At 37.8% G+C, this 72089-nt stretch overlaps 1 protein-coding gene across 2 annotated transcripts; it reads right to left on the bottom strand.

The window, feature by feature from the left end:
• Positions 1-39438: 39438 nt before the first annotated feature.
• Positions 39439-47986, bottom strand: LOC103030798 (arrestin domain-containing protein 4). 2 transcript variants are annotated; one of them, XM_007254464.4, is made up of 9 exons: positions 47765-47986; positions 45946-46245; positions 45782-45851; positions 45502-45649; positions 44733-44835; positions 44026-44282; positions 41866-42022; positions 40913-41076; positions 39439-40774 (listed from the first exon to the last, which is right to left on the bottom strand). In XM_007254464.4, exons 2-9 carry the CDS (start codon positions 46232-46234, stop codon positions 40730-40732), a joined length of 1233 nt encoding a protein of 410 aa, XP_007254526.3. In that variant the 5' UTR covers positions 46235-46245; positions 47765-47986; the 3' UTR covers positions 39439-40729. The 2 variants fall into 2 exon arrangements, with proteins under 2 accessions (XP_007254526.3, XP_007254527.3); XM_007254465.4 differs by having other exon boundaries at positions 45782-45848.
• Positions 47987-72089: the final 24103 nt, after the last annotated feature.

Here is a 72089-nt window from a genome sequence, read left to right as displayed (position 1 = left end):
TTCAGTGCTGTGTTCAGTGTCGAGCATATTTCCATGAGAGTTTAGATCACAGCTCATTGCTGTATCCACCAGCGTCTGTGCTGCGACATATAAAAGGGGGCTAATGTGTGGTCAAGCCTGCAGAACATAGCTGGAGGATTGCTGTCCTGCCGGTGCGGGAGCAAAAATGGCGGCAGGCTTAGACATACAAGCCCGTGGGTCAGGACTCAAGCCCCTGGCCACGTTTTAGTTTGGCATCCTTCACAAAACCTGGGACCCTCCAAAGCGCAGAGCGGAGTGCTCAGTGATCCATGCTTCCAGAAGCTTCCTCCGAGTAAGCCACGGCCAAGGTGCTTGTTAACTCTCCGAATCACTGCACCATGTAGGCCCGTTCCCTCCGGCGAATGTGTGCCGCCGTCTGCGAGGCTCAGACGGAGGCCGACTCTCACACTGCGAGCTAGAGAGTCGAGAACCAATGATCCATGTTTTCAGGCAAGGCTGCAACAGCCTTCGGAAACCAGTCGCTTGACTGGACTCACCTCCCTCATTAGACTGATAACTCAGGGTCATTGCCTTAGTACTGTGGTCACCAACCCTCCTCTGGGAGATCTACTTTCTTGCAGAGTTTTGTTCCAACCCGCATCTAATGTTGCATTAGTGTGGTGAAAGAAACCAGTGAAAACCAGTGAATTACCAGTCTACCATTTGTAAATGGCATGTTAATCATATCAGCAATCGGAAAACTTAATTGGTTTTTAGATAATACACACGTCTACCATATGTGACCTTTTTTGTTTGTGAACTTAAAAAAATGACACTATCTAACGATCTATGGCTGTGTCCCAATTGCATACCACAGGGCTGTTCACTGTAAACCAACTTTACCTTTAAGTAGTTAATGTTAGACAAGTTCAGCACAGCTGTTAACTGAAAGTCATTTCAGGTAACAGGTGAGACAATGCCAAGATGTGCAAAGTTGTCATTCAAGCAAGAGGTGCCAAGTTTGAAGAAACTAAAATATAAAACATATTCTGTTTTCTCTTTTGTTTACTAAATAATACTTAAATATGTTTTTTTCATAGTTTTGATGACTTCAGTTATAATATTTAATGCAGCAAAGATTTAATTGAATGAAAACCACTGTATGTAACTTTCACTGGTACTACATACATCACAGCAAATTCTCCAGCTGTCGTCACTGCTACACTTGCATTGTTAACCACCTAATGTTGTCTGATATTGTTCCAGAAGTGAATAGGTCCTCCTCTTCCAGTTTGCACTTTAGTGTGGGATTATAGTGTCCAATGTAACCACACTTGAAAGGCGATCATCGGTTCAAATCCCAAATCATGCTGTTTGCCATCAGCAGCCAGAGTCTCAGAGAGCACAATTGGCCATTCTCTCTTTATGTGGGTGGATGACAGTATCTCTCCCCCTACATCCCTACCAAGGTCTGTTAGCTGATGTATTGGACCTGGGTCACTGCGCTTTCCTCCAAGAGTGATGGAGCTACAGAACCTGGTAATGCTACTGTATCTGCAGCAGTTGGAAAAGAGGTCAGAGGAGGCATGTGCTAGTCTTTACCTATCTAGTGTTGGGGGGGATTACTAATGATATCATTAGGGAACTAATGAAAGGGTTTTGTAATTGGCCTTTCAAATTGGGGAGAATGTATTCTGGACATTTTACTCAGAAACTAGTTAGTACATAGTTGGGATTCTTGGGATAAGAAAAGGTAAGAAAGGACACTTTTTCTGTATTTTATCTGGAGTTGTTCAACAGGCATCTAGACTTGTTACCCATCGGCACCATGTACAACTTTCTGATCAACACCTGAACGCCGCATAACTTTATTTTTCCCAGCTGAAATTCAGTCAAGTTCTTCTGGCACAGAAGAGGTATTAGCCACTGAGGTGTGCATGACTGGCTGTAGTAATTAGAGGGCAAGAGAAGACACAGCGTGGTTGCAGGAAGAGTGTGATATGAGTGAGCTCATACCAGCAGCTTTCCACTTTACTTAGGTTGAGTGGAGGGAAACAAACTAACAAACGTGCTTTTTCTTCGGCTATGTTACAGCTTCCTCCGGGGCCCCGCCACGGCGGCTGCGTCCTGAATAATTAACGGCGCGGCTCACGAGAGCATGGAGGACAGGGGACGCTGAGGCGAGGGTCTGTTTTTTCCACCAGTAGGTGGTAGTCACATTACATCAGTGTGCCGTTCTCGGGCACAAGGCACAGAGAAGAAAGGTGCTCATGGGGAGGAAATGACACCCCCCCACCATTTCCCTTCTCCTCCTCCAGCAGCACCACCACCCCAAATATGGGTTAACCCCGAAGCACTGCACCACTCTCTTCCTGAAAGTGATCAGCTCTTGGGTTAAACACAGGGCAAATGCAGACTTTTGAAATTATGCTTCCTGACAATGCCAAGAAGGAAAGCTAATGCAGAGAAGCCAGTGTGAATTTTTCTTTTTTTTTTCATTTATTTACCAGGAAGTGCATGGAGGGAAGGTTTTTAAACTGATTATGACTGATAAACATGAAATAAATTAATAAATAGAAAAACATACCATGGGGCTAATTAATAGATGCTAACTTCATGCGAATTCCCTGACCTTCTCATCTAAATGATCAAATCTAACAATTAAATTAAAACTTCCAGGAAAGCCTGAAACCAGTTTTAAGCAAGTATGTGCTGTATGTCCCATGCAGCTGTACCTTTTTAATATTAGCCACTTATAACATTTAAAAAGCTTAATTCCACCAATATGTAAGCATTCTACTCTGACATCGTCTTCCTTGCTTTTTCTTCTATGCTCTTCAAGGATAGCACTCGCTAAATGCTTTGTGTGTTTTTAATATAAGAAAGGTCTAAATTTCCAAATTATTAAATTATCCTACAGATAGGATGTTGTCTTTCTGGTGTATATTTGTTGATTAGACTGTGTTAAATTATGTTTAATAAGCTGTAAAACTAGTTTCTTTTCCATTTTCAGTCTCTACATGAGAAGAAGAGCAGCTTCTCCCCCAACTCCGCTGTGCATGCGGCTAGTGTTATCCTGATTCATCTATTTCTCGAGCATATATGTTAATGTGGTACTGCTTATGTCTAGTAACATTTTACGTTTTACATACTTTTATTTTAAGTATGTCATTATTATGATTACTATTATTATGATTATGACTTTTCATCAGCCTGATTTTTTTTTGCCTCCATAGCACTTGGGGCCCTATTCACAGTGCGTGATCCACATGGGAGGAGCACTGGCACTGTTGCTATTTGTTTATCTGTCCACAGCTTGCAGTCATCTGTAGCGTCACTTGACTTCACCCCACAGACGATGGAGTGAAGGAGGTCAGCACTGACCTGGGTGAAGCTCTCACGTCTGTATCTCAGTATATACATTGCACTCACTGTATGCTGTAATGTGACTCTGGAACATGCGTCCAGTGAAGGGTCAAGTCGGAAGTCAAGTTTTTTTTGGGGGGTCGCAGTCTTGCACAGCAAGGACTTGATGGGGAGTAATTATTTGTGGTGAGCTCAGGGCCCTGGGGGGGCTGCAGGGTGGGTGGGAGGTAGGGATGGGAGGGGTTGGGGGGCAGTTGGAGAGATGGAAAGCACGCCAGTCCTACTCACGCTTGATGTTCAGTGAATCTGAAAGGTCATGTCATGTTTTCTGGCAATTGACTCGATGGGTTTGGATTCTGCAGCATAAGGCTGGGACTGTGTGTGTGTGTGTGTTGTGTGTGCGTGTGTGTGTGTGTGTGTGTGTGTGTGTTTGCGCACTATGTGCGTTTACTGGGAAATGTGCCCCTGGGTTGTTTTTCGCATTGACCTTATTACCCTGCACTGTGACGAGCCTGCCACTGAACTTGCTATCTCTCTCTTCTCTCTCTATCCCCCTCTCCCTCTCCCTCTCTCTCTCTCTCTTTCTCTGTCATCACTCGCTCTTTCTGTCTCCCTCTCTCTAACATAATAAATCAAGAGCATGCGCTTAATTCTACACAGTAGAGCAAATCCACAGCAGTTAGTTTCTATGCGTGATCCAAGCTTTATTTGCTGTTATTTGTATTATTTGCACACAGCGGCAATGAAGGGGCGCAAGCACAGAAGAAACGAGGCATGCGTTTCATCCCTATGCTTGCCAACAAAAAAAAAAAAAAACGAGAGGAGACAAACAGACAGGCAGAGCGAGCGCAGTATTAGCACATTTCATTAAGGCTGATCACAATCATCAGGCTGCAGACAGCTCGCATCCAGCAGCCAAAGCTAAGCCACCCAGGACCGCTGCCTGCTTTGGCACCGTTCTCTGATATATCTCGTGCCTCGCAGCCATTTCTCTGAGTGTAATTTACCAGAACAATGTAATTTTAACCTTTACCCCTCGCTTCATCATCAGGGACTTCAAGTCATTACGCTGGAAATGAAGAAACCCATCTGTGTCTTTTTACGGCAGAAGACACACCATGAAAGCAAAGCGTTTTGGTAAAAAAAAAAAAAAAAAAAAACTGTCCCCTTTCTCTCTTTCTCTCTCTCTCTTTCTCTGTCGCACGCTCTCGCTCCGTCTCTCAGAATTAATCCCAACTGTACTGTAGTGACAGCTAAATGTGAAACCAACCCCTGTATTGTTCAGGAGAGCTTTATATGATGAAAGGAAGCACTTATGATGAAGAAAATGTATATGCTGCTAAGCGGATGGGTATCAAATTGCCCATTGAATCCTGATTAGAGGTTTGTATACGACTATGCAGTTGAGTACTGTTAATTGCTAATGCTAGTACTGTTAGAGTTCATTAGATGTTATGCTTCTATCAGGCTGTCTCTCTCTCTCTCTCTCTCTCTCTCTATTTCTGTCCCTCTCTCTCTCTCTCTCTCTCTCTCTCTCTCTCCCTCTCTCTCTCTCTCGCTGTCTCTCTCGCCCCAGCAGCTCCATGGCGGAGCTCCAGAATCACTTAGATCATTTTACCCAGGGCACAGAGGGGGCAGAGAGGAGCCACTGACCTCACATTCGCCTGGGCAGGGCTTTACGCCTCGCTGACTTTCCTGGTGTGACATTTTCTCCTGCATTTGCCCCCCTCCCCACCACCGCCACCACCACCACCACCACCCACCCTATCTCAAACACACACACACACACATAGATGCACTCTCTTCCTCTCTCCCATCTAACCAACCAGCCCTGAAAAGAGGGGAGAAGAAGGAGGAGTATAGAGGAGGAGGAGGAGGAGGAGGAGAGAAACAAACAGGAAACAGAAAAAAAAAAGAAAAAGAAAAAAAAAACATCCTCCGACCCACGGTTGTCGGTACAAATAGCGATCAAATGAACAGCAGCTGGGGTCAATCTGCTGTCACGGCGCTCTGCACATCCCTCATGCAAAATGACAATAATGACAGAATGTCACGAGCGATATCAGACGACGTAAGTGTTTCATTCCCCCCCCCCCCCCCCCCTACACTTCATATCGTCTGTGTTTGCGCCGAGCTTGTATCTGTCCCCTTCTGTCCGTCTCTCCGCTCCACGTCACCTGACCTCATATCGTCAGCTCTTCTCGCCATAGGACGTTCGGCCTCCCGCCACATTTTTCCAGGGCAAACCTGGCCCGTGCTCTGGGTCATGCAGTGGTCACCGTGTTATTAAAAGATCAATCGTGCCTTAAAACATTGCCTCCGCGCTGTAAAGGCTGTAGCTGGGAGCTTACACCCAAGCGGCTTTAATATCTATTTTAAAACAGCTTTGCTGACAACCATCTAATGAGACGTTTACATTTTGGGACCTGCACCATTGCTCTCCACAAAATCTCAAAACAGAGAGATTTTAGAGAGATTGCATGCACAATTTTGATATCCACTGCTGTTTTTAAAAAATATATGTATATATTTAATTCAATTTACATCAATGTTAATCTGGATATACAGAAAGCATTTATAGCATGCACATTTCCCCAGAGAAAACACTATAATAATAATACAATACATTTTGAAAATCATCTTAACTTTATACATTAAAATGTTGATAGTCATACAACAGCAGTATGTAGAGTGTTACTTCAGGGCACAGTTTGGGAATATGTTGTGAGGTGTTATCTTGTAAATAAGGTTGAACAGAATGATAAAATCATCCCGATTTATTTACTCTAATAAGAGACAGCACCACATCACAATTTACATATTAAAAGTGTCTTTCTCTATGCTTGGTGCAGTACCACATTCTCACCAAAGAGGTCTCCAAATCCCTAAATTATAAAAACATACAGACTATCGCTTTAACATACTTTAACCCTCCTGTTATGTTACAAGTCAAACTGACCCATTTTAAGGTTTTGAATATCTAGGAAAAATAGTTAAAAGTATTTTTTTTTCAGTATGAAACTTATTCTGCTAGCCTTAATTACTGTAATCAACATATAATATAAAAATGGTTCATCTCACATATTTGCAACCACCTCCTGCAAAAACAAAACTAAAATAAAATTGAAAAATATGTTTCAATATTATGTAAAACTATTGTGTTTTATATGTTGGTCTTTCAAAAATTATAAAGTAGTAAAACATTAAAAAAAGTTTGAACACATTTTTTATTAAAAAAACAAAGGAATTCTCCTAATTGAACCATTACTTGTTAAAGGTAAGAAACACTATTGCACTAAATATTGATAGAATAATTAGTAATGGAGTTAATAATGAAATATTCATACTGCTTGTTTTTTTTTTTTTTTTTGGTAAATTGTTTTTTTTTTGTTGGGATAATTAAATATGCACCGGGTCAAAAAACACTTTCCTGGGAACACCACTGCTAATCCTGACAAAGGAACACAACTGGGTGGTTAAAGAGATATTGTATAAAGTTTTATAGTCCCTTAATTCTTCAAAATGTTGGCTATTTTTATTTTTAACAAGCTTAACAAACAAAATTAGCAAGCAAACTATTTACACACTGCATCCATCCTGAACTATGCTGCATATAAACATGAAATATAAATGCATTCCTTTTTAGGAACACATTATGTATGTTTTTCCTGCTGTTTTTGTTAATTATATGCCACATGTGGATACAGTGTGCAGTCATGCTCTAGTTTACGTTTTTTGTGTGTTCTCTGTGTGCGAATTTTTGTGCAAAATGAAAAGAATGCGTCAATTTGGGAGCCCTTTGGAAGACTGGATGAGGCTAATGGAGTGAGTGGTACAGAGTGTTGGGGGTGGGCACTCAGGGCCCCTGGGAGGGCAGTGCTGAGTGCAGGCAGCCGCAGATATTCAAGGGGCACTGCCACGGTTGAGGGACTTATTCGCCTCATATTCTGTAAAGCCTGTGTCAAGGGAGTTGACTGAGTGGAAGTGGGATGGTCTGGAGAGTGAGAGGGAGTGTGTATTTGTAGCTGCGTAGAAAAAATCAGAAAAAAGGGGAACACTGGGTAAGAGGGTCAGTATCACTATAACGTGCCTTTTGTGTCTGCAGCATAGCTGTTCTAGTTTCTTATCAATTTTAAACATATGACAATATGTTTTTTTTTTTAGGATTGACTCTGAATAAACACATTATTACAAATTTAGAGGAATGTAGAAATGTTTTCTTAAAGTTTTAAAGTTTTAAAAATGTTTTTGAATCATTTTCAAGGGTCTAAAGACAAGCAATTAATATTATCAATTTTAACATGGTCACCATGAACAATTTAAAATGTTTTCAGCTCTGTGTCAAACATGTTTTCATTAAATGCCATTTCATGCTGAAATAGTCCACCCTGTCATTGTCCACCCTGTAGTGGTTGCATATGGTCATGACCGACCAAGTGTTGGAACCTGTAAAAAATCTTGCAGAAAATGTATTTCTACCATAAAAGCATGCAGTTACACATATTATGTTGTTATACAAATTTTATTTTCTTCACTTTATTTTATTACAACACAAAAACCTAGAAAAAAGACAAATTTATATAATTTCACACAAAATTCAGAAGGCTAGGTTTGCATCCTTGGTCATGGGTCTTCCAGCAGGACAATGACCCCAAACATGCTTTAAAAAGCACCCAAAGGTGGATGCAAACAAAAAGTGCTGGAGAGTTCTGAAGTGGCAGCAATGAGTCTGGATCTAAATCCTATTGAACACCTGTGGAGAGATAAAATTGCTGTTAAGAGGAGCTACCTTAAAATATGAGAGACCTGAAGAAGTTGCAAAAGAATAGTGGTCCAAAATTCCAGTTGAGAGGTGTAAGAAATTTTGCATTTTTGGAAATTGGTCTATTTTTTCTCAGTCTTTTTTTGCTGTCCCAGTAAACACAAAGAAAATAAACATGTATATAACAACACATGTAATTGCAATAATTGTCTTGGGGAAATATAAAATTTTCTGGAAACATTTTTACGAGTGCCAATACTTTAGGCCATGATTACACATGACAGAAAATAATAAGTGATTAAGTTGGAAAAAAAAAAGATTTCTTCATAGTGTAAACTCTTATATGTATATTATGAAAATTCAAAGTTCATTTAGTAAGTTATGAGGGTCAAAAAGCACAGTATATAGATAATGACATCTGAGGCACATGGTGGTCTTAGCCCACTACAAAATGTGAACCCCGTTGGGATACATTTCTTACAGATACAAATATGATCTTTCAAACCACTTTAGGAGGTGAGTGAGACAGATTTGTTAATTTGCATATTTAGTCTTACAAAGCAAATCCAAAATTGACAGCTTAAGCTTAAAAAGTGACTAAGCTGGAAAATATGGTTTATGTATAGTCTGAAAGTCTTGTAAACATGATGAACAGAAAAAGATTTTTTTTTTTTAAATACTGCCTTAGGAGACAGTATTTTGATAATTACACAAGAAACAAAATTAGCACCAACTTAAATATCTTACCAACAGGTAGAGACCTCAACAGAAGGCTGAAATCTGTTGTGTTTGGTGACTGAGGTCAGATTAGGGTTAGGTTTAAGGTTGGGCTTTGAAGATTTGACCTCACATTTGACACAGAATAAAAGCGAGTCTGTCTGTAAGCGTGTGTGTGTGTGTGCAGTGTAAAAAGCAGGGCACACTGTGCCGGGGATCAACTTGTGTCCACGAAAGCCTGGAGGTTCTGCAACAATCTGTTCCACTCGGTTCACTCCCGTGCCGTGACCTCGATTTTCCGACTGTTGTCGGGAGCTTCTTTACTTGACACAAGCGTGGCATCGCCTGTCTCGCCACCAAGCTACCCTGGGCAGGAGGGCAGTGTGTGTGAGTGTGTGTGAGTGCATAGTGGGTGAGAGAAGAAGGAAGGACAGCCTGTGGAGCTGGCTGGAGAGTGCAGCGTAGTTTTTGCTCTCTCGGCCTCCGTGTCCCGGACTGAGGGTGCGTCTCTGCTAACTTGGCGGTGCTGAAAAATGACACTTTCAATTGGGGTCAATTGGACTCCTGCCTCTGGATTCAAGGCGGCAGCCCTGCCTACGGGTAATCACGGGATGAGGAAATAATTGGCTTTCTGGAGGAATGGGCTGGCCAGGCAATGAGAGAGAGAGAGAGAGAGTACACAGAGAGAGAGAGAGTATACAGAGAGAGAGATGTGAAACACTAGGGGTCAGTGGAAGTCCACGGAAGGCGAACTAGCTACGGTCAGACTTTCAGACTTCATGAAAAATACATGCCATCATGTCACTGCATGGGTAAATGAAAAAGAGGGAGATGAAAGGGTGACTCCAGCAGCTTCATACTATTATAAAGTACCTGTGTGTTTTATACACCAGTTTAAAAGTACATTTAAAATGAAATGGAAATATTATCTTAAAATCTAAATCTAAAAGCTCATAAGCAGTTCCAGAGCTTCATCTATTAGTAGATACTAAATATTTAAGACTAGTTTCTAGGAGTGGGTGATATGGCCATTAAATAACATCACAATATTTCAGGGTATTTTTCTGTTGATATTATTCTTGGCATTTTGATAAAGCACTAAAAATGCTTTTTTTAAATTATTTAAATAATATTCTACTTTAACAAAACAAATGTTCAAGTTTTGTTTAGGATAAGTTTTAAACATTTAGTTAAAAAACAACAAAAAATAAAGAAAAGTCTATAAGAAGTCTATAAGAAAACATTTATCTATATTTTCTAAACAACTAATTAACAAAATAGTAAAAAAAATATATATATAATAATAATGTAACAAACATTCTACCACAAAACTAATGTGCAGAGTATTTAATGCATGCATATTAACTGCAAACTATAAACTGCAAAAAAATACAATACATACAATAAATGATCAAAAAATACCATTACAGTTTGGAATTAAAACACATATAAAATAGACTAGTTCCAATGCAGCTTTCAGATTACTGCTATTATCACAATATATTATGATGATATTATCGTATTTGGCATGCTATTGCACACCCCTACTGGCTACTGAAAAATACGAAGAATGAAGAACGAAGAAAGTTGTCTAGATCAAAGGAACGAGAAAGTGCACTCTAGATTCAGTAATTAAACTTATGGTTCATGTGGTAAATCAAGGGAAAACTGGGAAGTGATATTCAGAGCTTAGTGGTGTACAGCTATTTTCTCTAACTGGGTCCCTGTCATCTTCATAATGGTCTTTTACAAATATTATGTCATTATTGGTGTAATCACTATTACACTACAATTACTCTACTACCCTTTTATTATTCTTCTGCTTCTCATTCACATTGTTGTTATTAGTTGCGAAGACCCACATAAGATTCCAGCGCTACAGTGTACCTGTCAACCCACCAGGGCTTTCCTCCCAATTACTCCTGTCTTACTCTTACCACCCACTCGCCTCCCTACTCACCCCATTTGGCTCTCGACTAATTATGGTGGAGTTTACGGAGCGTTTTTTCTCCCCCCCCCCCCCTCCCTCCTCTCCTAGCCTTCCAAAGCGGTGCGGTAAAACAGCGGTGACATGGGGGCCTAGTAATTATCTAATTGTTTGAGCCATGCCTGTCTTTGATTTATGGTGTTGTATCAAAGGATGACCTGATTTATAATGAGGTCCCCCCACTTGCGAAAATCGGAACCTGAATTATGTGGCACCGGCCCAATTATTTCTCACTGAGGCCTTGGCTCCTGTCGACACTGTCGGCGCGCCTCCGCAAACAGCTGCCAAGCCGGCTTTTGCCTAATCACAATAATATGATCCATCATTTTGGATCGGACCCTCCCTCCCTGCCTCCTCGCCGCTTGCTGCCCTTCCAGCCCGCCGACTCCATCAGCATTCACACCCGGGCAGGACGGTGTCACTTCACGGGCCGTCTCTTAAAGGTGATTTGTGAATTCCCCCTCACTCCTAGCCTAGAAGTGCCTGCTCCATCCTGCCCTTCTCACCACTGCTTCTCCCTGCCAACGCGGAGGTGGCAGTGACTGCCTGTCTCCTTAATCTGACTGCTGGGAGAAGGAGGCAGGTGGGTAGAACTGTAGTGCGGGTGAAGGTGGCGCCACCTTACAATATTAGGTTTAGTCAACTTTGGACATCATCGTTTAAATGCTTTTCTGGTTTGGGTTGACTTCAAATTTCAGTTTTTCAGAAATTGAAGTTTCTCAATCGCATCTGCAACTTTTTTAAACAAATTTTGCTAATATATGAATTTATTTTAAAGCAGCAGTCTCTTAGATTCTTTCTTTTAATTTTAAAGCAGAAGTATTGCAAATTATCAGGGGACAAAACTAAATAATTAAAGGTGACCATCCCTGCAATGTCTAATATGTTTATCTTGAAAACAGAGTGGTCTGGTAGGTTTGCTGGATGTAATTGTTCTTTACATTTAACAATATTTCAAGTATACCACAAGCTAAATGAACAACACAATATGCTTAAAAAAACACAGAATTTCACCTGCATTCGAGGTACTCTTTAACATGTTCTGTGCAATTACACATTCTCACCAGAGAGGGCTCTAAATCCCCAAATCCACAAAACTTAGAGACTGACGCTTTAATTAAAAGTTATTGTGTTTTAAAAATACATTCAGCTGAAATCTGATCTATTCTTTTTCATTTACTATACAATAATGTAATAATATTATAAAATATTATATGCTTATAGGTTAAAATAATAAATTACTATAATATGGAAGGTGGAGATTTATTTGTCCTCAGGTTTGTGTGGGTCAGGGTCAGAGTGGGAGAGGGGCTGTCAGCATATTTTAAGCATATAAAATGTACAACGTACTGTATAACCTAATAATAAGCCTATAGTTTAAGGGGATAAAGCTCCACTCCCTGTCAACTTTAAACTAATCTTCCTCCTTTTTTAAGAGCTTATTAAGATTTTTTTTTTCTTTTAAATTGAAAGAAGAAATATTGCTAATTTGTGAGGGGGAAAATATTCTAGTTAATGTATTAATTCTTAAAACAGAGCGGTCTGTTAAGTTTGCTCGATGTTATTGCTCTCTACATTTGAACAAAATGAACAAAACAATAAACTCAAAAACACAAAAAGTTACTTTTCCACATACTCTGTGCAATTACACATTCTCACCAGAGAGGGCTCTAAACCCCCAAATCTCCAAAACTTACGGACTGTCACTTTAAATTATATGTTGTTTTAACCTTTCCGGATAGCTGTCATTCGAGCTAGTTTATTTCCATTTCACTACGCAATAATTTATTAATATTTTATATTATTATGTCCATAGATTGGTGGTGGTCAAAGTCTCAGAAGTGCATTTGGGCTATATTTGAGTTCTGGTAACTCCAAGTCCATGCTTACATAAGCTTTTTTTTATTTGTATTGACAGTGGAAGCTTTTCATCACTTTATAGAAAAAAAAAAACTTTCTACATAGAATTATCTACAACAATGGAGATAACAATGTAAAATTGCCAACAATGTGAAGAAACCGAAGTAATTAGGAAAATAAGGGGAAAAAAAACAATAAAGTAATCAAGCCTATTAAATAACTGTTGTCAGAGCTGTCCATTTCTACATAAAGAGCCTTTGAAAAACTCTAAGCCTGTAAAAATGTGTGTTATATGTACTGCATAACATAATAATAAGCCTATAGTTTAAGGGGTTAAAGCTCCGCTCCCTGTGACCCACCTCCCCACCCCCAATAAATCCCAGCGGCGTCCCATTACCTGGATCAGGCCACAAAGTCAAAGAAGCGGGCATGAATTGGAGCGAAGGTGCTTGGCACCAAGGACAAAGCTGACGGCAAACATAAGGGCCCCCCCAGCGCGCAGCCCTAGTGAAGAATGGGCCCTAGCGAGAGGACATCCACTACCCAGATGAGACGGCCCCCTCTCCTGAATTAGCGCCGGCGCGGGTGACTTGCCGCCGTGCCGGGGCCTGATGAAGAGACGCGCGGCTGCCACTATTTGCGCCGCCGAGGCATTCATCAAATTAATTACTGGTGCGCCCAAGCACCTCTCTGATACCTCTTTATTTTGAGGCCTGTAAATGGGGACTCGGACGAGGCCTGACAGAGAAGCCTAATACACCCACTGCCTCTTTTCCCCAGCAACATAATTAATTGAAAACTTCGTCGCCTTGACAAATTGGAATGATGAATCTATCTTCTATGAATAGCTTAAAGGAGAGAGAGTGAGAGAGCGAGCGAAAGAGAGAGAGAGAGAGAAACAGAGAGTAAGCGAGAGACAGAGTAAGCGTAAGAAAGAGAGAGAGAGAGAGAGAGAGAGAGAGAGAGAGAGAGAAACACAGAGAAATGCATAATCAGTCAAAAATGTAGACGCGACATCTCTCTCTGGTTTTGCTGTGTATTGAGATCCATTAGGGCCGAGCGAAGGCATGGCATTGTGGAAACAGTCCGTCTCGATGGATAACTTTGGCTCTTCGTTTTAATAGAGTGGTCAAGGTGGAGCTGCTCCGTCGCACGGTTCAAGAGAAATAAAGAGCAGAGCCGTCGTTAATCATGTGTTCTTTTTTTTTTTTTTTTTCTACGTGGAATATAAATGGACTGGTCTCTAATGTCTCCCTGCTTCTAACTATGTACAAGCAATGTGTCGCTCCTCTAATAAACACTGATCCTTTCTAATGTTTTAAATTCAGTTTAAATTCAGTGCATCTTCAATTTTTCTTCCCTTCATAATCCTGTTGTATACTGTTGTGCATCTGCGTACCCTGCGCATACAGCCGTATATATTACGTAGACTATCTATGATATATTTAACCATTCAAATGATAATGGGGGAGTCAAATGCTAAAGAGCCATTGTTGGAGGGGACATTATGCGCAATCGCTTGATTAATTACACGCTTGTGTTAACCTATAAAAATGGCGTTCCCCAGCGTCATGCCGACCTCTTATTAACTTCATTTACTGAAGTTCAATAGACTTATGCCGCAGGTAAGGCCAAGGATAATGACTCAGAGTAAAAAGACTCCGATATGTTACTGAAAGGGCATCCATCAGCACTTTCAATGGCAGCATGTCAGACAAGGCAAGGGTTAAGGCTCACGCTGTCAATCAGTGTTGGCCAGTTTGGAGTGCGGCGAGGCTACAAGGCGCGAGTCTATTTTGAGTATTTTGAGTAACACACAGAGGAAACCCTAGTTCTAATGACATGGCCTAGATTATCCCACCGAAAAGTAATATACAGTATGTGTACCTGTGATGATCATACAGCTGCTTTGTACTGCTGCTGTACAATGACACATTGTAAATAATAGTTATAGTAATAGTATTAGTAGTAAGTAAATAATCAAATTAGGATCAATATCAATTTAACATGTCTTTTGTGGTAACAGTGTAGTTGTTTTAATACAGTTGTCTTACAAACACTGTGTATGTAGCAATACATGTCTCAAGATCAATTCTTAATGAACACATTATTACTTATGATGAGGAATGTTAACCTTTATTTCGAAAGCAGTTTTTTTAAATATATTTTTACGCTGTTTTATTACTTTGCAATGTTTACATTGATGCCGTTTTAAGGCGATTTTTTTTTTTTTAAATAATAATTTCTTATAGTTTTGAAGATTAGATATTTTTCATAAAAATATCAAGCCATTTAAATGTGTCCAAGAATTCCCTGCCAATCCAGTCCTTTTGGCATGATGAAGAAAGTCCCTATAAGAAAGAATCTGTTGAAATCAGTGACATTTTATAAGGGACTGAAGATAAAGCTTTATCTGTCTACCTTTTTATGGTACAATGTCAATATAAATAAAATATTTTTCAGAAAATCTAAATATATCCTTAAAACAGAACAAGATGAACAATAAAAAAAAAATCTGCAACTCTGCAAGTCATTGTCAATCCTGTCGTGCAGCTTCTCATTGTGGAAACAAGTTTGATAAATTGTGTAAAATTAATTGTAATAAAAGTGATTAGGGTGTGTAGTCTGAAGACTTTTAAATAGTTTAAATTGTCAAAATAAAGGACACTGTTAAAATTTAAAAGTTGAGAAAATTTTATATTTTAAGGCAATTTATTAGATTATATTAGATTAGAGTTTTGAGACCCAAACTTTTAAGTGTGTTGATTTTTAAGTGTGTTGATGCTCTGTTTTGAGAACAGAACTCTCTGGCTACTGCAGGGTCTTGGCTTGGCTGTGTTTCTCCTGTGAAAACACAAACACTTTAGGTTGACATGTAGCTTAACGTTAGGCTTTAGCTGAGGTGTAGGTTAGATTTAGATTTTAGGTTTATGTTTAGGTTGAGGGATAGTAGGTTAACTTTAGATTGAAATGTAGGTTAAGTTTGGTTGAGGTTTAGCTTAAGTTTTCGTTTATATTGAGGTGTAGGTTAAGTTTGGTTGAGATGTAGCTTTACTTTATGTTTTAGCTGAGATTGGATTAGATTTAGGTGTAGGGTTTTAATTGGGGTATAATTTAAGTTTATGTGTATGTTGAAGGATAGTAGGTTAACTTTAGGTTGAAATGTAGGTTCAATTTGGTTGATATGTTGCTTAAGTTTAGGTTTAGGTTGAGGTGTAGCTTAAGTTTAGGTTGAGGTGTAGGTTAAATTTGGTTGAGGTGTAGCTTAAGTTTAGGTTGAGGTGTAGGTTAAATTAGGTTTAGGTTGAGGTGTAGGTTAAATTAGGTTTAGGTTGAGGTGTAGGTTAAATTTGGTTGAGGTGTAGCTTAAGTTTAGGTTGAGGTGTAGGTTAAATTTGGTTGAGGTGTAGCTTAAGTTTAGGTTGAGGTGTAGGTTAAATTTGGTTGAGGTGTAGCTTAAGTTTAGGTTGAGGTGTAGGTTAAATTTGGTTGAGGTGTATTTTAACTTTATGTTTTAGCTGAGATGTAGATTAGGTTTAGGTGTAGGTTTTTAATTGAGGTATAATTTAAGTTTATGTTGAAGGATAGTAGGTTAACTTTAGATTGAAATGTAGGTTAAGTTTGGTTGAGGTTTAGCTTAAGTTTTCGTTTATATTGAGGTGTAGGTTAAGTTTGGTTGAGGTTTAGCTTAAGTTTTGGTTTAAGTTGAGGTGTAGGTTAAGTTTTGGTTGAGGTTTAGCTTAAGTTTTGGTTTAAGTTGAGGTGTAGGTTAAGTTTTGGTTTAAGTTGAGGTGTAGGTTAAGTTTTGGTTTAAGTTGAGGTGTAGGTTAAGTTTTGTTTTAAGTTGAGGTGTAGGTTAAATTTGGTTGAGGTTTAGCTTAAGTTTTGGTTTAAGTTGAGGTGTAGGTTAAGTTTGGTTGAGGTTTAGCTTAAGTTTTGGTTTAAGTTGAGGTGTAGGTTAAGTTTTGGTTGAGGTTTAGCTTAAGTTTTGGTTTAAGTTGAGGTGTAGGTTAAGTTTTGGTTTAAGTTGAGGTGTAGGTTAAGTTTTGGTTTAAGTTGAGGTGTAGGTTAAGTTTTGGCTTAAATTGAGGTGTAGGTTAAGAAGATTTATCTATTTATTAAGCAATAAACTGTCTTTCTTGCTTTACTTTTCTTCAAATTCTTCCTGTACATGCACAAAGGTGCATCATCATAAACAGGAAATGAAGAAACAGCAGCTCTGAGATTCTGTCATGTTTACACCATAGTTTTGATGAAACGCTACAAAATAATGGTAGGAAAAAAAAATCACAGATCAGAAGCTGGGGTACTCGTGTTCTTACATTAGTTTATGTTCAAACTGTTTAGATCTGATTGTCTCACCAGTAGATATGTGTTCTCCTGTGGAAACACAAATGCTTTAATATGTGTGTCTGAATGTGCTTTGTTTGGTATATTACTGATATGTATAGCTGATTATTACTGTTATTACATTACTGATTTGTTACAGTTGTGTTACATGTTACAGTGACAATAGTAAATGTACTGTAACTGACTAGATAGACATATACATCTTGATATCATTTTTATCATAGCATTTTCATTGTATCAGAAGACTTTTGCACAGTACAGTGTCTTTACCTGTGCATCCCCCTGTGCACCCCCCCCCCCCCCACACACACACACATACACACATACACATGGCCATGCAGAAAATATGAGAAGGTTGCGGATGTGAAGGACACACCTTTTCCATGGTAAGTAGTCATTCTTAATAGGTTTAGGGCTGAAATATATGTGTGCCGAGCGGGTGTGTGACATTACTGTCATCCCCAGGGAGGAGCACAGAGTGATCTCGGCTCAGAGAGAACTCGGGCAGGACAAGAGGGCTAAATAAAGTCTCAGATGGATGGAAGTGCGCTCCCACCAGGAAAGCTGCACCACAATGAGATTCCCCGTGCCCTCTGAGAACTGCTTACACACGCGCATACGCTCACACACACACACACGTACACACACACAATCTTTTTATGGTGGCACACATATGGCCAAAAGCCCGAGGCCTGGTATTATTTTAATAACTAATATAACTGAGTAGAAAGGTGTGTTACCTGAATTCCCTGCATTTGAGTTAAGCCCTCCCCTCATTGGCAGTAATACAATTCAGTCTGCATTTGATGAAATCATTGCAATAGTCCAATTTAGCTTTCCTCCAAACACTGCAATCCATTTTATTTACTAATAACACTCTATTATTTGAGTAGATCGTAATCAGACAAGAGGATAGCTCTGAATCCTGGAAAACACTTTATTGTGCTTTTTAATGCCGTGCTCCAAGTTCAATCCCATTTTGACCACATTCTGATTGCAGCGGAAAAAAAAACAGGAGCCTAATCTCTCAGTTGGTTACATGTCGTATTAGGCTACAAGCCCTGGGAATCCGCAAAATCCGTATTCATGAGTTTCTGCCCTAAGCAATCAGCGCATATCTCTTGCATTACCTGAAAAATATTTATTCTTCATAATATCAATCCTAAGAGCACTCCAGGAGATGGAAAAATAATAAATTAGAAGGAAATCTTGTTAGCGGGGATGAGTTCTTTTTTGGAAGGGGGGTTGGGGATGTCATAGATGTTGTCTCTACAGAAGGACGCAGTATTTTCCCCCCCGAGATATTTTTAGAGTTCTGTTTGTTGAACCCGGCATGATACGCGCGTTGCTATGATTTAGGGAAGAAATTCGATGTGGAAAAAAAATTAAAAACATACCTGCGCTTTAGCGACTCTTCTAAATAACTTCCTAATTGTTTTCCATGCTTTACAGCTTATGTTTTAGCTCACTGATATCCAGAATTAGGCTAATTAATCACTGTACGGTGGTAATTAAAGTAGTGTAATTAAAGCAGTCTATCAAACGGAATGAATGGCAAGGCCAAATGCATGTTCAGGGCTTTAGCTGCATTCACATATACTGTACTTCGTCAGTTGGAGGAAAATGGTATGGTAAAGATCATGGTTTTCACAGTATCACTAAAGTGCTTATAAGTGCCAACATGGAAAACCTTCATTTTAATTTAAAGCAACATAAACTTTTGTTACCATTTTAGAACATGTCATCAGACTAAATGTTTTTTTTTTATATATATATTTAAGTATTAATGGTACTAATACTTCAAGGCATTTTTGGGCAAACTATTTTCCTAAAATTAAAACATACATGGCATTTTTATTTAATGTAATAATGTAATTACATTAAATAAATATAATGTAACTTGTATTTTTAGCTTGAATTTAAAATTGTATGGTCAAGGTGAAGATTAAGTTTAGGTTCAGGTTGAGGCATAGGTTAGATTTAGTTTAAGGTGTAGTTTAAGATTAGGTTTAAGTTGGGGTGTAGGTTAAGTTTGCTCAAGGTGTAACTTAACTTTATGTAGAGAAGTAGTATAACTTTAGGTTGGGTGTAGCTTAACTTATGTTTTAGGTGTAGGTTAAGTTTAGGTTGAGGTGGATGTTAAGTTTAGGTTTAGGTTGAGGTATTGGTAAAGTTTAGGTTTAGGTTGAGATGTAGGTTAAGTATAGGTTGAGATTTAGTTTAGATTTATGTTTAAGTTGAGGTGCAGTTAACCTCAGGTTTAGGCTGAGATGTAGATTAGGTTTAAATTAAGGTGTATATTAGATTTAGGTATTGGTGTAGGTTAATTTTAGTTAAAGTTTAATATTTAGGATAGTTTAGGTTGAGGTGCAGTTAAACTTTGGGTTTAGGTTTTGTTGTAGTTTAGGTTTAAGTTGAGGTGTAGGTTAGGTTTAGGTATTGGTGTAGGTTAAGTTTAGATTAAGTTTGATATGTAGGTTAGTTTTGATTTAGGTGCAGTTAAACTTTAGGTTTTGGTGTAGTTTAGGTTTAAATTGAGGTGTAGATCAGATTTAAGTTGAGGTGTAGGTTAGATTTAGGTATTGTGTAGGTTAAGTTTAGTTTAAGTTTGATATGTAGGTTAGTTTTGATTTAGGTGTAGATTAGATTTAGGTGTAGGTTAAGTTTAGCTTAGGGTTAATGTGTCGGTTAAAGTAATAAAATCACTCTGGTTGTTTTGTAACATTTTTCTGTGTTGTGTCTGTAGTTTGTGTATATTTACCATGTTTCCACTATATTTAGAACCCAATGTACTGTGATTCCTGATATGGCTGCTTTTAGTTGCATATTTAGAAATCAAGAATAATATGTTTCTTTCCATTGAGATGATTAAAGTTAGTTTTTCATAGTTTCTAGAGGTAGAACATTGGATTTAGTTTAATTATTTCAGTGTTTTATACAGAGTTTCACCAGTATGCACTGTTCTGTATTTGTGGATGCAGCAGTTTCTCTCTGCAGCAGAGTGAAGGAAGTAAAATGTGTTTGTTTTAGTGGTGCAGGCTCTCGGAGTGAGGTGGGTCTTTGATTGAAGTCCCTGCCACAGAGCGTGACATGCGGGTTTCCTCTCCGCTCTCCCATTATCAGCTGGGCCCCTGGCTGCCCCTTAATCCCTCTTCATCAAGGCCATGTGGGCAGCAGTCACCAGGGTGTGACCATCAATTAATCACTCTATACCCCCCCACCCCACTGCACCCCAACTCCCAAAACAAAAAAAAACCTGAGTAGAGACTTTAGATTTACACACATGAAGGGAACACACACTTAGACTCAGGTCTCAGGGCTGGGCACAAGGGAGTGTGCAGCAGTTCCAGGGACCTTTTTCCAGCTAGAGCGTGTGTAGTATGTGTGTGTGTGTGTGTGTGTGTGTGTGTGTGTGTGTGCTTGGGGCATTACTGACATGGTGAGCAGCTCACATGAAGGTTTACTCGAAGTGTGGTTGATAAGCAAAGAAATGCTGTGTCTCAAAAGTTAGCTTTGTTATTTACTAATAACTTGTGTAAAGATTTTTTGTAAAGTATTTTTTAGCTGCATAACAGACAGTCTTTTAAACAGTCTTAATAATAATGTGTGTAATAATTATGGCATACGGTGTCCTCAAATTCAGTGAGTCATCATAAACGTTTTACTTTTTTACTTGTTATTAATGCTTGCCTCACAACTCAGGTGAAAAAAGGTATTATCAGAAAGCAGCCACATGTTCCGAACTTTGTTAGTGATATTCATTTGCTTGTGACTCCTGCTGTTTTTTTTCCTTGTCCTGCAAAAACAGTACAATAAAGATGCAGTACAACCCAAAGCAAGACATTTAGGGCTCCTCCACTTTCATGACCTGGAAAAGCAACCTGCTTAAGTCAAACCTCTGCATAAATTGCGCACTCTATTTCGCTTGCTATTTGCCTTTGTTGCAATTTCTCTTTTTTTTTTTGAGACATTTCTTAGGGTTGTTACATGTATTTTGTTATTTTGGCCTATGCTCACCCCTAAAACCTTATCCGCCCATTTCTCATTTATTCTACCCAGTGTCTGGTGTTTGATCTGGCAGTGGATCAGGGAGAAAGACCATTCTCACTTTCTGTCACTTTTTGACCCAAGACCAGGTCGTATCCTACAGAAAACCATAGAATAATAATTGAGATGTTCAAAACTTTAGATCATCACTTCTTAATAAGATCCATTTTGTCAGATATCACAGCTTGCAGATATTTGGGTGGCAAGTATGGCTGACATAAAAACAAGAATAAAAATACTGCAAATGTCTGTAAAGATTTTCTTAACTAAAAGCAAAGAGAGTAATGAGTGTAATGAGATTCCCTCAGATTCTTTATATTTCTGTCGGTAAATAATAGTTAATCTACAGTTACAGTAGATACAGACATCACCAGCTTAAGTGTTTACCTGCATACAGATGCATGACCCACCTGCACCTGACCATCATGGTTCAGCCTACCTCAACCTTCTGTTATTCTGTGGATCTAGAAAATATTTTTGACGCTGCAGATGAAGTGGATCATGGTTCAGTAGATTTTGGTTTGCGATGCCTTTCACACTTGCTATTTTGGTTCGGACCAAACTGAAAAGTTTGAAAGTCCAGACCAAACAAGGTAGGTTTGAAGACCCCCTAAGTGATCTACCGCTCATGCTATTCTTGCTGCCAATAATCACAGGACACCTTCAGAGTTTTGTTAGAGTCCAAACCTTGATGGGTCAGAGCTTTTGTTGTGGCGAAAGGGGAACCCACTCAATAATAGACAGTTGGTGCTAATGTTTTGGCTGGTCTGTGTAATTCTAATATAAGTAAAAAAAAAAAAAAAAAAAAGTTCTGAGGCTTTAAAACTGGAATGGTTTCCAATTATGCTCACACACTTTCATTTAGGTGGTGCTTTCAACAGACAAGGCATTTAAAAAAATATATTACATTTTGCACATACATGTAAGTATACTTGTACATATACATATAAGCTAGGAAGTACTCATCTGTTTTGAAAATATACTGTATATTGTGACAGTCTTATGTTTTAAGTGGAACAAAATGTGACTACAGTTTTTACACATACGACACAGCAGTGAAAAAGCTCCAGCTATACTAATTGCAGCACTCTGGTGATGTGCTGGATTTGGTGTGATCCTTCAGCTGTATCCGGTTCCTGAGAAAATCAGATCAGCCTGGGAGGCCATTTACTCAATTTCACCGTCTGGCTCATGCGAGGTCTCCTCCTAAGCTGCTTTCTCCTAAACTCATTGTCTCATTAGAAAATCTTCAGAATTTTCGATGAAGCAATTCTCTCGAAGCCCTGGAAGCCCACCAGGCTGACAAAACATGAGTTCACCCACCTGCCTTTTCATTAAAGACGGGAGCCGCGTCATTCCGGAGTACATTTCCCTATCCCTGACCTGCGTGCTTTCAAGTTGCGAGGGAACCTGCTGTACTTTTTACATACCTCACTATATAATATTCCATGTAAATTTAAGCATCCCAAGCCCTGTAGCTTAAAGCGCCGGGGTTGCAGGGTTCATAAATGAATAAGAATCTCCAAATGAGTTTGGTGACCTCTTAAACTCCATGAAATTAATATAAGCAGACATCCTGCAGGCTGCAGGCTAGTGCCAAGACGAGGGGAAGATCACTTAAGCTCTCCGAGTTCCCTAAAATTTTTATAAGCTGACTTTTTGAGACGCTGTGTTGCTGCTTAGCGATGGTGGCAGAGAGCAGCATGGCAGCAAATAAACCTCTGCTGACTTCACTTAACCTCTGGAATATGAACATGGGTAATATATAGCGCTACCATAAAGAAATCAGACCTTTCCTATAAAAGCACAAGAACCATTAAACTCTTATATAACTCTTATATAACAAAACTTTCAACTGTTTAACAAGTTTCAGGCCATAAATCGTTGATCATTCCTACAGAAAAAAAACATAGAACTCTTCCTCTAATAGAACTCTTCCTGAAAGTTAATTTGATATCATTTCAGCTCATTTACTGGATAATGCAGTTCATGCTGTCATCTTTCCCTGACATGCCAAAAATCCTGTGATAGCAGCGTATTAATTAATAATGAAGTATTACCTCAGAAAACTTGGGAACTCCCACACTTTTATAAGAGATTGTCCTGTTGAACACTGGTTGAACGCAGGCCAATGTACTCATGGCAAGGCAACATGAACTATCAGAGTCCTATAAAAGTGTATTACAAAGAAAAAGAGTCTTAATAAGACAGAAATAAGAGTTTTTTCCCCACTCACCCAGTCACATTCTTTTGAATTCACATATTATGCAATTGTCTATATGTAAATATCAATGTAAACATTTGTATATTCATTTTAGTTTATATGGTCATACCTTCTATGTCTTTTAGTTTAGTATAGGTTGTTTGTGTAATTCTATATTTTCATACTGCTATTTGTACTGATTTAGCTTTCTGCTATTGTAAGGTTTTTCATTCACTTGTACAATAAAACTGTAAAAGGCAGTGATGAGACAAGCGCAAAGAGAATAAACAGGCTTTATTGAAAAAGGACAATCAAAAACATGGTCAACAACATGCAGGGTCAGAACAAAAAGGCAAAACTATAAGACATTAAACAAGTGAAGGACAGAACCAGAACAAATACTCGGCAGATCGAATGATAGTGAGTGATTTACAGAGGTATACAAACAGGTGAGGTCAGTATTCTGATTATTGTGGTATAGAAGGTGTCATGAGAGAGTGAATAAGTGATGTCAGTGTGTGGTGCATTCTGGGCAATGGAGTCCGGACATAGGAGATCACTGGTAGACACAGGTGCAGGAGAAACAGTGCCTTCAGTGCCAAGTGTGACAAAAAAAGATTAGATTTTATTTTTATATTAATAAATTCAACTTAATATAAAAAATAAAAAATACCACAAAATAGTGCTGCAATTTACTTTTTTTTTAACCAGATTTCCTCAGAAATTAATGATTGAACATGTATTGATTTTAGTTATAGACTCTGTGTATCCACTATATAAGAGTAAAATAAAATATATTAATCATATAGAATTAGCTTCTGATAGATATTTCGATGAAAATTGTGAAAAATAACGTGAATTCTTTTGGATCAAGGAACAAAAAAAGTTTTAAGGAAATTAATTTGACATTACACATGGCATTGGTTGTCGAGCACATGCGCACATTACGGTAAAGAAAATGTGCGCAAAAATAAATAATGACAAAAACAATGTAATTCTAAATATTCTTGGTGGCAAAACAACAAGTTGAGCAGGTCCATCCAGTCTGATGATTTTAAAAGTGATCTAGTCTGTACATGGCATTAAAGACTTTTAGAATTCCAGTCTGAATGCCTGTTCACACTTATTCATGAATTACATACAAGAGCAATGGCAGAGACTGAGATGGTATTGTAGATTTCCAACCTTCTGACCCATTTAATGCATTATTTCAACCAATTTAGGGCCTTTAGGGTCACAACTGCTATCTGCATGGTTTAATAGGGTGAATACTCTAGTTTTATTTATTTGACCTGTGTGAAAGCAACAACCTTAAATGTGACATTTCTTACAAATCTTTAGAGAAAGATCATACTGGCAAATAATGAATTATTTTTCTTGTAGGCATAGGCATGCCAGGAATTCTTGAGGGCATTGTACATCAATGTGAGCAGGTCTCTCTGCTGGCCCTTAAGACCGCAGTGTCCTTGGTCGCGGTTCCATGGCGCTTTCTGCGTTAAGCTTTTGAGAACAAACAAACTGGAGGCTCAGGCTGTTTTCGATGTCACATGCTTGACAGTTGATGGCCAGCTCATTTTCTTATCTTCTGCAGACCCGCAGGATTCCACCAGTTATCTGCATTGTAATGCCAGAGCATAATGTTTGCTCTGTCTTTATTCAGCTGAGTTGCTTTGTTTTTTTGTTTTTTTTTTGCTAAGCTTCTGTATGTTGGCAACCACTTTTTCATATCACTTGAGCATGGACAAAACAAATTACAGCAGTGTAAATAAGAGGAGATAGCCCTCCTGTGTGCCAAGCTGAGAACACCATAGAAATCCTCTGCTTGATTTCATTTACATGCATTAGCATGACTATGAAAGCCCTTCTCCAACAGGATATTTTGCCCAGTGTGTTTGTGTATGTGTGTGTGTGTGTGTGTGTGTGTGTTCGTATGTGTTTGCTCTTGGGGGAAGTCACACCAGATCATGGTATTCGTCCTGTCCCTCTCCTCCCTCTATGAGGTCCAATTTATCTCTTTAATGAGCCGTTTATCATTCTTCGCTCCTCATAATAAGAAATAGACAATTTGTCAGCTGACCTCCCTGCATGGACTAAAACTCTTCATTCATATGTATTCTACACTGGTCTCAAACTATGCTCAGCTCCTTGTCTTGTTAACCTAACAAATCGCGTTAACAATTATTTAAATGGGTTTTACGGTCTAAGTAAATAGACTTCTAGTACCATGTCATGCTTTCAGGCCTCCTCTCTGTTTCAGATGATTCCATGAACACCCAAACTCCCATCTCTGCTCCTGACTACTGATTATCATGTTCATTTGTATCGTCCTCATGAGCCTTTGTATTAACATGACACGGTGGCTTAGTGGTTAACACATTAGGGTAGAGTCTCCCTGTGTCTGTATGGATTTCCTTCAGGGACTCAGGTTTCCATCCACAGTCCAAAAAAACATGGAAATCAGGAAAAATTGGATATTCTAAAACAGTACCTAAAAAAATGTATACTTTAAGTTGATCTGTATGTGTGTAAATGTACAGTTGTGGTCAAAAGTTTACATACACTTGTAAAAAAACATAATGTTATGGCTGTCTTGAGTTTTCAATAAGTTCTACAACTCTTATTTTTCTGTGATAGAGTGATCGGAACACATACATGTTTGTCACAAAAAACAGTCATAAAATTTGGTTCTTTCATAAATTTATTATGGGTCTGCTGAAAATGTCACCAAATCTGCTGGGTCAAAAATATACATACAGCAACATTAGTATTTGGTTACATGTCCCTTGGCCATTTTCACGGCAACTAGGCGCTTTTGGTAGCCATCCACAAGCTCCTGGCAAGCTTCAGGTCGAATGTTTGACCACTCTTCTTGACAGAATTGGTGCAGTTCAGCTAAATGTGATGGTTTTCTTGCATGAACCCGTTTCTTTAGCACTGTCCACATGTTCTCAATGGGGTTTAAATCAGGACTTTGGGAAGGCCATTCTAAAACCTTAATTCTAGCCTGGTTTAGCCATTCCTTTACCACTTTTGATGTGTGTTTTGGGTCATTGTCTTGTTGGAACACCCAACTGCGCCCAAGACCCAACCTTCGGGCTGATGGTTTTAAGTTTTCCTGCAGAATTTGGAGGTAATCCTCCTTCTTCATTATCCCATTTACTTTCTGCAAAGAACCAGTTCCACTGGCAGCAAAACATCCCCAGAGCATAATACTACCACCACCATGCTTGACAGTAGGCATGGTGTTCCTGGGATTAAAGGCCTCACCTTTTCTCCTCCAAACATATTGCTGGGTGTTGTGGCCAAACAGCTCAATTTTTGTTTCGTCTGACCAGAGAACTTTCCTCCAGAAGGTTTTATCTTTGTCCATGTGATCAGCAGCAAACTTCAGCCGAGTCTTAAGGTGCCTTTTCTGGAGCAAGGGCTTCTTTCTTGCACGGCAGCCTCTCAGTCCATGGCGATGTAAAACACGCTTGACTGTGGAGACTGACACCTGTGTTCCATCAGCTTCCAAATCCTTGCAGACCTGCTTCTTGGTGATTCTTGGTTGACTCTTGACCATCCTGACCAATCTCCTCTCGGCAGCATGTGATAGCTTGCGTTTTCTTCCTGATCGTGGCAGTGACACAACTGTTCCATGCACTTTATACTTGCGTATAATTGTCTGCACAGTTGCTCTTCGGACCTGTAGCTGCTTTGAAATGGCTCCAAGTGACTTCCCTGACTTGTTCAAGTCAATAATTCGCTTTTTCAGATCCACACTGAGTTCCTTTGACTTTCCCATTGTAGCTTTTGTAGCTGAGTCTAATCACTGGGTCAAATGAGCCCTATTTAAATGGGCTCATGAGAAGTCAACAGCTGTAGTCAATCAGAATCACTTACAAGAAGTGAAGAGGCCATGACATGAAGCTAATTTGATTGACACAACTCGCTACATCACCAAAATTGACAAATTTTGTTGCTGTATGTATATTTTTGACCCAGCAGATTTGGTGACATTTTCAGCAGACCCATAATAAATTTATGAAAGAACCAAATTTTATGACTGTTTTTTGTGACAAACATGTATGTGTTCCGATCACTCTATCACAGAAAAATAAGAGTTGTAGAACTTATTGAAAACTCAAGACTGCCATAACATTATGTTTTTTTACAAGTGTATGTAAACTTTTGACCACAACTGTATGTATGCTCAGATATGGATTGGCACTCTGTTCTGGGTAAAATGCTGTAGTACCCGATGCAGTCCTCCAAGTGGACGGTTGTTTCCGGTTGAGAGTACACTGTGCACTATTGGCTGCCGCTTCTCACAGGTGTTTGGATGAGTGCGGAGTATAAATGGTTGTATGTAAAAACGTGTTTGTAAAGCATCCCTGGGTTTCTAGAAAGGCACAATATAAGTGTAACTCCATTAATTTATTCATTTAACACTTGTTTGTTTCACTTCCTCATTGCGAAGTATTGCCAACACATCTGTTGTTGCGTACCAAGCAATATGTACCATGTGAGCTTCAATTTGTCTCCCAATTTACTCTCAATTTGTCCTCACCTTTTCACACAGCTAAACTAGAGTTGCAGATTCAGAGTTTAACATTTGACAGTTGTAATTTTAACTCATTCATATTTAAGTGGTGTTAAGTGCTTACTTTACCAAATTCAACTTCGCCCACTTATTTTACTTCTTTGATTGGAGACTACAAGATGTCAGCACCATCTTGTTGTCCAATTATATACTTGAAAAAGAAAAAAAAAAACATTTAAATCCATACATTTGAAGCAACAATTACAGTATTTGCATATATGGGCATGATTCCCAAACTGTAACTCACCCTTATAGTGCAACCTTGCATACCAGGGCTATCTTACCTTGGGTATTCAGTTATATCTTATACTATATAATGATTTCCTGGCCACAGTGTTGTAGGTTAAAAGAGCAAGTTCCCACTTTCTGTGCTGTAAAGTGTAACAAAATGGGAGAACTGAAATGCAGTGATTGACACTGTGATTGATTCAATTTCACAAAAGCAATGGAAAGCAGGGACTTTGTATCCAATATTAGGAACCAGAAACACAGGCTTACCATCCCTGAATAAGCAGTTGTTAGTCATATTGATTGATGAATCTGCTTCTTACTGATTCATAACTCTTTTCAGTGTTAGCTTAAGAATTTAGGGATTTAAATGAGCACAATTGTTAGTTACTAAAAGAACCTTTGACATGGTGTTAAATGCTTAACTATTGTAAATCTGGAACCATGTTAAAAAAAAGTTTACATCAACTCCACATTTTGCTGTGTAGTTCTGGTTTCCCTGTTATTCTACTGGTTATTGACCTTTGCTATTGTTTCCTGTATTCTGTCATAGCCTAGCTCATGTCTACATTGTTTATTCTGACTCACGAACCTTTGATTTTTCTTTGTTCAATCTAAAAACAGTCCATCTGCCAATGTATTAGACTCATATATGTTTATGATTTATAATTGTCTAGTCTGCATTTACTTTCTATACAGACTCAAAGTTGCCAATTCAGAATGTAAACTGTAATATACAATAAATGCAACTCACAAATATTAAAAAATCCACATCTAAACTGAATGTATAGCAATAGACCAATAATTTCTTATTGACAAGATGTTGGAAAGCCTTAAGATTAAAATCCACCACAGCTCGCACTTTTAAGCTCAATGCACTGTAACACTCAGCAGGCTGGAGGTTGAATATTAGAGGCAATGATATGCAGATACCTGAACTAGAACAGTACTCATGAATGTTAATGCTTGAATAAATCGCTGTGCTCTGTACTCAAGGCGAGCCGATTACTGGGAGTTTACTGTAGGCAGTAGGTGTGATATTAATATGTGGAAGCTGAAAGAAATACAGGACAGGAAATTACTGTATGAAGAGGATGAAGCACAGGCTTGGGCTGAGGGCTTGCTCTAAAAAAGAGAGAGAGATGGAAATGGAGAGAAAGAGGGAGAAACGAGTGTCTTAAACTGCCGTGTAAAAAGGCAAAAAGTCTTTATTTAAAACAGATGAACTGAAATGAGTGCAGATACATATTTAGGTGTTTTAAAAGAGAAATGACTTTCCTCCTGATTATGAAGTTCCTGAAAGTAGATTTAGAGTATCAATAATGGCAAGCTCATTTAGACAGAAGTGAAAGCACTGAGTATTCGGGTTGACAGTTTTGTGGAGAAAACTAGTGTTTGGATAAAGGCTGGATAGTACAGATACTGTAGCACCACAAATATTTCCTACAGACAAGTTAACAGTGTTACCTTGAGATGACTGTTTTTTTTTTTTAAATGTTTAAGAGAAATTGAGAATATGCAAATAAGGATTTATGCATGACAGTGAGTATTAGAGACAGTATGTGTGATACACACAACCACAAATCAGACAATGCTGGGATAGTATACAAAATGTGATAAAACAATAAATAAATAAATAAATAAATAAAATGTTTCTCACATTGCCTTCAACTTTTTTTTATTGCAGACAGCATGAACCCTAAATATTTCAACCTTTATCAGATCTTAATTTAATTTGTTAATAAACATTTATCCATTCCTGCATTCCTAAAGACAATTAAAAATTATCCTAAATTATCTGGATAGTTGTACATTGGCTTGCATTGAAAGTTAAGGTTTTTCTGTGGAGTCAGCACTTTGGGAAAGCAAGGTTTTTGCACAACATCAACAATGAGCCTTTAAAGCCTTTTTGTCTTTTTTGGGTGCACACCTTTATATACACTAGCTGTGTTTCACTGACATTCACATTTCTCATTTCAAGAGCTAAAATATCTCAGATCAAGTCGAGAGGAACAGTAGATGGCAGACTTGGCCTGGTGGTGACTGCTGCCTAATTTGGATCAGCAAATGTATTATCAACAACAATAATTATTATTGACGCTGCTACTGTTGTTAGTGAGGATGATGAAACCTTACAGTGGTCAAAGTTCTAATTCTACTAATTATTAAATTTTTATGAGGAATGTTCTTATGCTTGTTCATGAATTTCAACTTTACTTCTTCACATGTTTTACAGAGATGATTCTTTGTCTCAGAGCTGAATGTCAATATTCTAGTACAGTACAACTCCTGTTTAGCTAATAAAGACAGAACTACTGCAGAACATGGTTTAAAAACATCTTGAAAACTATAGACAATAACAGCCTTGTTCACTGCAGAGCCATGGAGAAACCCCAAGCAGATCATTCACAGTTGCAAAGTGTGAAATAATAAAAAAGAAACATTATTTTATAGCTAAAATCTCATCACTTACTAAATGAGACCTGTAAAAAAAAGTTATTCTCTGCTACTATATCCAAAAATACATATTGTGGCTTTAAGTATAAATAATTCATCATTAACATTAGAAAAAATGATTGTTTCAACAAACTATTCAAGGAAAAAAAAATACTTATCTGTAGTTGTTTGCTGTGGTGGGTGCCATCCATGTCTTCATTCAGTAAGAAGAAAAAACATAGTGTTTGTTTTGAGGGGACTTTTATTGACATGTTCCCTCCAAAATAGTAGGAGGTGACATCACAACACTTCCTGTTTGGGGCTATTTTTGGCCTGTGCAAACGGTGTGGTTAAACTCTGTTAGACCCTTATATGGATTCAAGATTCAAGATTCAAGATTCAAAGAGCTTATTGTCATGTGCACAGCAAGAAACAAGTTTCCTCGTACAATGAAATTCTTTCTTTGCTCCTCGCCAAGTATGCTGCATAAACATAAAAGTAGAAAATATACAATAAAAAAAAGAAATAAACGAACTATATATATATATATATATATATATATATATATATATATATATATATATATATATATATATATATATATATGTTTCATTTGGACTTGTCATTCTTTTGTCCCACTCTTTATACTAAAGGGGTAGAATTAAAGGATCTGATCAACTGAGGGTGTAGATGATCTTACCACAGGTGATGAATTAGGCTATGTTCACATTACCAGGCTAAAGTGACTCACTTGCTCAGTGTGGCTCAGATCAGATTTTTTCATGGCTGTGTGAACAAGCCAAATCTGATTTTTTTGTATTTTTTCAAATCAGATTTAAGTCACTTTCATATGTGGTCCTAAACCTGTGTTTAAATAGTGATTTTCAGAAGTGGTCCTCAGCCTATGCAGTGACTTCCAGTACACAATCATGTCTGTTTTTAGTCCAGAGTCGTATGAGGGCCCAAAGATCACCAGTATTCAATATTGTCAGTCAGCCTTGTTTCTTGAGCACAGGATTATCTATAGATTAGTTGATTTTTTTTATCTTACAGTAGCGGGTGAAATATCCAAAGCCTTTTTTTGATTCTAGATCTCGATTAGTTAGGATAACTTTCCACAAAACGCAGTTTCACAGTTTGCCACCACAATGGAATGTGTTTGCTGACTGTAAATGCTCATATCAGCTTTCCTATTTCAGATGTACTTATAAACACTTGAGGTTGCATAGAAGCAAGCATGAGTAAGATGTGTGTGTTTTTCTTGTTCTCCACTCCTCTGCATCATCTTATCTTTGTTTTTTTGTTTTGCCTCCAGTGACGCATTTTGAAGAGAAACAGCTGTGGGTTTGCCGTGCCCACATACTAAATAATTCACTGCCACACACATTTAACCAAACTCAAAGTAAAATCTCATGCTGGATATGACTTAGGGCTGAGGCATTTCAGAGTTTAAGCAACTCCTGTTCAGTATAACAGAGAGACTATGGGTTTCTGTTTACAGTTTGCAGTACACTTACACAACGTACATCAAGATCCATAACATTATTACCACGAGGTGAATCTGTTCTGTAATATCTGGCAACAAGACGTTAACAGCAGATAATGTACGCTGTAAAGCGGGCCTCTGTGGATCCCTTGGTTGTCTCGGTTGGATGACGTTTGATAGGTACTGTCTACTGCATACTGTACACTGCAGCAAAACACAACAAGATGTGGCATGTTAGTTTTCTTTATGGCATCTATTAAAAAAATGTTTTTGCATTAGTAATGGCAAAAGTACAGCTTTTGGGAGATTGAATCAACTGATTCAGAAAAAGATTTGATCTTGTGAGACATTCAAATCATTCCCCATTACAACGACAAATGTCTTCTTTCGCTAAAATCTATTTTTTTCTTGTTCTTTGTAAAGTACGATAGGTCTTTCTGAGTTGTTTATTATGCTGCATATAAAAATTCTTCCCCAACCTAGTAAAAGGAAATGTTCAGAAAAACGAGTCAATCAGGAAAAGTATTGTGTCTATGTAAACTCGTGAATTCATGGCCTCGCCCACCTTGGCTCGGGACCACCCACCCCGCAGCACTAAACCCAGGCTGCTGCAGAGCTGACACCGTCTAAAGCTCTGTTCACACTAGTTAGTTAGCGATAGCTATCTTGTGTAAGTTACTCTAGGTTTAAATCGGATCTCCGGTTGATTCTGTGTTTTACCGAGACCTTAAATATACACCGTGGAGCACAATTTGACAAGGTAGCACAACTCGTCAGAACACCAGTCAAAGCATGCACCATTCGCGTCGGGTTTTATGATAAAGAGCGGACTCTGGGGCTTCGATTTAGTAAATCTGCCTAAACACAGAATCATCAAGTTTGAGGTAAGAGTTTAGAAGCGTTAGTTTAGCTGAATGCTTTGCATCTCTTAATGCTAATGTGCTAATGTAGTCGTATTTCATTGCAAGAAACACAGATCTGAAATCAGAGATCAGCATTTTGTCCCTCTCATTTAGAAACATTTCAGGACAAAATATTCTGATCTTAGATCAGTTTCCTGCCCTTTCTTAGGTGCAGACCAAAACACATGAAAAGAGTCAAATATTTCAAAACCGCGTGACATAATTGAACAGTCAAAACAGTTTTTTTCTTCTTTGATAAAAACTCTGAAGCAGTACACTGAAACACTGTGATTCAAATCAGTCGATTTGGTTTAAATCTGAGCTTCGATTTTGACATCACTAATTTGCATCCTGCCTCAAAGTTTGAGTCGTGACAGATGCAGTGTTTAAAAACTCCAGCAACACTGCTGTGTGTGATACACCCATATCACCCATAAATCCATCAAAATCATCAGTGAATGTACAGTAGGTAGAAGGTCAGGAGACCTAATAAACTGGAAACTCTATGTACATCTCATTACATACCTCAAATATTATTAAAGAACATAGACTAACAAAGATTATGTAATACAGTACTGACACTATTATTACCTTATTATCTTAATTTTACACTCATCATTGGCAGAATCAGTATCATTTATACTATACACAGTCAACACTTTTTGAGCTACTTTCAAATGCCAACAATTTCCTTTCTGTGACGATATGCTTTGTTTTGTACATTGGTGATTAAAGTGTATTTGTTTAAACAGTGGCCTGCAAAAAAAAACAAAACATCAAGGGACATCCAGGTTCAGAGAAACAAACTGGACGTGGTGGTATGCACTCACTCCTGTCAGCAGGGATATACCAAGCCTTTCCACCATTGCTGCCAAGTTCCAAAGCCTGTGTGAACGCCAAGAGCACGGAGAGATAAACAGACACGAGCATGGATGGGAAGCAGCAGTGTTACAGGCGATCACTGGGCATTGGCATGCTCACACATGATGTCCTGGCAGGCCTTGCTGTAAAACTGCTGCCAAGTTGTAAGAGAACGATAGTCTGAAAGTGTTCCCCCATTCAAAACACAATCAAGTCAATGAAACATTAGAGGATTACATGTAAACGAGGGAAATGTCAATGGAGCGACTCTCGGATAGAGAAATTCATAGTGAAGTTCTTACAACCCTGACTTATGATGATACATCCTGGATGATGTGATAAAAGTATTTAAAAAATCACAATACTCACTTTGTGCACTGTTTTTCTCATTGTACTTCTTGTACAGTAACAGTAACATTTACATTGTAAAGTAATATTGAAATCTCCCTATTAATCTCTCTATTAAAGAACACATAAGGAAATATGTAGAGATTCCTTAACACTTAAAAGTATTAAAGCTGATGTCCGTAAGTTTTGGGATTTGGGGGATTTAGGGCCCTCTCTGGTAAAAATGGGTAATTAAAGCATGTGGAAGAATCATCAATTTCCCCTTCTGAAGTCTCCATTGCTCCACCAGCCGCTCGCGTTCAGTAAAACTGAGCTGGATCCTCTTTTAGAGGCTGTACACAAGACGTAAGTACGTAAAGATGCGTGACCTGACCAGAAGAACTCCTGCGAAAAGTGACCCGACACCCCAGTTTTTAAAATGAACATATTAGGCTTAGCAGAGATGGTCATTCCAGCACACTGGTACCAATAAACACTACATTTTATAGCTTCTCCACTCAGAAATGCTTCTGTTTTCAGTTTAGAAACTTAATGCCACTTTAAACAAACTAAAATACTATGTGAAGCATTAAGATGACTCTTATCTGAGGTGCTCTTAACTTGCTGTTTTTAAGGCTGGTAACTTTGATTAACTTATCCTGTGCAACAAAGGTCTTCCTTTCCTGAGCCAGTCCTGATGAGAGCCAGTTCCATCATAACATTTTTGATAGTCTTTGTGACTGCTTTTGTGAGCTCAATCTTACATTTTTCTAGATTAACTGATCTTCATTTCTTAAAGTTTTTTTTTTTGTTTACTTAGTTGAGTAGTTATTGTCCTAATATGGATTAGACCATTCACCAAATAGGGCTATTCACTGTATACCAGATCACCTCTTCTGTTCTGGATTAGTACTAGTTAATCTATTCTATCTACCATGTGAGGGATTATGGTGTAGAGTTGTTTATAAGAAGTTCATAAGGGACTCGATCCTTTAGTTCCAGCGAAAGGAACTCTTCATGCTTCATCATACCAAGAGATTTTGGACAATTTGATGCTCTCAGTTTTGTGGGAACAGTTTTGGGGATAGCCCCTATCCTGTTCTCCCAGTGCACAAAATAAGATCTATAAAATACATGGATGAGTGAGTTTGGTTTGGAAGAACTTGACTGGCCTGCACAAAGTCTTGACCTCAACCTGTTAGAAAACCTTTGGGATGAATCAGAGTAGAGACTAATTCAACATCAGTATCTGACCTCACAAATGCATTTCTGAAAAAATGGACCAAAAATCCCATAAACACACTCCTTAACCTTGTAGAAAGCTTTTCCATGATAGTTATAGCTCTTATAGCTGCAAAGGGTGGCCCCACATCATATTACACTCTATGGATTAAGAATGGAATATCACTTGAGTTCATATGAATATAAAGGCAGATTAGTATAGCGAATATGTCTGAGAATATATATTTGGACTTTAAATGTGATGTACAGATTAGTGGAATCAATTGTAATCAGATTAATCCCAACAATATTCTGTGGTGAACTGCAATGAACCGCACATGTTTTTCTTAAGACACAAGTTTATAGTTATTTATAGTAGATATTTAAATGTTAATATAAGTATGAAGTAAGAAATGTAAAATGTAATTATATTCATATTAGTGGTGTCAAGTAAAATACAAGTATATACTTGGAGGATTAAGGAGAGATAAAACCAAAATGGGGTGCTGGAATAAAGACTTCATGATAACTTTGATAGAGAAAACTTTTTTTTTTTACTTCTCATCTTGGATGTAAGCAATTCCTGAATTAGCTTGTTAGCTTGAAGTAGCTTGTTTAGCGGGTAAAAGAAAGCAAATATTGCAAGGAGATTCTGTGTTCCAGCGCGTATATCTGTGTGAAGCAGTGAATGCTGCTTGTTTGTGTGTCCAAGCATTAGGTGGGAGGAGGGCAGATTGTGACGGAAGTTGGGGGTTCAAACTTGGTGACGTTATTAATTATTTTTTTATTATAATAAAAAAATAATGCGTTACTGATTCTAAATTAAGCGCGTGCATTAACACTTTAGCATTGACAGCTCTAGTAAAAATAAATATTTTGTGACAAAGACTCCTGTAATCACTATGCTTGTTTTCTCATCATCTGTCACATCTGTATAGACCACTCTGTATTATTTTATTTATCTATTAATGTTGTAAATAAATAAAAAAATTATGTTCATTTGCACTGAACATTCCAAGAGCACAGCCTTGGAAGACTTCACAAAGATTTGTACTAGTTAGTGAGCACACACCTGGGCTGCCTCTCATTAGCTGAGACTCCAGCTCCCAGGTGTATCCCTAACCAGAACAAATGCTCACGACCACAGTCCTCCATGATGGATGCATCAAAAAGGCACTTATGTGCAGGGTTCCCCGTTCCATCTTAAACATCAAAGGCGAGGACTTTTCAAGGACCTCTGGGATTCTCTGGGATTTCAGAAAGAGAGGAGGCACATTTTGCATATACAAATGAGTTGACATATCTGGAGACATAAAATCAGACCTATGAATTATGATCTCAGAATTTTTTTTCAGCTGGTATTTTAAGGTACACTTTTAAATAGATGGTTCTTTAACCATTCCATTGTCTTGTTGGTGAAGACAATGGAACTATGACTTCTCAAACAACTATTTGAATGCTTACATTTCTCAACATTAAATAAATAAATGTTTTGTTTCAGTGATAGAATCCACTATTGTTATTCTTATATTAAAGAACCGCCTTTAAGTACTATACAAAATTAAAATTGCTTAAAGTGTGTACTTATATTGATCAACAAGGTACTATAGTATTGTGTATGTTAGATGTGTTATTTTGTACATTTAACCCACATAAAACAAAATTTAAGGATTTTAAAAAAGAAAATTTGCATTTACCAAAATTTCAATTATGTGAGAATTAAGAGACTGCCAGTACATGGAAGGGATATTCTTGCATAACAAACATGTCCGACATGACATACCTGTCATGGTATTGGTTGTGTCAGTACACTTCTGTGATGCAGTATAAGTACATTGAAATCTTGAGACCAACATATGGTTCCTTCAAGATGGCAGTTTTTCCAAGGACATCCAGGCATTTTTCCATGCACAAAACAATGCAAAACACAAAAATGCATGTGCTGCACATATTATTAAGGCATGGTTGCAGAGGAAGAGGGACTGGGTAGTAGATTTGTCTACCTGTCCCAGTCATTAAAAAAAAAGAAAAGAAAAAAAGAGTGACAACAAAGATCCATTTCCAAAAAAGTGCATTAAGATATAGTTCCTCCAACACTGGAAAAAAAATCAATTAGGAAAACTAGACAAAATATATGTGAATTGAGGCATATTTGCCTATATTAAGCAAAACAATCTGCCAATAGGGTAAGCATTTTTTTAAGTAAGCAGTCTCAAAATCCCAAAATGACTGAAATAAGACCTAAATCAATCAACATTTACTGATATTATAAAATTTGACACAGGAATCAGAATAAATTGACTGGTGACTTTTTGTGCTTATTTTGAGTTAAATTATTTAAAATCTAGTAAAAAATTTAAATAAGGCTTATTAAGACGATATATTTTTAAAATAAGCAAAAAAAAAAAAAAAAAAAAAAAAAAAAAAAAACTTACCATGCTTAGTAAGACAAAAATTCTCATCAGAGAAAAAAAAATAAGATTTATTGCCTTGAAATTAAAAACTGTCACTTGCTAGGATTTGTTTTTTTTTTCCAGTAAAGTCTGATACATTTTTCAAAAAGACAATGCAAAAAACACAGTTTGCAGTTTTGGTGTGTCTCCAGCAGAGAATGTTTAAAGAACATCTTTGCATTTTCGATATTCTCTAAACCTTTCTTTATTTCGCCATCAAAGAACAACTCCGAATGCACAACTCAACTGTATTTGTTTTATGTTTGTTTGTTAAGGTCAGATCATAATCAGGAAATCGAATGGCCACTCCATGTCCACTGGCCCATTTTAGAAAATAGGCCAAATGGTAACGGTAAGACAGAGGAAAAGTATTTTTGAAGTGCAGGTGGTTCATATTACCTTGACCTTTCCCCTAGAGCCTGCAATCTGAACGGTGGAACAGTAATGAGATCACTGTGGCAAGTACATGCTCTCTCCACGTAAACTGATTTATGTGTCTGTTTACATAAGTGCCGTGTCCAAAGGGACCGAGTTCTCACTGTTGGAACAGTCAGTTGACCACTAGCGTCAACGGCGTCCGAGGCATATCATGACAGCTCTCTGGAAAACACAAGGAAATGATCTTTCATGACAAGCGTGTCGTAAATCAGCAAAGTCTTTTACTTAGTTATTCTGCAGCACCTCTTCCCTTGAGTATCTAAACTTTGAGAGTGGTATAATTTTGATTAATGCACACCACTGACACTGACTTACACTGGATTACAGCAGCTCTCTTAATGAGAACCTCTAGCTCCTCAAAGCACGTCCTCTTCCCTGTGCTGGAATGTCTGCTGATACCAATTCAACCCAATTCATTTCAGAATGGCACTGCTCAATGGTCAAAATTTTGTTGGAGAACATTGGAGCTAACCGTGACTAAATGCATTCATTAAATCAAATCAAGTCAAATAATTAGTTATATAGTACTTTTGACAACTGATTTTGTTGCAAAGCAGCTTAGAGCTGGAGGAGGAAGAAAGCTTAAGAGGAACCAAGGCTCACATGTACCTTCTACTATTACATATCCAGGCTAAAATGTTAGGGGGACCCATCCTCCTCTGGTCAGATAACTTATAAATGAATGTAAAAAAGTGTTATTATACATCCACATATGTCTAATATATTAACATGAATAGCCACACCAGCAGTGGAAGCAGTTAGAAAGTTCAGAGTTAGAGTTCATGTAAACTTTAATATAATCCGTCGTGGAGAGTGAGCAACTAGTCCGCGGATGGGCAGATAAATTAATTAAGCAAGCCAGTCATGATATAAAATCTCTAACATATGTGATTATTTAGTTATGGAAAGCAAACTTTAAATGTTTTTTTCTTCCACTTTTTGTGTGCTTTGTCATTACTTTTAACTACTGTGATTAACAGTGACTAATAATCAGATAAAAAGGAAAATCAAATAAAAAAAAGGTTTAAGAAACTATCTTTGTACTAATGTTGAAATTGTCTGAGGAACACAACCTAACAATATTAAAAATAGTAGTGTTTACATGAACAGTTAACCTGACAGTTACATTCATTTTTATGATTATTATATATTTTTAATAACAACAAATGTAAGCAATGTAAAAATGCACTTGGCTCTGATTCTCAAACACTACCATGCGTCATCAGAGTTAGAAAAGACCCTGAAAAAGGCTTTAAATACATTAAATTTATTATTGAAAAACAAACTGGTTTCTGTTCTGGTGGAACAGAAACCTTGAGAAAACATGAGTTAGATATATATTTACTATTTTACTAGTATTGATTGAAATAATAAAACAGAACTTGTTAACGTAAGCTTCTCAAATACTATGGCTTGTTTTGGAACAGCTGGTCGAGCTGACACATTTAAGGTGGAATTTAAGGTGGAAGTGAGCATGCATTTACACACAAAAAAATAAATAAATATGCAAATACATTTGTGCATGTGAAAATATTTTGTCGCTTTACTGAAAACAATATTTTACAAAAATACTTTTACAAACCAAACAAAATTCCCTTTGGGTTCACATTTTTTCCAAAATAAGAACAAGACATTTGTTCACATTTCAGTATTTCGGCATAATGGCAATTAAGTTAATTAAGAGTTATTTATATTTAAGTTATTAAGAGCTTATGAGGTGTAGCAACATTTATTCAATACATACCTGCACTCAAGTTTAGCAGTTATGTAAACATTATTAGCTCATTATTCTTAGCAAATTGTGGCTAGTTTTGTAGTGAACCAAGTTTATGAATGTGACCAACAGAATTCTGAGAACTACAAATTCACATAGCTGGTGGTATTTATACTTTCTGAGATCAGCAAGGCACTGTGAGTGAAGTCATAATCAGAACATTTTAACATCAGATTGGATAAAGTGGAACTAAAAGTAGTGTTGAGCAGCAGTTAAATCCAAGTGCAAAGGGCTTATCAATCAAATCAATGTAAAGCCCATATACATGTAAAGTGCTTTTTGATTTAGTGCATGTATTCAGAGAACAGCACTGTTGCACTGTATATGTTCTCACAGCAGGTATTCAAAGGAAAGAGTAGTAACAAAGTAAACAGAGGTTTTGTTCTTTGTCAATGACAGCAACAGTCACTCTAGTCACACACTCTAGAACAATTCAAAATGTAAACAGGTACCCAAGCTTTTGTTGTTTGTGTGTGTGTGTGTGTTTTTCAATGATCTTTCACAGCCCACAGGCACTATAGACTGCTATAGCTACTGTAAACATACTGTACATACACAGTTACTGGTTACAGAATACATCCCTCTTGGTAAATCTAATCCAAATCTAATATACTCTTTTAGATGGTCTATCAGATGGGTCTACATAATGTGTTCCCAGCATCCGAGTCTCCATTAATCCAAATAAGTGATGTTTTTACTTTGGTCTCCTTCAAATAAGGAACAGCAATACATAAAATGTCCTTGGCATCCATGTGTTTGGTACCTCCCTCAGACAGAAAACACTGTCTGATATTCCATTGGGTTTGGGTCAATCTGCAATAAACAGAAAGCATTAATAACTTTGGATAGAACTTATATTGTCACTGTTACGCAAAACTTTGTATCTTTAAGACAGTGGAATATGGAATCCGCATGACTATAAGATCAGGTGGATAAAGAAGAAATGCTGACCTCTGAGTACAGTGGAGGTGGACGGAAGCGAAACTCATGAATGTAAGAAAAGGTTTGGCTGGCTGGCTGCCTCTCCAGTTCTTCTGACTGCTGAGAAGGTGAAACAGGTGGGCGGTGCTGCTCAAACTCCTCTTGTGGCACAACATCTGCATAGTTTGGAGGAGCTAAACAAGCAGCAACAAATAGACAGTTAGTCATTTTTATGATAAGGAATCAGCTACCAAGTATTTATGGAAAACATTCTGTGATGGGTCCTAAAGAAGTTACACTAGTGAAACACTGTGATGCAAAACTAATCATGTTTCAATCCACAGTAAAATGCAGAGTAGCTTGTTGACTACATCAAGCTTCATTATTTAATTCTTGCTTTAAGATCTTTGTTTAAAATTCTAGTCTTCTATGCTTTAACATTTTACAGCTTTTTTTTTTAGTAGTATAATGCTCCCCCACACACAACACGCACTTTTCAGAAATGTCCCTTTAAGATTGCAACACTTCCTTGGCCTGCCTAGTCGCCAGATTTAAGCTTTAACACGAGCAGCTTCAGCAACAAGTGTGCATGATCTACAGGCCAAGTTGCAACATCATTGGGCAAGTTTGCAGCAGGATGCCATATGTAATCTGTATGCCTCCATGCACAAGTCTACTACAACAGGGTACTATATTCCTGTCCCTTTTAATCAAATATTTAATCATATATCATCATTACACTCATACAATACAATTTTATAGTGTAGATTATTTGTTTGTGCAAAGGACAGTGCCATAAATATTACTTTATGTCGTATCTGTTTAGTTCAAAATCATGTTTCAAGATGTCAAACATTACCAGAATATCAGCACACTCATTGTGAACTCCAACACAACTCTGCACTACAGCTTGTGTAATGTGGCATAGTAAACTAGTGATGACGCAAAGGACATTTTAATTTATTCCCTGTCTCCAGTCGTACCTTCAGGTGTGTCTGGAAGGGTGAGAGGGAGCCAGCCGGTGCTGAATCCACTGATCATGCTAAGGCTGCGGCTGGCAAAGTCATTGTAGGGAGTAGTGCCAATCACGACGGGAAACTCCACCTTCAGTTTCTTGGCACCTGGTATCTGAACTATAACCTTGGACAAGGAACAACAACAAAAACACAGCTGAAACACAGATACAGCAGTATTTCGACTAGGTATAAAAACCTTTGTACCTTGTACTAATTTAACAGCAGAAATATGACAGTTCTGATCAATTAATTACCATATTTTTTCTTTAATGTCCTTTTCCATTACTTATTAATTTGTTATGATGTGATGTAATAGACAACTTTTCAATAGATACCTTTCACAAAGTAATATTTAACATTTTTGATTTCACTTCACTTTTACTTAACTTTGATTCAGACCCAATTTGTTGCCTTCCTGCCTCAAAATCTTCCTGAGCATTTTTTTTACACATTTTAGGCAGAGCCAAAATGTTTTGCTTCACATCACTCATTGGACTGACCTAAATAAATTAGAAGGCTGCTGAAACACCAGTGTCATTGTGTGCAGTCAGTTGACTTTTACATCACCATGAACTGAGAAGCTGCTACAAAAATCACACCTTCACTCATGACTAAAGTTTGCAGTGGAACCACATGGACAAAGACAAAGACTTCTGTAAGAAGTTTTTTGGTCAGATATTACAAAGATGTGTGGAGCTGTAGCAACTGTTAAACATGATGATGGTAGCAATATGTACCATTTTGAAACTGTTGCATTTACTGCACAAAGTGAATGGGATAATAAAGGATTATTCAGCATAATCTCAAATCATCACCTAGATGGTTGAGAAACAAACTGGTGTCAACAGGACAGTGACCCCTAACTCACGTCAAGTGTGGCTATACAATTATTAAAGCGGGCAAACATTAGGGGCTTATTAATGGCTTTCCCAATGTCATGAAATCAACCCTATTAAAAATATGTGGAATGTGCTTCAAAGTCAAATACATGGCAGGAAACCAACAAATAAAAACTGAGGTCTACTGGGTTAAAGACTCCTCCAGATTCTGGCCAAAAAAATTGAAGGCTTTTAAAAACCAACAGTGTGCTGTATTTATATTTTTGACCCTGCCTGTGTAATTATTTGTGACCCAATCTGTTCTGCTTGAATTTTAAATAAGCTGAAAATCCCTGGATATAAAAGACTCAAGAAATACTCAAACCAGCCTGTTCACAATCAACAGGCTGGTTTGAATATAATAATTACATGAATTATTATTTATGTTTTTATATAATTTATGTTATTATATATTATGTATTTAGTATTTAGTGAGTGTACACGAGAAGATAGCGTCTGTCTGAACCCACACATTTTTTTTTTTGTGAGCAAAAGTATTGGGACACGTAACAGTCAGGTAGGGTTTTGTTGCCCAGGTGTGTCCTTATAGATTAAATATTCAAACCATAAACAGTGCTCAGATTCAGATTTGGGTTTTATCTGTGCATTTATAGTTACAGGAGTAAAGACATGAAAACCAGGGAGCTCTATATGGGTAAAAACACGCAAATGTGAAGCTGAGAGAAGATGGAAAAACAATCAGAACCAAGTGAATTCATGAGTCTACAGAAAAGTTTTGTCTGTGAATTTAAAGGAAGATGAAACAAAACTGATTGGAAGATCCTTTATCATGCATCAAGATAATGACCCAAAACTCACTGCCTGGAAAAGCATCAAAGAAGAAGAATGCAGAAGGTTAGTGATGCTGGTGGGCCACAAACATGATGCAGTTACTGAAAGCAAAAGATTTGCAACTAAATATTAAGTCTTATTTATTTTAAACTATTATAAGTTTATCTGTTCTAAGACTTTTGCTTATAAGAAAAATGGGTTATCTTCTGAACTGTGAATCAGATCCAGGTGTAAATACTTGAAAATAAAGAGTAAAATTTGATACTTTGAACCTGAAGCACAGCAAAAACTCAGTGTGGTAACTATTATAAATTAATATTTTCATAGCCAAGGTTTTTGCTCTGAATAACAATAGTAAGAACACTGGGCCCCCTGGCAAATCCACAAATTTAGCCACAATAAGCAAAACAGTCATTTAAAAAGGTTTAAAAAGTAAAGTGTATTGTTGGCTACTTACAGCTAGCGAGTATTCCACTCTCAGGATGTCAGAATTAAGGATGGAAGGAGAGACTGGCGGTATCTTCAGTGTTTTTCCGTTCCATGTGACGGAGCAGCCAGACGGGACGTGATTACCTCTCACACTGGCCACTACCTGCTTACAGCTTATAGTCTTTCCTTTGGCTTTGTAGGTCTGGATCTGGTATATTACCGCCTTAGGCATGACAAGTCGAGAGGAGCAGTTCTCAATTTCTGCATAGATTGGAACTAACTCTCCTAAAATAAACAAACAAAAAATACAAAGTACATTATTTGGTCCTGTTGAAGTTTTTTAGTTAAACTATTTCAGTAAATAAAAAAAAGTAAATAATAAAAAAAAGTCTGTTTAATGTGGTGTTAGTCTACAATGTGATGTAAATGGAAAGTGGTATTCAAATTCCTCTAAACACAATATATGCATCATCACAATGTGTAACTGTCTGCATGACTGTCACTGCAACACTGCAGTGCATTAAACAAAATGGACCTTTGGTGTCTCAAGACTAGATGACATTAAACATTAACATTAAGTACCCATGTAATATTGCACCATCAGCAGCCTACCTCTGTGCTCAGGTAAGTCATCCAGATATTGGTCAGCAAAAAATAAAAGAGGGCAGAGTCTGTCACTGGAACATGAATGGTGCATATAATGAGGAGGATCAAGTTTTCTATGAGGTTTCTTACCATTATTGTAACCTGTACGTTCTATGTTGACTTTCAGGGAGACAGGACCTGAAGCAAGGATCCAACGGCCAACCATCTTCTCATTGTTTTCTGAAACAGGGCACTGAAAAATAATAGTTCACAATTTATCAGAGGAATGAAAAACTAAAGATCTGTATATTATGGTCCTACTGATTTCTCTCTTATGATAAAAACTAGTGATACTTTTTGAATATGGATTGACAGCTGCCTAAGTTTACTGTAGGTTAACCATAATTTAAAAACAGAAATAAAAAATAAAATTAAGACAGATTATGCTATGGAGGCAGAATTTGACAACACCTGGAATGACATCAAACACACACTACAGATAATCACTGTAAAAAATAGGGAGAAGCAGCCCGCATGGATGACAATGATTAGACATAATAGATTTTTTTACAACTGCATAAAACAAACCAGACCACATGTACACAGTGTAACAAAAACATGAACCTTGCACCAGACTTTCAGATATGAAAAGCAATGACAGTGAAACTCTATAAATGTGACTTAAATATTGTGCCAAGCGTTGTTTGAGCCCTTTCAAAAAGGTTTCCCTTTTCAGAAAAATTTGTTGTTTTCTTTATTAAGGTAAGTATTATCTTCATAATTGTATTAGCTTTATTTTAAGTACATGAAGAAATCATGAATGAAGAAATATAAGTCAGTCCCTCAGTTGAAACATCTGCAGAAAAAAATAAAATTATTAGACTTCTGTGGGTGTTTTGTTTTTCTGTAGCATGCTCACCACCAATTCTGGAGAATTGACATCAACATGGCTGATGATAGGGAGCTCTCTGCATACATGTTGATCGTGGTGGTTTGGCCTTTGCAGAACAGCCTTGACCAAATAGCAAACACTGCCATGCTTTCCAGTAAAAGAGGACACAAGGTGTCTGCAACACAATAACAAATGTCTGAAGTTAGCATTCTGGTGGTATGTGGCATTTACACCAAACTAGATGCAATACACCTTCAGTAGTGAGGTGTAATTTATTGAAAAGCATTCCTCCAAACCCAACAGTTACCTTTGAGGTAGTTCCAATTCAAAGGGAATCTCGTGCCGCCCTTCTTCAAGCATGAGTCCATCATTATCTGCTTAATGAATGAACACGTGGTCAATAAAAGTGGTCATCATTTTCCAAAATTTTATTTAACACCAAAATGATGTACCTCGTTTAAAATGACCAACCTGTTGCTTCCAGAAGTGTTTTTGACAGACAGAGGTATTCCCTCTCTTCAGCACACTGAAATAAAGATGAAGGAGTAGAGACTAAGCTAAAAGCACCTAAAGTTCGGATTTGTGATCCATCAATCCAACCCACTCGGGCACATCCTGTGACGTGCAGTCTGATGGCTGTGATTTGAATAGGTACAGAAAGGTCTATGAGGATGTGTCCAGACACAACCTCCCCAGAACTGTACCCTTTCCCCTGGTCGTTGTCAAAAAAGAGGCCCAGCATTTTCACTTTGTCAGCCATCTTTGGGTTCACTGTTAATAAAGAAGATTTTATGACTATCAAATAAACTTTGTGAAGCAGGTTATATCAAGTGTGCCACAGAATTTACTAATGACAGGACGTTCATTCACTCTTTTCAGTCATTAGATACAGCCAACGATTCGAAGTTGACTCTTCAGTCTCAGCCTGTCACGATAACATTTTTTGTGGACGATATATAATCCCAGAAATAATCACAAACTTTATTATTGTCAGTTTAAGACCACTTAAATGGCACTGAAATAATGTTAATAGAATATACTATAAATTAACGTCTTATCTGAAATCTGAAAACGGTAAATCAGGGCCCTAGCGGTTCGTCCCACATAGCTTGTTTTAACACGGTAAACACGCAGGCTCACCTGTGAACAGGGAAAGAGCTAGCGCTGCGGTTAACGGCTAAAGCTAAAGCTTTACTGCTCCTTACAACATGACTGGTAGAATTCATACATAAGGCACACAATTTTTTGGGAAAATTGATAGATTTTAATTGCGCCTTATAGTGCAAAAACTGTTCACAAATATAATAGTGCACAGTATTTCACCCAAACATACAAATTAACACAATAGACAATATCACAATATCAGGTAATGTCCAATTATTGTATGATAAGTCGATAATGTAAATATCGTGACGGGCCTACTTTAGTCTTTATTAATTTAGCTAGCTACAGTTAACTATATATGTAAAGCTAGGGGACCACAAATGACCATATTCTATACCTGAGAAAATTATAACAAACTAGATAATTAGCTAAGCACTTAAAATACCCTAAACACTATAAATAAATACAGTGTAGTGGCTACTATAGTTAAGTAAAAGTTTGATTCATTTAGACGGTTAGAGTCGTTGAATCGGTTCATAAGACCAATTCATTTACTAAAGTAGACTCAAAACTAGTTAACGTTACTCATTGGCAAATGAAGGACTGTGTGACTTAGATTACATGTTTTTTTTTATACTTTGTAATTTAACTGAAAGGGTTATTACTGAAAGCAGCAAGCCAGACTCATCAAACTAGTTAATTATTAACCCAGACCATATAAAATAGTCTCGTCTTAGTCTAATCATCTTTTAGCAATGAGAGTTTTGACAAAAAGTAACGTTTCAGCGGGGTCTTTTCTTACAGACACATTTATTAGCAAAACAATCCACATTTAAGCCTGTTATAATGTTGTATAGCCTATGCTATTTTTATGCTATTTTATTATCAAAGCTTATTATTAGCAATGTATATAAGAGCATGTAACATTTACGTTCTAAACACTGTGTGGTAGCTAGGTAGTAAGTTAGTTAACTTAGTTATGGTATGTAAAAGTTTGATTCATTTAGGCGAGTCGGTTCAAGAGACCAATTCACTTACAAAAGTAGCCTTAAAACGAGTAGTTGTTGGCACATGAAGGACTTTGTGACTTTAGTTAGTTAAAGTTAGATAGGTTAACTAACTATATTCACTGTTTTCCATACTCTGTATTACAACAGTAAGCGTTTTTGTTGAAAGCCAAACTCACCAAACTAGGTTGGCTACTTCCCAAAGCGCTGTATGAACCCGTACATAAATCCCAGCGAGCCGCCCAGAGCTTAGTGGGCGTTTCCTCCCGTGTGAATACTCAAATAAACTCTTAAAGTAATACAAATATCGACCATTTTAAGCACTTAAAGCGCGTTCTCCTGCGCAATATAACACTTCTATCACCTGTATTAGCTTCTTCGCCACGCCCCGAAACAAAAAAACGTTGAGACTTATTTGGCGATATTAGGCGGGGTTTTGAGTGCAGTAGTTGTGTGATTGGACAGAGGCCGTTTCGCTCCTCTGACGCCACACGCACGTGCACAGGCCGGGAAGGCGTGATGCTCTGATACGGTCCAATCAGAGAGCAGACAGGACGCGTGAACAGGCTTGTGATTGGTTGGTACCTGGCGTACAGCCAATCAGACGCGTTCACACTCCACGTGGACAGGCGGTGGCGCGTAGCTGGTCATGTTTGTGTTTGTAAAAGCCGCTGCCGCTGGAGTTTTGTTTTCTGCTGCTGCTGCTGAGATTTCTGAGCTCTTGCTGCGAGCACATGGGTTTTGTGTCGTACGTAAAAACGTAATGATAACTTGAAGGTTTGTTGTGTTTAGTTTGTTAACTGTAATAATTGAAGCGTAATAATATTACACTTATTTAGTTTGTTTATAAAGAGCGCTGTATAATCTATATCTTATTATTTGCCCAAATTAAATAAATATCGACACCTTCCTAAAATAATAAAAAACAGCAGTTATGGCTGTTTAAAAATCAGCAATGATTAAAAAAAATGAAACAGTGGAGTTATGAAAAGTGTACCTTTAAGTACAATAAATTAACTTATATTGTACCTCTGTTTTTTAGTGTGTATAGCCTATATTAATAAAAGTGAACTTTATATTATAGTAAAAATCTTATCATTTACCAATACTGGACAAGCCCTGAATCGTGGAAATGTGTTCAGTGACGGGGTAGAATTAAATGATATGATCAGCTGAGGGTATAGACCTTTTTCAGACAGCTGTCCAGAATCATAAGGAGATGATTTAAAATATTACTTCAGGTAAAGCAGTACCCCCTTTGAAAGTACAGAAAGTATTAGCCTTTCTAATTGGCTAAAAATATATATTTTTGCAAACAAGTTTTGTTTAAAGATTTATTGCAATGGAGTTACAAGTTTAAGTTTAATAAAAACTTTTACACAAAAACATAAGGTGCTGATTGCTGTGCAGCGCTAGCTCACTAACTCTCTAACTCACATCCACTGTCTTCCAGAGGAGAGGAGCTGCTCCTGTTGATTCTGTGCTGTGGGGCTGTCAGAAAAGATGCTGAGATGGGAGCACTAGGTGTGTGTTGCGGGTAAACAGCAATATTTTCTATATATCAATATTTTCAACCGTGCAGTTAGCAGCAGCGTTTGCCCCAGTTAGCAGCACTTAGCGCTAGTAAATGCCACCCAACAGCGCTACACTGAGGAAACTTGAGTGTTCTGGTAAGCCAGGTGATATTAGCCAGCGGTTCATCCCACGTAGCTTGTTTTAACATGATAAATATACAGGCTACAGTCCAATATACTTGCTTCTGAACGGTGAAAGAGCTAGCACATTGGTTAGCGGCTAATGCTAATACTGCTCTAGCCTAAAGAAACTATACTGAAACTCTGTACTGAATAATGCTGTACTTCAGCGGAGTGGCTTTACTACTCCTTACAACCTGACTGATAGAATTCACACATAAGGTGCACCGGAAAATAAGGCGTACTGACAAATTTTGGGAAAATTTTAATGATTTTAAGTGCTCATAGTGTGAAAAATACAGTAAATGAGTATACTATACTACTCATTCTGTACGTTTATTATCACCGTGGCTATAATTTATATCAATTGTCTGCTGCCGCAGCATAAATTCCAACACAAACTAAACAAACCTGGCCCTCTCTTTGTCAATGTGCAGAATAAAGTGGATACTGATGATGAACTGTATTCTTTCACTTGGTGGCTTTGTAAAAAAAGATCAAATCACGCTGTATCCTTATTGGTGCAATGCTTCACACTTATTTTTTACAACTATTATGGACACGCGAATCAAAAGATATTTGAAATTTAGTGGAGTTAAAATGAAGTATTGCAAAATTTTAATACTTTAATACGAATACAAGACAAAGCAAAGTTTAGCTATAAAATAGGTTTATTTCCATTCCTATTTTTTCTGAGCCCTCGCTGTGAAACCACAACATCCAAATAGGATGCTCTCATTAGTGTAACATCACCTAAGTGAATGGGGCAAGCATCAAAAAGATATATAGTGTGGTACACATTGTAGTTATAGAATTACAGACTGTAGTCCTGTATCTGTTTTTCTGCATACCCACAGGATCACCACAGAGCAACTAATGCTTTTGTGTTGGGTCACAGCAGTACTGCTGGAACTGTAAAGTGCTCCTGTTGTACAGTGGAGCTGATAAAACTCACAGTGGGATAAAATACAAGGATGTGGTATTATTGTAATGGCTGATCAATGAATAGGGAAAGGCAAACCTAGTGCAATTGCTCTTTATCACCACCCTATGGTCAATATGCAGATCTGCATGGTGTAGGACATTCAGGGTGTGTTCAGTGTTCTGCATATTTACTGCAAATTATATGTGGAGGTTTCTAAACATAACGTAAATATCAGCATGAAAAATCTAGTATCTTGAGATATCTAATCATCCATATAGGCATGCAGATACGGAACATTAGCTTCAGATATACTTTCATCAACCGTCAGAATGAGGGAAAATGTGAATTTAAGTGTGACATGATTGTTGATGCCAGACAGAGTATGTCACATATATTACAGTGTGCGTGCTTGAGAATGTCATCTCCTGTTTGTTTGTTTGTTTGTTTGTTATTGGCGCAACAGTAAAAAATGTCTAGTAAATAGGTAAAGTTACTTTAATGCCGCAAACTATTTGAGTATTTTAGCTAAGTTTATATCACTTACCCTAAATTACCCTAGTTTTGTCTTGTATTCATACTTTAATATTTTCATATATTTAATTAAAACTCCACTACATTTCAAATATGTTTTGATTCAGCTGTCCATAGCCGTGATTTAACCATCTTCTAATGGCTACTTTCAATATGATAATGCATCATCTCCCAAAGCAAAAAGCAGCTAATTTTTTTTTCATGAAAATGATAATGAGTATATATATGAGCACGTTCTGCAGCGTTCTGACCTTCACAGTCTTCACCTGATCCGTATCCAATACAGTGATTTTGGTGGTAGAATAGGAGATTGTAAGCATCTAAGCAATATTAAGTAAGCACTGTTTTGAAATCCATGCTATGAAAACTATTGAGAATGTTTTGAGAGCAAAGGGAGGCCCTACCCAGTATTATTATTACTATGGAGTGCCTATTAAATGTAATACAGAATACACTATACAGCATTGAATATTTGCTTAAACGGTGATTGCTATAAATCTATTGTTATATACTTAAATGTTTTTTTTTTCATAAGATAATTCACTTTTCTGTGATTGTTCATTGATTTCTTCAGGTAAAACCTTTGCACAGAACTGTGCATTACTGAATGATGCCTTGTTAAACTGGTTCTTATCAGAGGTCTAATATTTAACATATTAAAATATCATACCTTAAAATACTTGTTGATATAATTATATATTTTGATAATTATTGTGGAAAACTGTATCAGTTCTCAAAAACACGGTATTGGTTTTTATTGATTAACTCTGTTAAACTCAGTAAAACTGAACATTGAACGATTATAATTTTAAGCACCGAATATATTATAATACAGGTTTAAAAAAGGCTCTATTTTGCCATGCATACCACACTACACTATTATTTTTGTCCCCCTCTCAAAAACACAGGGAATCATGAATCTTGATTCATTCACAGAATATTGTTGTGATTTATTTTTATTTTATTTTGCTAAGCTTATAATGGTCTTTTATTTACAGTACATTTAAGTACCCATTGTTTAAAGCTTAGAATTAATGAGAAATAAAAAGGGCATTTAATTTCGATTAATCCAAGAATTGTCACAACTAATTGCAATATATTGAATCATAAACCCTGGGCATTTAATCTGTGTTACGTTGATATGTATGATATCCCCAGGTTCTTGCCAATGCACAATGTCTTACTGTCTTTTGATTAGGGATTAAAAGCTGGTCTGGTCTGCTGGAGTGTTTCCCCCTGGGATTTTAGGGTATTCATTTTATTTAGAGCTTCTATGTGAGTTTATACTTATTCACTGTGTTTACCTCATTGGCTCGACAGCAGAAGACGAGTGTACAGATATTAAATTATGTTTGTTGTAAGGTTGTGTCGCTCCATATAAGGCAAAGATAGTAGTGCAGAAGGCAGTGTTAAAATAGCAGACCTCAGTGTGTGGTTTGATGAGATTATTCAGCATGAGCAAAATGATTGAGGTCAAAATCAGGCCAGTGTATGCAATAATCTCAGTTACAGGCGCCATCAGCACAGAAAACGTTAGGGTTTTGCAGCTCACCTCGTGTGTATGTGAGATTATGGCGCGTGTGGTGTGTGTGTGTCTGCGTGCGTGCGTCCACATCCATGTGTATGTGTAAGTGTGAGTGTGTAGTGCATGGGCTGCTACAAACTCCCCTGTGGGCTAATAGATTCGAGATGACATGCTCTCCGCTTCCATGGTGAATGTTCACTGAACTTTCTGGCACAGAGGCTGCCTCTAAAGTGGGTTCAACCAGAGGTTAATATAAACAAACAGCAGAAAATGGAGAGCCAGGGATTATTAAATGTTGGGATGACTGACAAATCCCTCATTGCCATTAGCCCCTGGCCTTCACCTATGCCCCTCTTTTCCAAATACTACTGTACTGAGGTACAACAATTCCGTGGTCTTACTGCAGCATGTTTAAAGGCAGCTATTGGGAAGAAGGGTAGGGGAGGGGGTGGCTCTCCAAATTAGTCATGTGAGGTTCGAGCATGAATCACTGTACCCAAGCAATGAACTTCAACTTCTTTATTCAGTACATAACCTCAGACAAAAAGAGGGTGCAGACATTTACCTGCTAACTCAACAGTTATGTTATACGAGTTTTAACCATTAAAAAGTAGTATTACTAAAATGTGATCTAGTCCTTACAGTGGGCCATAGGAATACACAATACAGATGGTATCTATCTGAGTATTAGACACTGCTGCAGATACAGTGGTATACACATATTTCACCTTTTGGCCATAACCACAGGGAGTAGGGGTGCTGGAGGTGCTGATGGCATGAATATGACTTGAAAATACCTGTATCCTATAGAACAATTATAAGAAAAAAAGAATATGAACACAAACAAAAAAGAAAATGATTTACTTATTATATTGATACTAACTCTATTTCCAATCCATGAAAATAGCAGCCCTCCAACCCTTAGACTGTATACAGTCTACGCTACAAACACAGTGAGAGTAGAGTCCTTCCATCTTCCTCAGAAGCTAAAAGCCGACTCTTGAGTCTGACTGAAATTTCAACTTATTAATTTTTTTTGTCTAACAGCAAGCTAGACATACAGCTCTCGAAAAAAATTAAGAGACCACTTCAGTTTCTGGATCAGTTTCTCTGATTTTGCTATTTATAGGTACATGTTTGAGTAAAATTATTATTGTTGTTTTATTCTATGAATTACAGACAAAAAAAGTTCTCCCAAATTCCAAATAAAAATATTGCAATTTAGAGCAATTATTTGCAGAAAATGAGAAATGGCTGAAATAACAAAAAAGATGCAGAGCTTTCAGACCTCAAGTAATGCAAAGAAAACAAGTTCATATTCATAAAGAGTTCAGAAACCAATATTTGGTGGAATAACCCTGTTTTTTAATCACTGTTTTCATGCATTTTGGCATGTTCTCCTCCACCAGTCTTACACACTGCTTTTGGATAACTTTATGCCACGCCTGGTGCAAAAAATTCAAGCAATTTAGATTGGTTTGATGATTAGTGATCATCCATCTTCCTCTTAATTATATTCCAGAGGTTTTCAATTTGGTAAAATCAAAGAAACTAATACATTTTTTTCCAGAGTTGTAGCTTCAGATATATCTAAGCTCTATCCTCAAACCAGGACTGTTTTCTACCACGGGGAAAACTGCTTCATCTGAAAAAGTTCTCTGCTCTGCTTTGTCTGAAAACATATATTATATGACAAAGTTATTATAATCATGCAGAAGAGACTGACTCACTGACATGTTATATACAGTTTGTATATTGACACTCTAATTAAGGCTTTAAGTAGCACCACCTGAGAGAAAGGCTGAGTTTGGGGCTAGAGAGGCTCCTGGGCTAGTTTGTGCTGCTGCTGTGCAGACAGACTGTGCCCACCATGTTAACTAGCCTCTGTATAAGTTGATTCTCTGAGAGTTGTATTTGATGTTAGAAGTTCAATATTTCGAGTGAGGCCTGATAGTGGGTTCAGAAATGGATGAGATGTTCCATTTCTAAAGTTGTGCGGACATTTAACATTCTTTCATTCACAGTATAATTTGTGTACCAAGAAAATCAAGAATACATCACAGAAGGCATTACCAAGAACAGTGGACAGCTGGAACAGTAATGGTAATGATTGTGACCAGCGGCTTCTGGCTAGAATTGTCCTTGCAAACAAAAAAGTAACTTTGGCCACAATTACATCCACATTCAGACCCACCACACACATATCCCACAAGACAGTACAGTGTTCTTTAGCTTCCTTGAGACATGGCAAAAGTCATGGGACACAATACCTGTTCCTATTCCATGTCATTTAACATGTCGGTGTATATCAGTGTGTAGCCAAAAAAATAAAAGATTTAATATTTACAGCTGTGGAAAAAATGTGTTCTCCTTTTTTTTCAGAGCTGTATTTGTTACACCAAAAAGACAACATAATGTATGTAAATGTTTAATTGTTTATCTAAGTAATATATATATATATACATTATGTTTCATAGATGGGATGGGGTTTTTATGCCGAAATGCATTTTTTCCCTTTCACCTAATATACTGTAACACTTCTTATTCAAACCTAAAGCAAAAAAATATATATATATTAGTCTCATCCGTCCAATAAACCTTGTTGCAGTAGCCATGTGTCTTGTCCAGGTGAGCCATATCAAACTACAGATGGGTAGCAATGTTAAATATGGAGAGTAGTGCTCTTTTTCTTGCAGCACTGTTATGCACACTATTGTTGTTAAGTATTTTTCTGATGGTGGGCTCATTAATGTTTCAGCGGTCATCAGGCATACATCGCTATCTGCCAGTGTTGCTCTGAATTAGACCCACAACACCTCTGAAAGGTGGAAGGTCAATAGTGACCTGCAAGCTCACTTTATAGGGGTTTCACATGATTTAACTATGAAAAACCTCAATATCACTATCCCAACACAAGTATACTCTCTATATAAATATCTTAATAACTTGATCTTTTCAGATATTTCATAAGAATATTGTGAATGTAGGGTAAATTACAGTTTTAGAGCGTGGAATTAGCCAAATATTTGCCAAAATAATTTTAAACTTTTGATGAATTTTGCTTGTTAACACTGATTTTATTTTTTTTAAGAGCAGGTACATCATTCACAATGCCATCTAGTGGCTGTACTGCTAAATTGCATACAGAATTAAATTCTTCTCAATTCCACTTCTGCTTTTCGTCAATGGAAAAAAAAATCCTATTATAATTGTATAGGGAAGCCTCATCAGTGCAGCAGCCAAGCATGTCCATCTGTGTCTATTCAGATTCAAAAGCATGTCAGGCTCATAGTGAGATCTCCAATTGTGTGTGTACATGTGTGTATGTGTGTGCACGAGTATGTGTGCACTTAAAACAGCCACGGCAACATCTGCAGTCCTTCTTCAAAGCGCTGGCTCCGGCTCCCGAAGAAAGAGTTAACTCAAGGAAGTGAATTGTCCCTGTCGGGGCCGCGGCTGAAATTTATCACTGCCAGAGCCTGTGTGCAAATTTTGTGATGGCGGCAGTGCATTGTTAACAGTGATTGTCATCTAATTAAATCGTGGCTCGTCACAAGAGATGCTTTTTATGCTGAGATAAGCATTGGGAGTCTACTCAAGCGTTCCCAAGATCAATAAAGATGTTCCCTTCTGGATTACGAATCGTCTGAGGGTTACGTGGGGCACTGGAATTAATTAGGAAGGAATTCTTATAACCACCACCCCACTCCACACACACACACACACCCACCCCCCTAACTTTCTTACCAGAAAAAAAGAAGTGGAGGGGGGGGGGGGGTGGGTTGATGCAGAAGCTTTTAAATGGTTTGATATCATCTTTCACTCTCCTTTCATGTTAATTCTTTTAAAGATGTCTCATTTGTCTTCTTAGCAAATTAAAGCGTTAAAAAGTGAAACCAATTTAAAAGTGCAATTATGCAGCCTCGTGTTGTGTGCAAAATAAAGGTTTGCGCCAAACTCTGTGCACGGCGCAGGCAGAAATCCTGAACAGCTGGGCTGCCTTGTAAAACCAGATTGCTGTGAGTCATTTGCAGCCGTGCACTTTAATGATACCTGTATTGAACCGTATTACGAGTTTCAGTTTAGGTGAAAGAAACAAGTCGGAGCAATCAGTTTTCATGAGCCGTGTAATGTTGACTCTACAACAAAAGCTAGGCTGAGTATTAGGCTTAGATTTTGGGCCTTTCCCATCATTCCCATCAGTCTCAATCATCATAGTAAACATACAGTCATTCCTGACGTTTCCCTTTCATCATATGTAGAATACAATAAGATGCCACATACAATGGAACAGTTTGTAGCACATGTTTTTTCTTGGTTCCTGTCTTGTGTTCTTGCTTGTCGTTCTATGTCTGCTTGTGTTCCTAGCTTTGTGTTCTCTGTAGAATGGCTCTGTTTTGTTCCTCTCTTGTCTCCGCCCAAGCCCCCTTGTCATTAGTGTTTCCACCAGTCTCATTTGTAACCCAGCCCCCTTGTTATCCTCCCCAGGTGTTCCTTGTCTGTGTCTGTGTATATATATATATATATATATATATATATATATATATATAGATGCCCAGTGTTTTGCTTTGTTTTATCTTCAGTAATTCTGTTATGGTTGTTTTCTGTATTCATTTATTTATTTATTTTACTTTTTGTAAGTATATAGTTTTAGATCTATCTAGTCTTAATTTTGTTTGTTTTCTAGTCTTTATTTAAAAATAAAGCATCTAGCATTTGCATCCTACCTCCAACCTGCCTCTGGAGCGTTACATCATGATATTTGCCAAATCCCTTGCCATATTCTCAGGGCCGTTTCAAGGCATTTGTGGGGCCGAAGCGAAATAGACCAAACCACAGGGCCTACAAGAACCACAGTATAGACACACTGTTTAAGTTTACCTAAACTTTATATCAATTTGGTATTTTTGACAGTGCAAATACTGCTTACATATGTTGCATATACTGCACACAAAGTAATGTTTTCATTTTCTTGTATTCCTCTTCTTTTCCTCTTCTCTTTTTTCTGGCTTTATGATTGCTGAAGTTTCATATATTCCTGGCTGGCTACTTTCAGCTACTAGTGGGAGGGGCATTGACCGTCACAGAATTTAAAGAGGTGCTCACAAATTTTGTCATTGCATTCAATTCATAACTAGTTGTTGTCTTGGGGGATACAGTATGTTTGTAGGGCTTTCTGCATTAAATGTGAACTGTGGACGTGATTTCTGTCTGTTTGTATCCAGATGGACACAATTATTTCCACCACCCACTGTTTTGTGCTGTGCTGTCCACTGTGGGTAGTAATGTCTATAATATTCTCTGATGTATTCCAGGTATACTCTAGACTTAACTTTTTGCACAAATTTAGAAATGGAATGTTCTATTCCTTTCTTAGATTCTTGAACTAACTGTCCATCCTCACTCACAAGATAATACCTTACAGCTTATACAGTTGTGGGGATTCCCAAGCCATCTCCTTGCTTGTGGAGGTACATAATACTTCATGATCAGTGTACATACTGCTCATATAAATCTCATGGTTTTTGGCATGTCAGTATACTGCACATGATTGCATACATTAACCTGCAGTAAAGATATTTTTTGCCCACTATCGACAGCTTGTACATCAGCTTTGCCAGTGTGAATTTCCCACCTTCCTCATCTAGCAGTGTCTAGCAGTGTGAGTTAATCAACAAAGCACTGAGGAGGATAAACAACAGTGACATTTCTGAAACCCCTGCAGAGTGACAGATATGCGCTCCAGTCACGACTACCTTGGAAAAACAAAAGCTTTGCTGGACATGGCTGTATTGACAGGTCTAGTACGCCGGGCAGGGCTAGTCTTCACCTGGCTGAGTGATTCATTCCCTGCATTATTTTAATAGGCTCAGTCTTATCGACTTAACATAACGGGGGGTTGTTCTCATCAGGCCGGCTTGCCTTCCTCCTGGTGAGCACCACAGCTCGAGAGTTGCCACCTTAAAGCAATAGTTTACTATTAATGCAAACATAGTTTAGATCGTTTCTTTAGTTTAACCTACAAGTTAGCATCATGCAACATTCATCCCTACAGTCATGGTCAAAAGTGTTGGCACCCCTGTATTTCCTCCAGACAGTTATTGCAATTACACATGTTTCCTTTGTGTGTATATAAATGCAAATACAACAAATTATATAATTTCACGCAAAACTCACAAAATGGGCCAGACAAGATTATTGGCACACTAAGTATTAATATAATTATCTGAAATCATTTGCTTCTTATAACCATCAACAAGCTTCTAACACCCCTCAACTGTATTTTTGCACTCTTCTATTTCAAACTGCTCCAGGTCTCTTATATTTAAAAGTTCTCCACAGGTGTTCAATGTGATTTAGATCCAGATTCATTGCTGCCACCTCAGAATTGTCTAGCACTTTGTTTCCATCCATCTTTAAATTGTTCTTGAAGTATGTTTGGGTCATTGTCCTGCTGCAAGACCCATGACCTAGGATGCAAACCCAGCTTTCTGACACTGGGTCCAGCACTGTGAACCAAAATCCTTTGCACGCATTGTTACAGATTTATTACAGTTGTACAGGTAGTGTGATTGCACTTGTCAGCATAATTTTTGACCTGTGTTTAATAGGGCATAATGTGTGAATTTTGTAATAGTGTGTAGAATAAGTTGTGTATAAATTTCTAGTCCTCCAACTAAAAATCAATACTAATTATCATTATTCAGATTTTATTATGAAAAATATGACATTCTACTATGTCTAACTGACACTGATATGCATGTGTAATTACATAACCTGCACAACATGAATAGATCTGTAACAATCTGTACGTCACCAGTAGTTACACTGTTATTATATAGATTGTTATTTAGTAACTACATAGTTACTAAATACACTTATTTTAAAGTGGGACCAAATTATTTTAGAATCTAATGCAATTGTCATTCATCACTGTAAGATATTCCATTGGGGAATGTTTTTTGCTGCCTTGACATGAACGTCATTGTTAATTATATTTTCTACTGTTAACAAGTTAATAATTGCACAAAGCTGAGATAATTTAAGCATAATTCTTTTTTGAACAAGCAAATGTGGGTTATTTTTATTTATGCTTGGTTTGTATAAGCCAGTATTAGTGCAGGGAGAGACAGCACACCCCCCCTGAAGTGAGTGTGGAGTGTGTGAGGGGTGGCTGATGAGAGCAAAGCAAAGAGGATTGCAGAATTGAGTCAGACGCGTCCTCCCCGTGCTCCGAGATCTGAGCCCCGCTACTCTTTCAAACACGCGCAGCCCTTTCACCAGTCTCGTGAAAACACAGGACAATGGAAAGACCCTGGAAAAAAAAAGAGCGAAAAGCGATTACAAACCTGACGTCTTCAGCCGCAGAAGCTACGGCGAGAGCGGCGGTGGCTGGAGGTTAAATCTATTTTCATGGCCTGTTCCTATTTCACACTTTAATGGCATTTTAATGTGACTGTCACTCCATAGCACAGTTCATGCCATGCAGGTGTGGAGTCTTTTATAGGGTGGGGGGATTGTGGCGCGAGGGGTAAAAACCCACAGCCAAGGCCGGCGCCTTGTTCAATGAGCAGGCAACACCTCATTTCCCACTTAAAACGTCCATCTCCCCCCAGAGAGGGAGGGAGAGAGAGAGAGAAAGAAAGAGACAGAGAGAGAAGTAAAGCATTTATTCTTTGTGTTGTGCTTACAGTCTGGCCTGGAGATAGATCTCAAGGTAACGGCAGTGCCTTGCCAAAATACATCCACACCAATTTATAGCACTCTGAAATGTGTCTTTAAATAATATTTTCTCTTGTAAAATTTCATGTCTCAATAATGTGATTAGATTTGTTTTTTTATATGTAAAGAATTTGAGAGAGCTACAGTAAATATTACGTACAGTCACATACAGTCAGTAGATGTGAAGCTTAAAAGGGCATTTGTTTAGTTGTCTAACTTTAAGTAAGTTTAAGTAACAGGAACTAGTATTGTGTCCCATGACTTTTGCCCTGTCCCTTGGAAGCTTTAAAAAACAATGCACTGACCTGTGGGATATGTGTGTGGGGCCTCCTGCATTGAATTTGTATGTGATTTCTGGATGTGAGTCGCTTGTTTGCTCTGTTTGCACGGACAATTGTAGCCAGATGCTACCTGTCATGATCATTACCACCAACTGTGCTGTCCACTATGTGTGGTAATGCCATCTTCTATGACACACAGTATTCCTGGTACACGTGACACAGTGGATAGAAAATGTTAAATAATAAACCTGCTACAAAACTTGGAATGGGACAGAAATCGAATGTCATTTATTAATTTATTTAGTATTATTTGTTATTCACAATCTATTTTGAAAAACTCAGAAAAAGTGCACTATAGGACCATAGCGCGGCCTTAGATTTGTTCCTTAATACCACCCCCCCCCCCCACATTACTTTTACTTTTATACTTTTAAGTAGTTTTGAAACCAGTACTTTTACACTTTTTCTTGAGTAAAAAGCTTGAGTAAATATTCTGTAATATTACAGAAAAACATAATAGAATACATACTATAATGCAGAAAAAGGATAATTATAAGGGGAGGGGGCAGATAAAGAAATAAATGAATAAAGATAGAAGAGAAGAAGCCTGCTACTAGAGATTTCTGATATAATCATTAATATTTGACCACATATCAACAGTTTTGTTTGATGCTCCCTGGAGTCTAATGCATGACTGGTCATGAGTTGCAACTGTATTGGAAATCTGTACGAGAATAAATAAAGGGGTGTGCAATTAAACCAGAAATCTGACACAGTTCTAAATGCAATATCCTGTTAAATTGTAGGCAAATTATTCAGTTATTAATAATTTTACAGACTTTACATGGTTAAAATACATTTAGAAATTCTTGTCACTACAGTATTTTGACTCCTCCCACTATGTCCTGTTTTCTCGTATTTATAGTTCTGCTTTAATTCCATATTTAACATGAGTTTTAGGGTATTTCCAGCTGAAGAGCTGATGAGAGTGTTTTGTCTCTAGAGAGGAAAGTGTGGAAGTGTGTGGCCTCGCGTGTGTAGAGCCTGGCTGGGTGATTTCGCATTAGCTCGGCGGTCCCGGTGTTATTGCAGCTGTTATGAAATCCCGACAAAAGAGGCGAATTCCTTCCTCTCTTCCCGTGTAATTGCTTTTTAACTGTATCCTCTCCGTACCCATGGCAACGCAAAAATGCCACACAGAACGTGCAGGAGCTCTCATTATTGCCTCCTTGAATGCAGCCATCAGAAGATTCAGTCACCAGAGAGAGAGAGAGAGAGATGCCATCATCACAGGCCAATAATTGAGAGGTCTCATCGGAGGCCTAGTGTAAATCGGCCCAGACTTCTCGCCTCAGCTGACAAAAGAGACATCCTCCAGGCTTTGTCAGCACATGCTGAAGACAAGGACTTCCTCCTAAATTGAGATGTCAGTTGACTCTCTCTCTCTCTCTTTTTTACAGTTCAAAAAAACTGTTAAAAATGTTATCATCTGTGTTTCACATTATCCACTGTACTGACCTGTCCCACTGCTCATCTCTTTCAATAAATAAAAAGTTGTTCACAAAAAAATATGTTATTTTATGGAAGCAATGGAGCCAGAAAAAATAGAAAACTGTATTTTGTTTTTCCTGGCACCCTTGCCACCAGAAAATTTTATATTTTTGTAGTTTTTAATCCATCAAAAAACAGCGAAGTCCTGTTAGAATGAAGTGTAAATTCATGTTCAGGCCTGTAACAATAAGCACATTTACTTTCTCTACATGTAGAATAACTGTACATTTATACTATTTCACTGTTCATTTAAACTGCAAAACGATTTACAATGAAGTACAGGACCAGTCAAAAGTGTGGACACGCATTCTCATTAATATTTGTTCTTCATTTGTATTATTTATTGCATTGTAGATCAATATTAAAGACTATTCTATCTATTATATCTATAAAGGAGTGAGTAGTCACAAACTCCTGGGACGATTTGGAGCCCAGAGTGAAGCAAAAGCAGCCAAATTGAGCTCAGAACCTCTAGGAACTTTTTAAGACAGTTGGAGAACCAATCAAGGTTTTACTTCATGAAGCCGGCTGAGAGAATAATGCTAAGAGTGGGCAAAATGAGCATCGAAGCAAAAGGTGCTACATTGAAGAATGTAAAGTATAAAACAGTTTTTTGCCTTTTTAACACTTTTTGTTTACTTCATAATTGCACATGCATTCATTTATAGTTTTGATTTTTAACAATATTAATCTACAATGTAAAAAAGAACAGTTTGTATGCGTAGCTTAATAACTATTGCCACTATCATTTTTTTTATGACAAGTAAATATAAATGCATACTTGCATGGGTCCATGCAGAGAAAGAAGAAAAAGGATGTGTGCTTCTAAGAGAAATTCTTAGCTAATAGATGTGCTCAAATCCTCGTGCATGCCTGTGTGTGTGTGTGTGTGTGTGTGTGTTTGTAAGTATTAGAGTGTAATTACTGGCTTTAAGGACTAGAGAGGAGAGGAAATGGAATTAGTCCCTGAGGATCTGTTGGGAGTCCGCTCAGGTGTTGGCATTTTAAATGAATTTCTATAAATTCCAAATGACTGATAGCTGTTATCTGCACTGGCTCTCGCAATGATCTTCACTGCAGCGTTAATTTGAACAGTGAGCACAGTAATTAACAGCGTTATTCTCAGAGCTATGGGGCATTTTGGACTGGGCACTAGTGCAGATCAGAGCAGACCACTGCACCACCAGCCAATAAAATTCACATTCAGCTGGATACACTCTTAAAATAGCTTGTGTTCTTATTTATGCATGAATTTAAGTGCGTATGGTTAACACTGAACCATTAAACTGAAAATACAACTAAAATATAGAGGTATTAAAAACAACAACAAAAAAATATAGAAATATATTTATACATAGAAAATATTGAATAAAGGTTCTAAATAAAGTGATGCCAGAGGAAACTATTTAGTTGAAAACTAAATGTTCTCAAAAGATCTAATTAATTTTGTAAATGAGATTGTGTGGGTGTGAAAATAAAGTAAATTCAAGTTGTAATGTAACTTCCATGTAATGTAAAGTCCCTCAGAAAAGGAATAATCATACCCGGGTAACAATACAATAATACAACTGTACATTCAGTTCTTTTAATTCAATAGGATGGTGCTTGTATTTAAAGTCATCATGCAACTTCCGCTCTTTTTTTTCTCTGTTGTATTTACAGCACCAGTCAAAAAACTTTTTTTTTCTATATTTATTTATTTATTTAATTTATTTATTTACTACATTGTGGATTTACATTAAAGACATCAAACCAATAAAGGAAATAAAAGTGTTTGTTGTCCACAATCTCCTGACCTAAACCCAACCCAACTGAGACCCAACTGGGTGATTTGTGATTTTCTGGACCACAGAGTAAAGAAAAGCCCGCAACTATTGTTCAGCACCTCCAGGAACTCCTTTATGATGCTGAGAAAACTATTTCAGGTGACTCTTCCTCCTGTAGACACTGAGATTAAAGCACTAAGAGTGTGCAGATCTGTCCTTAAAGATGAATGTGGTACTTAGAAGAATCTAAAGTATAACATATATTTTGGTTTGTTTAACACTTTTTGTTTACAGAATGATTCAGCGTGTGTATAGCTTTAATGTGTCCAATAATCACAAATGACAATGAAAAATATCATGAAAAAAGAATGAAAACACATTGAAGGAGCAGAGGTGTGTCCAAACGTTAGACTGGACACAGGCAGGCACTTTATTGATCCCCGAGGGGAAATTCTAGACGTCCAGCACCAGGTATGCATAGTACACGAACATTACAAAAGAAGGATAAGATATAATAATACATATAAAAATCTAATAAAATCTAACGTATAAAAGTTCAGTCTTAAGTGTGTGTGTGTGTGTGTATTGGAGTTAGTGCAGTTGAACACAGTGAACAATGAACACCAGTTGATGTGCTTAAATTGAGAATAACTGATGTCAGCCATACAGACAGTGCAAATACACAGTTATATAGTAATTTAAATTTATTTCAGTCCGTCCATCCATCCGTCCATCCATAATTATAGGGTCTACTCCTTTGTATGTTTTGTGCAATGACAAATTTTCACGAGAGGGGTCTCTAAATCTTCAAATCATACAAATGTACACAATATATAATATATAATATGAACCAATAGTTCATCAATGCATCATATGCAGAACCTTTCTGGATGTATTTATAGTTAATTTACAACCTAATTGTCTCAATTCATTGCATAACAAATAATTTTGTTGAATTTTTTAAATAATTACAATACATATCGACTTTTTTTAAAGATACAATGGTATTATTATTGACTTGAAGTGTAGAATTTGCGCTTTTGACAGTTTAGTAGCTTGTATCAATTAAATATGACTGAGACAATATTAATCAAACCATTAGGACGAGATATTTTAGACACATTAGGTACCTCCGTTTAAGAATGTATTTAGATAAAAAAAAACTGCCACCAAAGTATTAAACATGAGCAGCTTCAGTTCCAGTGACATGATCGTAACTGTTGACCTTGAGGTTGGGACACACTTTGCCATGGGAGTGACATGCTTGACTGTCTTTGCCATCAGATGTGTGATAGTGGCCCTGTGGGACCCCCCGAGCCGCTCTGGTGGTCCCATAGTCTCAGCTCCCTCAGTGGGAGCCTGTCTGGGCGGGGTGGGTGGATGGTGCGGGGGGAGAGGGGTGGATGCAGAGTTCAAGCCAGCGGCTCGGCATGCCTGAGTGGCCCCTGACCCGGGGGGCTGCCCAGCATGTCTGGGTCACGCACGCTCCCGTAACCCACTTCACCGCTGATGAGGGGCTGACAGCTGCCCTCCGACATGCCAAACAAACCACACCGACACTTCGGCACATATATCCAGAGATGATGTTCCCGTCCCTTTTCTTCGTGTAAATTTGCTTAATGTACAAGAAAATAAAGCATCACACTTATTCACATAGACTTCCTCCATGTGTCACCGCACAGTGAATCATGCGGCTCGCGATGCGGTCATCCTATTTTATTTGCATGCTGTTGTGGTTCGCGTGACGACTTGCAGGACAGTGAGGAAGAAACTGCTGTTTACAATCCCGGCTCAAAAAAAAAACAAAAAACAAAATATATATATATATATAAATATATATATATATATATATATATATATATATATATATATATATATATATATATATATATATATATATTTATATATATATATATGATTTTTTCACCCATCTTTACTTTTTTTAGAAGTACAGCTCGGCCTGCATCTTTTCTTACCCTGATGTGCTGTTCACTTTGGAACAGGATAAATCCGGATTTATCAGACAGCATGAGCTTCCATTGCTTCAAAGTCCAATCTTAAAGCTCTTAAAGCTGCAGACAATTGAGTTGGAGGAAGAGTTTTATGTGCAGAATATATAGAACTCAGGGAGACCTACTGTATTATGCAAAGAACAAGAAAAAGTGAATTTTAGGGGAAGGGCACTTTTAACTCAATCGATCACCTGTGAGGCATCCTGAAGTGGAAGGTGGAGGGGTGCAAGGTGTCTAACTTCCACCAGCTCTGTAACTTTCACCAGCTGTGCAGCCCTGGTAAATTCCATGCCCAAGAGGGTTAAGGCAGTGCAAGATAATAGTGGTATTAACGCCAAAATATTGACACTTTGGGCAAAATTTGGACAGTTTGTGAGGTTTTCAGAGGACAATAAATCTATTCTTTCATGAACTTTTGCCTCATGACTCATGTTGCAGTCCTTCTTTGCGTGCTGGAGTTTAAATGGTGTTCACAATAAAATATTTAGTTATGTGTTTTTTTTTTATTATTCTAATGTCATCTACTCCTACAATACAAGAATTGACAGAGATGACCAGAGCTGAATGGTGATGACCCGACCACTGTTTCATAGTGGCACGTGTTGCACTGGGATCCTCTCCCTCCTCTGCTCTCTGAGTGCATGTAGAGTCCATCACGGTCCAACACTCTCGATGGGACCTTAACATGCTTTTTAAATTCAGACACATGACATCTCTGAATCCATTTACTATACACATGGGACAGACCCAATCTGCCTGCACTTTGAAACAATGTAAGCGAGATGATTTGGCTGCCTTTTGGTTATCAAATGTACCCTTTCTGAACCATTTGTATTACTGAAAAAATGTTTTGTGCAGTTTAAAGTTGAGCATAAATGTAGATAAAGTTCCAGTTCATGGAAATTTGTCCATTGTAAATTAGTAGAGCTAAACCTATGAGCAAATTTCCATAGACGATTAAAGTATTATGTAAGTCAGCCATCCTGCCTAGGGGCAGCTAACCATTTTTGGTTAGTAGAACATTTTCTGAATGTTACAGTTAATATTCTTAGATTGTTTTTATTGAATGTTTTCAGCAACATCACTTGCGTCAGTGTTTTACTTTTTATTCTGAGAATGTTGCTTTTAATGTTTCCATAATGTTAGTATTTGTCTGGCTGGGAACGTTATGTGATAAACGTTCTAGTGCAAAACATTGTGATGCAAACCATTATTACTTCACACATTTTCAGAATGTTCATGAAACATTAGCATTTCTGTAATGTTACAGGCTAACCTTCCAATAACCTTTACCAAACATTGCAAAACATTCTTATAGCATTCTCTGTTAGATGGGTATGGAATTCTGAATGCCAGGTGTTCAGCTCCGTTTGGTATTATAGGAAAGTGGTAGCGACTGATGTTACAATGTGTTATAATGGTGTTATGATGTTTTACTACAGTGTCAATTAATAAGTAGCAAGCAGAGATCACAAACTTTCTGCAGTCAAACACTACAGACATCCAACATTGATGTGGCCTTTAGATTAGCTGACAAACTGTAGAGTGTAGAGAACTTCATGGAACGAGTTCCCTTGGCTTTACCAAACACAATGCAGATGAGCAGATACTTTTGGCAATATAGCATATATATGTTCAAACTAAGAACATTTTATTATTTTTTCATTAAGTTACAACCACACTTTGTTTAGTTTTTAGGAAGATATTAAAGTCATTTTCGCAGAGAATCACGTCTGGACCTTATGCTTTCCTTATTTTATCCTTTCTCAACATGCTGATGTGGTGCTCATATGGATGGAACCCAGGCTAGGTGGGGTCAAGGTGGGCATGGGCTCTGAATGGGGTTTTACATGTATTTTCACTGAGATCCAGTTGAGCTTCAGAAATGACACTAGTGTAAACATTATTAATTATTACAATATTTTTAACTAATGTCTCAATTCCTTACTATTTACAACTTTCTTAGGCATTACAATATTTTTGTAATGTCTAGGAATGTGTTAAGTATAGTCAATAAGCAGTGGATACATTATTTGACCATTTAACAATGTTTATTACTGTTGTAAGTACTGTATTTGTGTGGCCCTTATTGTAAAGTGGTACATTTTTATTTGTATTTTAAAACGCCTTGTTGTTTAAGTTGTCTCCTTAGTAGCTTTTAGCCTGTAGATTTTGAGGCAAATAAATGAGGGTTCTGTCAAGATTTTGTGTTTTCCAAACTGGGATTGATAGCATTCAAAGTCTGCTGTTTTTTTTTTAGCATTGTTAGCCTAGCATCTCCTGTTGTAGACTAAAGAATTACAGATTAATTATTAAACATATCTTGACTGATTGACTGTGTTAAGGCATGATGAAACTATTCCTTTAAAGACACAATAATAGCATAAAAAATACAGGAAAATGCTAATGCTAATGTAAACAATTGCTATGACTCTTTTTGTTAAGTAAAACCAAGCAAATATTCTAAGTAGAATTCATAGAAAATGTGAAAGTGTTGAATATGAGCTCTTTACAGCCACTGAATAGCTGAATTGTGGTGGAGAGCACAGTGTGATGGCTGCTCATCAGAGATGACAGCTAAGTTCCTGAGGCGGTGCTTAAGTGCTACTGGTGAGGGAGACTCAGAGGCCAACACCTGCTCTTCTCTAGCTAACCTCCTTCCAGGGTGAAGAGAGGCAGTGCACCACACTGCCTGTATAACCCCCTGCCCCCCAACCTTGTACAACCCTCCCAGCACCCTACAAGCAGCCCTTCATTACCCCCGACCAACCAGCCGCACTCTGGCCGCCGGTGCCACTCGCTATGACTTCAGCTCGACCCCAGCCAGTCGCTGGCTTACACAACTGCCAGCGCCTACAGCACTCTCTTACCGACTCTCTCTCTTTTGCTCTCTCCATCTCATTTTACCACCTTTAGTGATTGACCAATGCCCCATGGACCATGGAAAAGAAGTGAAGAAGATGGACGAACACACAAGAAGACCTTTTTTTTTTTTTTTTTTTACCAACCGGGAGCACTGTTTATATGCAGTACCTCATGATTTGGTTGCTTCATAGCTGTGCGTCCCTACTGCTCAATATTTACACCCAGAGAAAACTGCCTCGCTTCCAGCAAAAACAATATTTGCCCAGTTAAGAGAATGATTTTAGACATTAATAATGTTATTCTAATTCATCACTAGTGGGTTGTTGAGGGGAAACAGGCTGTCCGTTGGGTAAATGTTTATTCATGCCTGAAGAGCAGACACTTGCAAATGTAGTAAAAAAAAAGAAAAAAGAAATGCCCAAAACAGCCAACGGAGACGTGTTTGCCACCATGCAACGCGGTCTATTAGCTCGTTGTCAACGCGCTCTGTGCCGCTTGAGTCTGTTACACTGGCAAACTGCCTCGTTACCCCTGTGTCTTCTTGTGCAGCCTGACCAATTACTTTTGATCTTAAGAGGACATGACATTTGTAGGCTCGGCACTCTGAATTGACTGCACATGTTAAAAGATGCATCGTGCCTCTTCCCTCGCAAATAATTCATGGCGCCCTGGCTTCTTGGGGGATTTGCTCTTTGAACCTAAAGGTACAGGGTTTAAATATAGGTCTTTGGTGTAGCTTACAGAGCTCCGGAACTCTGGGTGGATCCTTTATAGAAGCTTCTTGGGAGAGATAAGAGGCACTTTTTCACCTCTAAAACATCTGAATCACGGTGCAGAGGCTTGACAAGACAGCATCAAATGCACAGTAGCGCTAAAATGTGTATATACTAGTGTTGAATTCAAGTCGAAACATATCAAACCGGAGTCAAGATCAATACTTTTTTTTAAGTAGTGTTCAAATTAAAACCAAGATCAGGAGACAAAAACAATGAAAGATCAGGAAGAAAGAAAAAGAAAAACAATTAATTGGTAATTCTCAAGAATGAGACTTGAGTACTACACTACCATTACATACATTCATCATGGACAAATATCCAAAGTTTTCAATGTTTAACATTTTAAAGTGCTTAAAGGCTTTTTTTAAGGGGATGAGGTTAAAAATTGAGGTCAAATATACAACCATGTTTCAAGACATACATAAAAGCACTTACATTATTAATTTACTGGTTCCGAGTTCCAAAATGTCTCGCCAACAACTGCACGTTTAAAGTAATCAGATTGCAAATATTTAGACAACAGGTTATTGGGAGGTGTATCTACATTGTCACATTGTAGAAAAAGACCCAAACTGTCACCCTCAGCTGAAAGGAAATTGGTTCAGATGTTTAGTAGCAACCCAAGAACACTGTGCCAACTGTTAAGCATGGTGGTGGTCGCATCATGTTTTGGGCTGCCGACAAAAAGGTTGTTGGTTTGATTACCCAGGTTTGGCGGGTCAATACAATTTTGGTCCCTTGAGCAAGGGCTGCCCACTGCTCCGGGAATGTGTCCTTACAAGTGTACTCCCTAGTCATACTCACTATTGTGCATGCGTGTGTTCACTGCACGGATGGGTTGAAAGGTGGAGGCCAAATTCCATCTGCGTTCAGCACAAGAATAGTGTGTATGGTTGCTATATATCGTTAAGTTTAGATTTGCTAGGATAGAACAAAATTTAATACACGTTGTATGAATCCTAAAAAGTCATGTTTCAGTTGCATATGTACAAATTCCTCTTAAAACCAGGCTGCATAAAATATGTGGTGTAAAGAAGAAGGAGAGTTACTTCAGAATTCTACAGCATAACCTAAAACCATCAACTAGACAAGCTGAATTTTGGACAGTGTTCTAAATACCCACATTAGAGGTGGATGACATAAGCTTTTGGAATGGTCTTCACATAGTCTTGCCATCAACAACATCAGATGTACTTTATTTGGACTGTGCTTATTTATTAGTATAGGAAACTCAGCATTGCCATGACATTCATGTCCACAATGAGTGTATATAAACCTCCAAGCACATATTTTATTGTATAGTGCTCTAAATGCTGTTTATTCATGTCTGGGTTAACATTAACTGTTATACTCAGTTACTGATGCTTTATGCTTCAATTTTGATCTTTTGAACTGTGTAATCAGTACATGGTCTGAATTAGTCTGTGAAGTGAATGCACCCATACTCTCTGGAATGGGTCTTCACGTCTTTACCTTTAAGAGAGGAAAGGAGGAGAACCCCCCCCCCCCCCAAACGTCTGTCATTTCATTCTGACAAATCATATTGTCAACTGCACACCGTGATTGGAAAGGAAATGAAAGGCCATTGGAGCATATCACTGTGAATCACAAGCTTTTCTACCATAATCTGAGCTGAACCATAACCAGTAAGCGCTATCCACATCTTCTCCCGGATCTGCGCTTAACTGCAGAGGTCTTAAGGTCTAGATTCTAGCATTTAAGGTAGTATTTTCTCCTTAAAACATCAACCTCAAAATAATGTTGATGCTGCACTGTTAAAATGAGTTTATAATTTTAATTTGTGTATGAAACATTGCTAGCTGATTACTCAATATAACGTTGGTGTAACAGACACTTTAAAATACATCCTGCGATGTGCTGGGCAGAGTTGCCAGGTTTGCGGGTTTCCCACCAATTTGGACGGTTTTGTTTGAAAAACCAGTTGTGGGTGAAAATGTTTTTTTTTTTTGGGCTACTTTTAAAAATTACAGAGGGCACAAAAAAACAACAACAAAAAAAGTGTACAAGTCGACACTAAAATGAATCTTCTATTGTAACCAGAAATTACAGGATGATTAAAAAAATGTTAAAGAGGAGAGAAAAGAGTTTTGGAGGGACAAGAACAGAAATGAGTAAGTAAAAGTATTTTTTTTGCTAATTATGTTGGCTTTAAAGTAAATAATATTGATAATGAATCCTTATGAACAAAATACTAATTCATACACTTATAGTTGTTTTGCCATTTGCTTCAAATATGTAACAGATATATATTTTGGGCTAGTTTTGGGTTAAGCTTCTGAAGGGCGGGTTTTAGACTTTAGAGTTTGGGCTGGATATTTTTGTTGGACCTGGCAACCCTGGTGCTGGGACACATCTTCACTGATGTTCCTGAGGTCATTGAGTATTTCAGGTCTTTCAACATCATACACCCTCACTCAGGCGACCCAGCAAGAGCTGATCAGACTCTGGCTTGTGTCCCAGCAGCACTGACCCATGGATCTCTCCTACTCAGCCAAAGCCATCTGGAGGCCTTTTCTGCTGCTTCCATGGCAGCCCTGATGGCTCTTCTCTCCCCAGCCCCTGTTATGCCCAGCTGCGTGTAGGCCTTGCAAAATGAGCGCCCAGCAAACCCTCTGCAACCCACTTCAATGGGTTCACAATCCACCAGCTCTACCAGCTCCTTGTAGTTGGATCGCTTCTTTTCGCCTCCTAAATGTGGTCCTTCCAAGGAACTGTGAGTTCCAGCAGGAGAACATGCTTCAAGGAGGCAGATAGAAGCACAATGTTCAGCCTCAGAGTGGTTGCCACCAAAATGTGATCTTGAAACCTGAACTGCTTTCCCAGATCAGCTGGCAA

Source organism: Astyanax mexicanus, chromosome 9 (genome assembly GCF_023375975.1).
Source record: "Astyanax mexicanus isolate ESR-SI-001 chromosome 9, AstMex3_surface, whole genome shotgun sequence".
NCBI classification, from domain to species: Eukaryota; Metazoa; Chordata; class Actinopteri; order Characiformes; family Acestrorhamphidae; genus Astyanax; species Astyanax mexicanus.
The sequence above is the reverse complement of the archived record's forward strand: the minus strand, read 5'-3'. Positions and strand labels throughout refer to the sequence as shown.

Coding starts and splice junctions, on each gene's coding strand:
- LOC103030798 (XM_007254464.4), bottom strand. CDS start 46,234: ATGGCTGACAAAGTGAAAATGCTGGGCCTCTTTTTTGACAACGACCAG. Junction 45,852..45,945: donor AACACTTCTGGAAGCAACAG/GTTGGTCATTTT, acceptor TCATTCATTAAG/CAGATAATGATGGACTCATG. Junction 42,023..44,025: donor GAGTGGAATACTCGCTAGCT/GTAAGTAGCCAA, acceptor TCCTTGTCCAAG/GTTATAGTTCAGATACCAGG.